Source organism: Agelaius tricolor, unplaced genomic scaffold, assembly GCF_023055355.1.
Source record: "Agelaius tricolor isolate 1412-34295 unplaced genomic scaffold, bAgeTri1.0.p SCAF_68, whole genome shotgun sequence".
Classification (NCBI taxonomy): domain Eukaryota; kingdom Metazoa; phylum Chordata; class Aves; order Passeriformes; family Icteridae; genus Agelaius; species Agelaius tricolor.
In genome coordinates this window covers 870,112-940,371 of record NW_027269328.1, presented here as the reverse complement: position 1 = coordinate 940,371, position 70,260 = coordinate 870,112, and the positions used below count along the sequence as shown (strand labels likewise).

The window sequence follows — 70,260 nt, the reverse complement described above, 5'->3', positions numbered from 1 at the left end:
TCCTTTGTTTTTAAGGGCTGCTTCCCAGCGAACTCTCTGAAAAAGTCTAAATAAACCAAAGGCTGCCCTCCGGATGTCTACTGTGAATGTTTTATAGATGCTTCCATTCCTGTTCCCACCTTTCAGATGTTCTCACACCAAATTCTGTTATCACATAATCCCATAATCCCATAATCCCATAATCCAATAAACACATGAACCCATTATCCCTTTATCCCACCCTGTAATCCCATAATGCCATAATCCAATAATCCCATAATCCCATAATCTTTTAATCCCATAATGCTGTAATCCAATAAACTCATAAACCCATAATTCCATAATCCCATTATCTCATAATCCCATAACCCCATAAACCCATTATCCCATTATCTCATAATTCCATAAACCCATAATCCTAACAAAAAGTTGTCCTCCACACCCTCTAAGAACTTCCTGGACTGCCTCTTTTCTGCTGTATATATCCCAGCAGATGTTTGGAAGGTTGAAGTCACCTACAAGATCAAAGGCTGGTGATCCCAAAACATCCTCCAGCTGCTTGTAGAACAAGTTGTTCACCTCTTCTTCCTGCTTGGGTGGATGATAACAGAATCCCAGTGGGATGACAGCCTTGCTGGCCTTCCCCTTAATTCTTACCCATAGAGACTCACCTCTTCTCCCTCTCCTGTCTCTTCTGAAGAGCTTGTAGCCGTCCAGCGCAGCTCTCCAGCTATGGGAGTCATTCCACCGTGTCGGATTGTGCCCTTTTCTGACCCAGAGATGGGACAACTGAGAGGCGTTTTCAAAACTTTTATTCCATTTTCAGTCTCATGTGAAGGGTGAGGCAATACAGATGTTATAATTCACATCATTACAATCAGAAGCCAGCTATTCCCTAATTACAATACACTGTAAGTGTTTCTTGGCCTATCAGCTTTTGTCACACCATGCTGTAGATGCCTTAAATCCAAAAATCTAAAATTGCCCCTCGTGGGTCCTACTACAATGCATCTCTCATGGCTCTATTTCTCCAAAGTATCCAGTCTTATTTGCAAGGCCATCTTTTGAAACTTGTTTCTAGTTCCATTTCTCTCTCAGCAATGTCTGTTCTATTGCGCAACATTTCCAAGTCATCATTTTTTGTCTCAAGGTTTGCATGCAGATGCACGCTATGTGAACCTTCTGTCAGGTTTGAGAATTCTCTACAGAATAATTTCCCACATCATGTTTCTGTGATGGTGACCACATCACAGCCTTGATGTTGCACAACGGCTTCCACTCTTCCTGTTACCCGTGCTGTGTGCATTTGTGTACGTGCACTTCAGCTGGGCTGTGGATTTCACCCCTAGCTCTGGCCTACCACCCTTGGGGCTGCTTCTATCCTCTTCTCACCTCTGGCATTTGTGGATTTTTCTGACAATGCACTGTCTGGGGTTTTGGGGGACTGCAGTGAGAACCAAAACCCGTGCAGGAGGTGCAGTGAGCCCCAGGGTTTGGTGGCTTTGCAGTGACACCCAGGGGCTTGGGGAGAGAGAGTTTGTGCTGCAGTGAGACCTGGGATGGTGGCAGGGGTCTGCAGGGGAACCTGGAGTTTGGGGATGGGGCATTGCAGGGAAACCTGGGTTTTGGGGTGAGGCTTCAGTGAGATGTTTCAGAGTTTGGAGAGCTCTGCAGTGGAACCCCGGTTTGGGGGTGGCTGCAGAGAAACACAGGGTTTGGGGGGATGGCTGCAGTGAAACCTGAGGTTTGTGGGCTGGGAGGCTGCAGAGAGACCCGGGGCTGTGTGGCAGAGGAATTGCAGTGAGTGAGAGCCGGGATTTGGGGGGGCTGTGGGTGCAGTGAGGACCAGTGTGGTAAAGGTGGGACCGTGTGTGACATGGGACCCCCTCTTTGCTGGAATGATCAGGCTGTGACTGGGAGCTTCTCCTCCTCCTGGGCTGGGGTCCAGGGAGGCAGTGGTGACCTGTCCCTGCACACAGCGAGCTCTGGGGCTGTGCCCCCCAGTGAAGGGACTGCAGAGGGGGCTGTGGGTTTCCCTGGAGCAGGGCCAGCCCAGGAACTGCCCCCATGGAGCTCAGGACCGTGGGTGCTCCCTGCAGCCAGACCCATGGAACCAATGTCATTCTCCTCATGCCAAGCTGTGTCTTGTTTTTGGCTATTTTAGCCTTGGGAAAGTGGCTGATCCAGCACAAATCTCAGTACTGGGTCACCTATTCCAGCTTTGATTTAGGCATTGAGGCTTGGCATGCTCTGCGCCCTTTGCAGCTTCCAAAGCTGGGTTACCTTGTCAGGCTCACAAATGGAGCTGGAAGGGACCTTAAAGCTCCCTCCCTTAAAGCAGGGACACCTTCCACTGTCCCAGGCTGCTCCAAGCCCGGTCCAGCCTGGTCTGGAACACTTCCAGGGATCCAGGGGCAGCCCCAGCACCTCTGGGCACCCTGTGCCAGGGCCTGGCTGTGCCTCAGCCTCTGAGCTGTGCCTGGCAGAAGCTCTCTGGCCACACACCATCGGTTTGGAGAAGAGCCAGTGGATTTGAGGGAATGTGGAGGGGGCAGCATGTCCCCAACAGGGAAGGAGCCTGTCCTTGGAGAGCAGCTGGTGTCCCTGGAGCTGACAGAGCAGGAGCAGAGGAGCTTCCTGCAGGATGATCCCCAGCCCTCTCCAGCCCTGGCTGGGTCTCTCCTGCCGTGGAGTCAGGAGTGCAGATGGTTTCAGTTTGCAGTGTGCACGTTCCTGCTGGCTGGGGGCAAGGCAGGAGTGTGCTCCTGCTGTGCCAGGCTGGCAGGGGCAGGGAGGGAAGGGTTCTCTGGCTGCTGCTGCAGGGACACTGAGGAGCTCCTGAGCCCCAGGAAGCCGTGCAGCACAAGGTGCAGAGCTGGCAGAGAGGGGGTCATGGTTTAATGGTGCCAGAGAGGATTTCCTGGGGGTGCTGGTGCCAGGAGCTGGACACGAGCCCAGGTGTGCCAGAGGCCACTGGCCCCTGGGCTGTGCCAGCTCTGGGGTGGCAGCAGGGCCAGGGCAGTGCCCGTCCCTGTGCTGGCACTGCTGGGGCACCTCCAGTGCTGGGGGCAGCTCTGGGCCCCTCCTGACACGAGAGACCTGCAGGGGCTGGAGCTGGGCAGGGAATGGAGCCCCAGGAGGGGCTGAGGGAGCTGGGCAGGGAATGGAGCCCCAGGAAGGGCTGAGGGAGCTGGGAAGGGAATGGAGCCCCAGCAGGGGCTGAGGGAGCTGGGCAGGGAATGGAGCCCCAGCAGGGGCTGAGGGAGCTGGGCAGGGGCTCAGCCTGGAGCAAAGGAGGCTCAGGGGGCCCTTGTGGCTCTGCACAAGTCCCTGCCAGGAGGGGACAGCCAGGGGGGGTCGGGCTCTGCTCCCAGGGAACAGGGACAGGACAAGGGGAAATGGCCTCAGGCTGGGCCAGGGCAGGCTCAGGGTGGACACCAGGAGGAATTTCTGCATGGAAAGGGGGCTCAGGCCTTGGCAGGGGCTGCCCAGGGGGGTTTGGGGTGCCCATCCCTGCAGGTGTCTAAGGAAGGACTCGATGTGGCACTGAGTGCTCTGGGCTGGTGACAAGGTGGGGATCAGGCACAGGCTGCACTCGAGGGTCTGGGAGGGCTTTTCCAACCTCAGTGATCCTGGGATTCTGTGCCTGTAACACTCCTGCAGCAGGGAGTTCTTTGGCTGGAGGAAATATCCCTAAACTGGGAACAGAGGGACCAAGTCCTGCTCTGTGGGTGATGTGTCCCAGCCCTGCCTGGCAGCTGCTGAGGCTTCCCCTGAGGCCGCACAGATGCCAGCTGTGTCTGCTCCAGCTCTTGGGACTTGTCAGCCTGGCCCAGGTGATGGCTGGTCCTGGCAAGCTGGAGGTCTCAGTATCCAATCTCCAGTGCTTGTTTTGAGGCCATGGAGCAGGATTTGTGTGTCCACATGCCAGGGGAGAAGCAATCCAGGCACCCTGCTCTGGTTGGGTGTTGAATGCCCTCTGCCCAACCCCAGTGCTCTGTTACTGTCAGGTGTGGGGTGTCCCCTGCCAGGACAGCTTCAGCCAGGCCCTGTTCCTGCTTTGCTTCCTCTGCTGGAGAGGTGTCCAAGGAAGGCCAGGTTGGACGGTGCCTGGGGCAAGCTGGGACAGTGGAAGGTGTGCCTGTCTTGGAATGGGGCAGCCACTGCTTCTCTGGGAATAACATCCCAGCCCCTCACAAGTCTCCCAGGGAAGAATTCCCACACAAGCTCAGGGACTGATGGCTTTGGAGGTTGCCTCTGGTGTCCCTCAGTTGCTCAGAGCACAGAGCTGATGTGATGGCATATACAAACATCTCCCCCCATCCCTCCTCTCCTCAGAGCTTGGGGTGTTCACCTGGAGAGGAGAAGGCTTCAGGGAGAGCTTAGAACCCCTTCCAGGGCCTCATGGGCTTCCAGGATGGGATATTGGGAATCAGGAATTCCTCCCTGTAAAGGTGGACAGGCCTTGGCACAGGATGTCCAGTTCTGGGATGCCATGATCCAGGCCATGTGGAGCAGGGTGGGTGGTTTCCAGCCAGGAGCCCCGAGCTCTGCCCAGCTCCTGCTGCCTTCCATGGAATCATAGAATCATCATGGTTGGAAAAGATCTCCAACATCCTCAAGTCCACCTCTCACAAGAAACATTTTCACCCGAACCCAGGCAGCAGCTGTTTCAGTTTCACACTACTGCAGAAAACCACATGATTTCCAGAAAAGCAGTAGCAGCTCTCCCACAGCCCCATAAAAGGGGGTACAGCTCCCCCCAAAAGAACCGGAGCTGTTTGGGCTGTGCTGGACTTCTCCAAGCACGGGAGCTGTGGGGCCCGGAGAGAGAAGGTAGGGAACAGGGATGGGGATGGGGATGGGGATGGGGATGGGGACGGGGACGGGGATGGGGACGGGGACGGGGACGGGGACGGGGACGGGGACGGGGATGGGGACGGGGATGGGGATGAGGATGAGGATGAGGATGGGGATGAGCTGCGGGGCTGGGAGCCGGGAGCAGCCGGGACCGGGATCTTGTTGCTCTCCTGCCTCCTGTTCCCTGTGCTTTGCCAGGGCAGGGGAGGTGCCAGGGCAGGGGAAGAGGGGCCTGAGGGCAGCGGGCGGGCGCTGTGCGCTCCCAGCGTGGGCTGCAGGAAGCCGCCTTTGCTGGCACCGCTTTGGGGAGCTCGGGGGAGCCGTGTGCGCTGCGGGGGCTGAGCCGGGACGGGGCCGGGCGAGGAGCGGCGGGGGAAGGCGGGGAGGGATGCGGGGCATGCGGGGGCACAGGGAAGGCTGCAGAGGCGCAAAGGCTGCCCCGAGAGCCGGCAGCGGGGCTGGCCGGGCACAGGTGCCGAGCGGAGCCCCTGCCCCGCCGCCAGCCCGTGCCCGGCCGGGAAACGCTGCCCGCAGGCGGCGCCGACCCTGCCCGGCCCGGGCACCCCCAGCCCCGCGGTGGGGCCGATGGCTGCGCTCCCCTGAGGGCAGGAGCCGGGGGATCGTTCCTGCTCCTGACCATGCAGGGAGGGTGGCATTCTGCTCCCTTACAGTCTAAGCATCGCCACCCAGAGCGCTCTGGTCCCTGGGACAGCCCCGCAGAGGCAGCCGTGTTCCCAGAGCCCCTTTCCCTGGGGCAGGGCTGCGCAAAACGCTCTCGGGGGGCTGCTCCAGTGAAACGGGGTGTGGGCATTCCCAGGGCAGGTCCTGCTGCCAGCCTTGCTGCTTCCCTCCTTTGCTTCCAAGGAGGAACTGGATCCCAGTTATGCTCTGAATGTGCTCAGTGCCTCTCTGCGGGCACTGACACCCTCACGTGGGGCTTTTCCCCTATTCCTGCAGCACTGGGAAGCCGCGCAGGGAGTGCCAAGGGTGCCTGGGGGCAGGTTCAGGGTGTGGCTGGGCTGGAGTTAATGCTATTCAGGGCAGCCTCTGGCTCCTGAGACTGAACCAGTCCTCACAGTGCTCCAGGGGGACAGAATTTGGGAGAGGACAGGGCTGGGATAAGTGGCTCAGGTGCACGAGCTCCAGCAGTGACCCTGAGCCAGCAGTTCCCATCCCGAGCAGCCGCTCTGCACTGAGGCTCTGCTGCCCAGGGAGCAGCTGGACATGTGCCTGTGAAAAATGTCAATCACTTGCTTTTAGCATTTTAAAAATTTAATAGTGATAAAATGGTTATAAAAATAGTAATACAATTAGAGTAATAAAAATTTGAACAATTGGGATTAGGACAATATGAGAAAATAAAAACAAAGAGTTACAGATGGTCTGGGTTCCTTTTTCTGGGCAAAATAAGCCCAAAAAAGGCCCCACATTAACAGAGGATTAACCCTTAAAAGTAATAGCGTGTTGCATATTCATACACCTCATCCATGATGCATAAATTCCATTCAAACCCAGGATTCTGTCTGGGCAGTGTCAGCTTCTTCCTCTTAATCTTGATGGCATCTTCAGGACTGAACGAGGCAGGAAGAAGTTCGTTTCTTCTGATAAGGGAGCAATAAATTAATTTTCTCTGAAAGATTCAGGTGTCCTGTGGCTGCTATCTGCTGCGAGTACCTCATTCCTTTCTTGAAAAAAATATCCCACATACACAGTTTCTATTTTAACTACAAAAGTTACATTTTAACTGCAAAGCTGCAGCCCACGAGCTGCTGGGGGGGCTCGGTGCCTGCTGGGATCCAAGCCCAGCGCTGCCTCTCCCCGCTCTGCGGGGCCCTGAGCCTCCCCCCAGCAGCAGCTGCGCGATGGGGCAGGGGTGGGACAGGGCCCTGCTGCCCGCCTGGCAGCGCTGCTCCCCTGGCTCTGCCCCCTGCTCGCCTTCTCTGCTGCCCCCAGAGCACAGATGCTCCCTGCACAGCCTCCCACCCATCGGCAGCCCCAAGTCCTTCTCCCCAGGGCTGCTCTCAGTCCATTCCCTTCCCAGCAGTGTCTGTGCCTGGAATTGCCCCAGCCCAGGGGCAGCGCCTGCACTTGGCCCTGGTGACCCTCAGGGGCTTTGCTCTGTCCCACCTCTCCAGCATGTCCAGCTTCCTTCTGGTGGGGGAACGTGGATGTAGGTGCCAGGGGAAACCCTGCTCTGCTCACCTCCCCAGAAGAGCCCTGAGCAGTCTTTGCTGCCTGGGCATTTCTCAGTGGAGGAGAAGGGTTGGCCTCCCGTGCTCCCTGGAATGAATCTGCCGTGCTCATGGGTTGCCTTCTGCTGACTCTCTGCTCTTCTCCTTTAGGTTTTGGGGCCTTTCCTTCCTGCTGCTCTTCCTCCTGAGTTCCCAAGGGGTTTCCATCTTCTTCTCCACACCCACCGTGTACGCCAGGCCTGCCACTGCCCCTGTGCTGTGTCCCCTGAGCTGGGGCCCTCGGCTGCCGGTGTCTGCTGGGAAGCCAAGGCTGGGAGCAACGGGAGCATCTGCTGTGAGGTGGATGAGGAGAATCAGAGCCCACAGCCCTTGCACACATTGCCCAGATCTGCAGGGATTCCAGAGGGAAAGCTGCCCCTGAAGGCTCTGGAAGGGTGCCGGAGCCCTCAGATCTTTACCTGAGTCCAAGTCCCTGGGATTGATTCCTGTGCTGGTAGGAGTCCTGTGGCCTTGGTGGGATGGAAGCTGAATGCTCAGGAAGGGTTGGTGCATTAAATAAATCTCTCCAGCATCCAAGTGAATTGATACTGGCACAATTCTCAGAGTTGGGTTACAGTGTTCTCAAGAAAATTGATCCACAAACACCAGAGGTTTCTGTCCAAAATGAGACAGAGTCCTGTGTTTTGTGGAGATAATCAAAACTCTACAACTTTTGTGAAATTTGTAAAGCCGGGATGTTTATTACATTGCTGGGCGCATGTGGGAATCGTTCCCCTAAAATGACATGCATACTTCTGGGAACTTCAGGTCCTTTTTTATCCCCCTCTCAGATACATATGCATACAATTTCACAATAGGTTCATACATATTCATTTTTACGAATTTTGCGTGACATTTGCCGCTAGTTCTTCTTTATCAGAGAGGATTCCTAGGTCAGGTTGACCTGCTCTCACAGCAGTCTCTCTGTCTCTCTCTATCACTTTCTGTCTCCATCCCCCTTATTTCTGTCTTTCATTGAAGCAGTTTCCCTGAGCCTAGGCTTTTTGCAGTCAGGCTAAATAGCTATGTTTTCTAAACACAGACTCAACTCAAAAATGCACATTTCACCTAAATCAAAATGGATTTCTACCCTGGAAAATTTCCACTTTGCCTCACCTGTAACTTTATTCCAATAAAGGGAGACGCCATGGGGCATTTCCCCTGGAGTCTCTCAAAACTTCTAGGGGACGCAGCCTCCTTATTATCCTAATTTCCCAGCTGCATTTCCCTCTCTCTTTCCCCACTGGCTCAGGAATTAAGACATACAGACTTCCCAAAACACCTGATACAGATCCCTTTCTAATGGATACCCCCTCCTCCTTTCTTTTTTCCTTGCGTCTCTGTTCTTTTTCTCTAAATCCAGATATTTTGCACAGTCTTGAGTGAGTAACAATCTGTTTCAATTAGTGGATTTCCTATGGAATTTATGGTTCCCCCTATTGTGTCACAATCCACTCTATGAGCAGGGAGTCGGGATGGTTCATTTTACTGATCTCAGAGTGCAAAAACCGACATGGAAAGGGGATTGCAGCATCAATCAAAACAAATGCACCTTTATTGAATGGCCACAGCAAATGCATTAAAGGAATTAGGGAAAGCAAAAGAATAGAAAAGAAGGAGGAGACAGAGTGAGAGAGGAATATAGCTACCAAACATAGAGAAAGTCCTTTGTAGTTCAGCCGAAGGAATCTGCCTCTCACAACGGGGAGATTGCGAAAAACCTGGTTAATTCAAGGTGCTATTATACTTATAATAATATAATTATTATAATAATTGCACAAGCATTTATTTGCAATGATCTTAGTAACTCTAGCTCTTGTGGCTCAGTGGAAACTTGAGGCAAGTGTACATAGATACTATCTTAGAAATTTATATTGTGTACAGGATTTATTGGTTTACAATTAAAAGCTTGTAAAGGATATGGCTAGTTATTAAGAGGTACACTAACAAGACACGTAGAGAATGGATTTTTAGGACTGGAAACTGACAGGCACAGCATGTCTTGATGTGTATCCTCAGCCAGTGTTACTCACATGTTCCTTTTCTGGTTGTAGTGGAATCTTACATTCTGTTCCCTCTGGTGCGCCCCAGATAAGGTTTAACACAAGGAGTAGGTATTTAATGTGGTCCATTTTCTGGAGACACATAAGCATATCTCTTCTTCTAGGTTATTAAATTTACAGGACTGCTTCATTGCCCACTAATTAGATCTCTCATTTGCACTTGAACAGGCTTTTACAAATTAGATTTTTTTTAACTTAAAGAGGAAAAATTAGAAAACAAAGGAGGTAAAGAAGTTGTTTCTTTGTAGGATAAAAATTCAGCACATAAACTGCTTTGTTTAATTGTGCTTGGGGGGGGGGTTCTTTGCATTCTCTTTTTTTGTTTTTGAAGCTGATGCTTCAATGTGCCATGGGCACATTCCACAATAGCTTGTCTAGTGGAAGAATGAGGAATACTTGACCTAGGTACAACACCCTAAGCAGCAAAAAAAAATGCTTTGTTTTTTGAGAAAGATAACCAGATCTGTTATTTGTCTTAATTTGTTGAGGCACCCCTAAAAACAAAAAAAGTCTTTTGAAAGTGGCGAATTATATTTATAGCTTTTTCACTTGTATGTGCAAGTTTCTACAATAGCATGAGAAAAGGTATCAATCAACACATGTACATGTTTCAATCTCCCCAGATCAGCAATTTGAGTAATGTTTGTCTGCTAGAGTTGCAAAGCTTGCAACCTTCTGGGATTTGTTCTATAACATACAGGAACATGTGAACTTTGCAGTGATAATTGAATGAGCATTATTGTTACTAAGGCCAAATTGCAACTGCAGAGCTTGAGCTCTTTGATGATAAAATTGATGAGACAAAATTGCTTGTTGTTTACAATTAGGAACTGTTAAAGCAGTGTTGGCAACAAGAGCATCAGCTACAGCACTCCCTTCAGTGAAAAATCTTGGCAAAGAAGTGTGACTACGAATGTGTAGTGCAAAATATGGTTCAGTGTGTTGCTGGATTGTATTCTACAATTCCAGCAACACCTCAAATAAAGGACGATGATTAATTCCAGAGAAAACAAACTTATCTAACTTTTTGGTCAAATTTGTTACATAAGCAGAATCTGTGACAATATTCAGAGTTTGAGAGAACAACTGAAAAGCTGCTGTCACGGCTCGCAATTCAACAGTTTGAGGCGATCTTGTTTGAAACTTGATTACATGTTGCTAATTACTATTGACTTTCTAAGTTACTGCAGGTTTTTTTGTTTTCCTAGAACAATCTGTAAAAACAGTTGGTCTATCCACAGGACTTTTCATGCTTCATTATTTCTGACTAACAGGTACTTTTTGAAAAAAATTTAACAAGGGGTGACTTGGTAAATGATAAGACACTTGTCTTGTGAAAACAGCCATTGCTGCTTGCAACTGATAATTGTTGGCAAGATACCACTTCAAATACTAATTCTGGACAGGCAAAACAATTTTTTTAGGATTTCAGCTTAACACATCGTTTCTGAGCCTTAACAATAATAATTTCAGCAATCAATTCAAAAAGACTAGGAGCAGTTTTCACAGGTTTGAAAGGTATAAACAACCATTTTGAAATATGTAAAGGATCTTTCTACTGATCATTTCATTGCACAAGAATTTCAAAAGGAATTATCTTGTCAATCAGAATGAACACCTGCATTACTTGTGTCAGATCAATGCGAGAAATAAATTTCTTACACACAGCTTTTTCAACCTTTCAAGAACAGAAAGAACTTCTGGGGTTAGCACATGGACATCAGTAGGATTGTCTGATTCCTTCAACATTTCAAAAAGAGGCTGTAATTGCCAACTAGTAAGCCTTAAATAAGGTTTTACTTAATTAATTTATTTTATTAATTTTTGCACATCAGTCAAATTTTTAACTTTGTTTTGTAATTGAACTTTTTGAGGTTTCATTTGTTTTTGAGACACAATGAGACCCAAATATTTCCAAGCTTTAACAATTTGAATTTTCTTTGGAGTTAAACACAGGCTATAACTTTTAAAAAAGTTATAGCAAAAGACTGCAAATCAGTTAACTGCTCTTGTTTTTTGGCTGCTAACAAAATATCATCTATGTAATGATAACAATGGCAATCAGGAAATTTCTCTCTTACTGGAGACAATGTTTGTGTTACAAACTACAGACAAATAGTAGGAGAATTTTTCATTCTTTGGGGAAGAAATTTCTATTGATACCTTTGTGTTGGTTCACAATGGTTTTGTGTTGGTTCACAATGGTTAATTGTGAACACTGTAAATGCAAATTTATTCTTTGTCTTGTTCAGCTAAGGGAATTGTTAAAAAGCAATCTTTTAAATTCATCACAATAATTTTGTAGTTTATGGGAATCATAGTAGGGGATGGTAAACCAGGCTGTTAAGGTTTCATGGTAGCCATTACAGTATTAATTTGTCTCAAATCATGTACAAGTCTCCACTTACCAGATTTCTTTTTTATAACAAACACAGGAATGTTTCATGGACTGCAGGAAGGTTCAATGGAACTTGCAATTAATTGTTCTTGAACCAATGTTTGTAGGGTAATTAATTTTTCACCAGTCAGTAGTCAGAGACTGCTGACTGATTCACACAGGTTTGGTGGACAACTAGGTTAAAGCAAGAGTGGGTTGCTGAACACCTTGTAACACAGTGAATTCTGTTAAAAATCTGTGGTAATTTTCACTTCCCACTGACTAAGGCAATCCCAACTCCATAGATTCAAAGGAGCAGAGGTAATATATGGCTTTACAGTTGCTTTTTGCTTTTCGGGATTTGTGATCAAAATATTGTTAAGTGAAATTCTACCTACTGTGGTGCCTTTTAGCTTAACGACCCCAGTGTCACTTGTTTGCACCGGCCACTCTGGTGGCCACGAGTGTAAAGACACAATTGTAATATCAGCTTTCATGTCTAGCAGACCATTCAATTTTATTTGCTGAGGTCTTGCATTTTCAGAAGTCAAGGTGCACATTAATGTCGCTCACTGAGCTGTCATTCGTTGTGCTTAGCAAACTTGAGGCATCCTAGTAGATTTGAAGCTTCTAGTGGAATGTAGCTGATTTTCTGTTTTGGGAACACAATTTTAAAAAGGAACAATTTGAGCAAGACAAGTTCCTTTAGGTATAGTAACTGGTGGATAATTAGTTGAAATCATAACACAAATTTGTCTTGTGAAATTAGCATCAATTACTCCAATATGTACATTAAGTCCTATTAAAGTAGCACTAGATCTTCTAACTAACAGAGCACTGAGACATTTACCAATAGGTGTCTATGCTTGCAAAGGTACTTTAACAACATCATGAGCATTGATAGTTATTGTGTTGGTGGTGGGTATATCAGTTCTTGCTGAGCTAATTGTTGCCTCTGAGTATTGTTCACAAATGGATAACTTTGCAGCGCTGGGAGGGCTTGTGGTTGCTGAGGAATTTGTGTCCATATGCGCCCCTTCATGGGTTTTTTCTTGATTTTTTGTAACCATTGTTTATTTGCATGGTATTTTGATCTACATTGTTTTGCAAAGTGCTTATTTTTACTACATTGATTCTAAGTAAGATTAATTTTAGACTTCACTTTTTGTTCAACATTTTTAGGACACTGTGATCGTAAATGACATTGTTCTCTGCAGAAAAAACATTTTGGTGGAGGCCTTAGAGCTACTGCTAATGCAGTCATTTTATGTTGAACTGTGCCAACTTTTGAATATGCTGTGACCATCTTAGGGGCAGAGGGATTTCCTGGCAGTGCTGCAATAATTTTTTTGTAATTTTCGTTTGTGTTATCTCTTGCTAACTGCTTGTTTAGAATTTGCCTTAAATTTTCAGCCTCTACTTGTTTTTTAATTGCTGCAGCAATTTTTTCCTACAAATTGCAGAAAAGGCTCTTTAAGACTTTGCCTTATAGTGACATATTTTGGTTTTGGAGCCGCTATTTCCATTGTTTTAGTTATAGCACTCATACTTAATTGTTGAGCTTGTATTAAAACTAGAGGATTTCACCATGCTTGTAAATCTGGATTAGAAAAAGGCCCTTGACTAAGCATAATATCAACTCTTACACCATGAGGAGGGTTTTGATGAGGTAGTTGCAAATTACTTAAAAGTGTTCGCTCAGCAAATTGCTTTCAATTGTTTTGAAATACTCTATACTGTACTGTTTGAAACAAACTGTAGCCAAATGCACAATATCATAAGGAGACAGCAAATCTGCATTAATAATACAAATTATTGCATTATTTTAGCAGAATTAATACCAAATTTAGCTACTCTAGACTGAAGGTCTTGCACAATTTTCTATGCAAAAACCTAACAGCTATCATTTTGTCTTGAATTCGGAATTGTTTTAAACACAGGAAAAGCTATTTTACCATTAGCAACATCTACATCAACAGCATCTGAGCCTTTTGGTGGGGTTATTTTTTTTACTAAATTTCAGTCTCCTGTCTCAACTGCTTTCCTTTTAACATATTCTCAACACCGAAAAGAGATAAGCTTATATTTTACCAAGCTTACCTCTATTTTATTATATAAGCTTTACCAAGCTTATGTGTATTACCAGTTTTACAGTAAACAGAAGTATGCATTAATTCATACTTTTTAATCTCTCTAATTTTTTCATTGTCACTATCAGAAGACAAAGGAGGAGAAGGAGTTAATACTTTCATTTGTTTGTGCAGTTCAGAATCAGGAGCAAGCAAAGGAGGGGATGGCTCAATTTGTTTCTTTGTTAAGGCCATCTTAGTCAGTTGCCGTGCTGAAGACTCAGAGTCAGATTTAACATTAAGCTCAGCTAATTGCTGTGTAGTGGAAGGGTACGTGGACTTAAAGCTTTTTGCAGACGAATATGAAGAAGCATTATAAACTTGTTGCTCATTTCCTGTAGCAACAGACTTAGCAACAGTCTCTGCAGAAAAAACTCCAGCAGAACTCTGGAGATAAAACAATCTGTTCTTCGCTTGTTAAATTATTTCCTATTCCTATTGTTCAATTGTTCCACCATTATTCCAGGTGTGAAAATCAGGTCTGGACTGGCAGTTGCACCCTGCTGCTGTCAGCTTTGCTGGGCTCTAACCTCACTGCCCCTCGCCTGGCAGTTCCATCACGTCGGGATCACCAAACGTCACTGTTAGGTCAGACGTGACATACACACGTGATCAGGGTCCAAGAAGAAAAAAGTTTTTTATTCTGCGTGTTCTCCAGCTAATATACTCTTAACAATGAGTGATCATAAGTTATTAACTACATCACAATAACTTACTATATTCATTGGTGCAAAGCACTTAGCGTCAATATAATTGGCAAAAGTTTTACAGAAATTTAAAAATGCACCTATACACATCTACTTATGCACGTAGTCTAGCTTACAAAAATTTTCATGTATCTTTTCTAATATGTTCCCATGCTGTTGGCCTTGTCTTTTTCTTTGCTATGGATACACTCAAAAATCATCAATTGTTATTTCTTCTATTAACTCAGCTTTGCTTGCAGGCCAGCTGTCAAGCCCCTCCATACCACATGGATAACCTAGCACCCATTTTAGATTCCCGGTCCACATAGCAACTTCTGACTCCACCCTCTCAAAACATGGAAACAACTAACTAAAAATAAGGGTCCAGGAGACTATCCCAAAGGATAGGGTATATTCCACAGCCAACTACACAATGCGGCTCTTAGATTCCCCAAGTCAAAATACCCTTCCCTGCCTAAAGATCTGTCCCCACTGAGGGATACTCACCTTTAGTCTCGACCAGACAGAAGCACTGCAGATGAAATTCTGCCACTGGAGATGGTCCTCAGTGCTTTAAGCATTCTCATCTCCAGCCCCAGGAGCACTGCTGGGCAGAAACCAGACCACTACAGCTGGGGTAGCTGATGGCCAAAGGGTTCAATTGTAATCCACAGAGAAGCACACAATCTCTTTGTGGGGTCTGGGACCAGAGGGGAGGCCTCACGTTAGTGGCCAACTGACACTGCACTGGAGTCCATGGCTGGCTCAGGGGCAATGCAGTGCCATGAGTGGGGAATAGCTTCCCCTCAAAATAGAGAGAGCTGAACCTTAGAACCACCCCCTCTACAGCTAGAACGATTGTCAGTGTCAGGGAGTGGACAAAAGAGGAGAGGGAGGCATTTGGTGTGAAATTCTGAGAAAGACTTATTCCCCAAAGGGAACAGGAATTGAAGAGCCCCAAGCACCAGTGTGTTTGGAATTTTATACAGCACTAGAACTGCGGGTGGGTATAATCTCTAAACCAATAGGGAATCCAAGAGGGAGGAGCAATGGAGGGGAGTACAATTCAGGAACCAATGGGAAAAGGGGGGCGGAGAGGGCAGGTCACATGGACCAATGGGGCATCCTACATTAGGGGAATTCCAGGGGGCAAAACTGGCAGGGGAAGTGTTTGCAGGAGACTGACAGGGAAGGGTCCAGAACAGGGGACAGAGAGATGGATAGGGAAGGCACTGGAATACTGGGTGGGGATTGCAATGATTAAAGGGTAAAAGGAGAAGGATATAATCTGGGAATAGTCCAGTTTAGGAAAATACAAAATACAGGGGGTGATCTGGAACAGACTATTGACATCAACAATCCATGAAATAAAAAGGTACCACAACAGCATCCCATTCTTTATTCTCTGATACTTTAAACTCGCTCACCTTCAAGGGTGAAGCCTCTCTTTCCCAGCAGGCAGCATAGCTCTCTCTTCTTGGTTGAATGGTTTCTTAGCTCTTACATATATGTTTAATGATCAACACAGCCATCCTTCTTTTGAACCATATCTTGGCCAGTATACATGATTGTTCCTAATTTCCCTTCTGGTCCATTCTACAATGCAGTATTGAATTATTTTGAGCTTGCCCTTATCTCTGGTATTGGGGTCATATTGCTGCCAGGCTAGTTTCTTTCCCAGTGGGTTATCCGGAGGTATACCCATTGGTACCACCTCAATTTCTACTTCTCCCCTTGGGGATTCCCTACTTAGCCATAATCCCATCTTGACAGGCCAATCACAGGCCTTCCCCCAACAGAGCCCACCCCCCCAGTCGGCTAATCACAACCTCTCCCAGCAAGGCCCACCTTCTTAAGAAGGGAAAAGGAAAGGGTGGGCAGGGGGAAGAAAACAAGGAAAGGAGGCAAGAAAAGGAAAGAAAAGAGATAAAACAATCTTTATCTCTCTTCCAAAAAGTGAAAAAAACCTCACCAATGATCCAGGGGCCTCCATATCACTGGATTGGTCCCTACCATTTCTCTCCTCCTCAGCTTGATGTTCTGGTTCCATGACCTTATCCCAGCAGGTATTACAGGGGAGCCAGTACAGCCCGGCATCTGCCCCACTCCTCTCTCAGCGAGTGGTGGCCCCACCCCAGTCCAGGATCAGCAAATGGCATCTTTGCCCTACTGCCCGCTCAGCTCGGCGAGTGGCGGCTCCACCCCACTCCTCTCTCAGCAAGATGTGGCTCCACTTCCAGCTCAGCGAGCAGCATTTCTGCCCCACTCCCATTGTGGCGAGTGGCTGCTCCGCCCCTATCCCCGCTCAGCAGCTGGCCCACCGTGACCCCAGCCTTGGCTGGCTCAGAAAATCACACACTAGCTGCGCACCAGAGCCAGGCCCCACCCCGGGTGCTGCCTGAGCCGCTGCGCTACATGGAGCCCTATATGGGCTCTTACAGCTTGCACAAGCGTGGTCAGATGACTCCCAAGTCTGGCAGTTCTCAACCTGGCTCCCCCAGGTGTCCTCAAGCACCCCTGAGCCCAGTAACTCTCACACACACTCCGAGCACACTCTCTGACTTTCACACGCATGCAAATACTCACAATTTTCATCTGCTGTTTGGTCCCCTCCTTCTTTTGCGTTATTTAGTCTTCTGCTCTCCCGGGGGATACCTGCACTCATCAGTGGTCACAGTAGATCTCAACCAAGCTGCCGAAATTGTGGCAAGGTGCGCTTCTCTTTTGAAATCTCCTACAGCCACAGAGATGAAGTTTTTATTCCAGATAAGAGACCATTGTGAGAAACAACTGCTTACTTTTGAAATTTCAAAGGTTTTTTAAGCCTTAATGAAAATTACAACAAAGGATGAATAAGGAAAAGGTTTTCAACTCTGGGAGCCCCGGTGACTACCAGCCACGTGCTCCTCTTCAAAATGAATGCTCTCCCTTTTATATCTCTAGCCCCACCTAGAGCCTTGTCAGTCTACTCCTTCCTTGCTGTCTAGTGGTAGAGATCACTTTCTTGCATCTTCACTGGAGGTCAGGTGTTACTATAGGAACAAGCCAATCGTTCCCAAATGCCCTGACTACCAAGGCCATCCCATGATACCACACGGGAGGTGGGACAGGACACATATTACAGTAACATAACTATACATCTACAAAACTTCTCTTAACATACAGATAATGTTTGCCCCTTAATTGTGAGAGACAACCATCTCATTACTCATCTATAACAAAAAAAATTCAGTGTGACAAGAAGGACTTCCCCCTCCTGAGCCTGTGCTGGTTGTGACCCATGACTGACTTGTCCTTCGGAGATTTTTCAATCAAAATCGACCAACACTGATGAACCCCAGTAACGTTCAGAACAGTTTTCCAGGGGCCCTGAGTAACCCGCCCCTGAGAAGCCTGAAGTCTGTTCCCCTCAAGTCCAGGGCTGATGTTTTGCCGGGCACTTTTCCACCTGTCAGCAGAGATTTTATATTTGGTGGCTCTGTGGTGGCTGAAGCCAAGACTGCCACCAATGAGCACTGTACTGACAAGACCCTCTGTGCTAACGAGCAGCAGATCACAGAGGGCACCTCTCTGAGTTGAGTCCCAGCATTTCCAGTCACTTCTGATGGGTCACCAGGATGTCCCAGGCACAGCTGAGGGCAGGGACAAGGTGGATTTTTCCCCTGCACTGGGGTGGGCCCCTGAGGGTGCCAGGAAGCAGCAGCTCCTGGGAAGGGGCCAGAGAGGGGCGAGGGAGGGGCTGCGCTGGCAGCTGGAGCAGGAGCACAGCTCAGAGCCCCTGGGGGGCGTGGGGGGAGCGTGTCTGGGGAGTGTGGGGTGCCCATGGGGGGAGTGTGTGAGCGCTGCCTCCAGGTGCTGGGAGCAGCAGGCTGGGCCAGGCAGCCAGCAGGGCAGCCCCGGGCTGGGCAGAGGGTGCAGGATGCAGGCAGGGCTGTTGGATGGGCAGAGGGGCTGTGCCAGGGAGCCAGGATTGCCCCTGGCTGTCTGCACTTGTGGATGGAGGGGTTCTGCTGGGAGGATGTGGGCGATGGTGAAGGCAGCACCTTGTCCAGGACAGGTTGTGTGGCTGAGTCACTGTGTGTCTGTGTGTCTGTGTTTGTGTTTCTGTGTTTCTGTGTCTGTTTTTGTGTGTCTGTGTGTCTCTGTGTCTGTGTTTGGGTCTCTTTGTGTCTCTGCAGTCTCTGGGATACACAGTCAGCTTCAGGGTTGATTCTGCAAACAGGAAAGCAACAGGCACATCCAGGGTGCTGGGAAGGAGACCATGGCTCTGGTGCCATCCCTGACTCCAGCAGCAGGGTGGGAGCACTCCCCAGGGCCACAGCTGCTGCAGAGCCTCTGCCAGGAGCCTGGGGCCCCTGACAACACCTTCACCTTAGGGTGAAGTGATACACAGAATAAATAGATTCCACAGCCTGATGTAGTTGTGAAGTGGGTATGTATTGTCAGTGCCTGGCACAAGCGAGATACCTCTCATGAAAACCAGTGCCCCGAGCTCTGAGCTACCTTGTTATTCACAAAGGTGTTCCATATGCAATACACAACACAACCTTTCCATGCATGTTCACCCCTGGCTCTACCTGTCCTCGCCACGCATGGTAATTAGATCCACTCCCTTCTGGGCATGCGTTGTTCATGGTGGTGGTCACACGGGGTTCTGCTGGTGGTCTCTGAGTCTGAAGGCCGTGGTCTTCCTCACGACTGACCTGTTGAACTTTTCCCCTTTGCGTGCCCACTGTGGTCCCTTGCTGCTTATCTGAGTACGTCTGTAGATTTTGATCAGCTTGGAGACAGAGGAGCTCTTTTAGCTAGTTTTCTTCCATTCCTTGGTCTTCTCCCAGTATTGTTCTTTATCACAAGAAGCTTCAAAAATTTGCATTTTCCTCTGCCCATCGTACCATGGTAGAGGTTTCTTAAGTGAAAGGTTAAAATTCTACAAGCTAAAACTTAAAGGCTTAATTCATATTGCTCACATAAGTGAACTCCCAAGACCTGCATTTCAAGGGAAAGTCTCTTCTTCCTCCACAGCCATGGCTTCGCAGGAGGACACACAGGGGGGGGATGCAAAGAGACAGCTCCTGGCAGAGGCATTCCAGAAGGAAGGACTGGATGCTGAATACTGGCTGCCCAAAGTGACACAGATCCTGGGAATCAAGTGCAGAGAAGCCCTGCAACATCTGGAATATAAAGACTACCTCAGGCTGGAGTGTGAGGTACAGCACCCCTGGGAGAAAAAGGCACTCCAGAAACTCCTGAAAATAAAAGATGACAAAATGACCATTAAAGAGGTGCAGAAGGAGCACTTGGAGAAGACAAAGCAAAGACAGGAAGAGGCCAAACAAGCTCTGAAGGATCTGACAGAAATGCTCAACAGCCGCAGCCACAGCCAGGATGCTCTGAGGGAGAAAGCAGAGACTCTGTGGCAAGCCATGGAGATTCCCAAAGAGTTCTGGCCACCGCCAGAGAAACCCTTGGCAGATATGCTGGAGAGCATCCAGAAGCAGCTGGAGCAGCAGGAGCAGTCAGCAGGCAGGAGGGAGAACATCCCTGACACGGAGGTGCTGAGGCGGGCGTCAGGGGGACTGGCCCTGCAGGGCATCTACAGAACCAGCAGACCTGAAGATGTGCTGGCAAAGCGAGAGCAGCTCCTCAGGGTTCCTGAGGGATTCAAGCTCGCCAGTCCCGAGCAAGGATCGCTGCTTGAGAGGAAGGAGTTCTCCTCCTCTGCAGCAGAATCCACTTTCACCAAGTCCATGGAGCAGCTGGGGTTCAGCATGAGCGTTTCTGCCAAATCCTCATTCTGGGGGATTAATCTGGGAGGGAGTGTAGATCACAGCAGCTCCTCACAGTCACAGGACACCCACCAGTCTGAGCAGAGCTACTTTTGCACCACCAAGTACCAGTACATCCCTCTGGCCTCCTGCTACTTCCAAAGGCATCAGCTTCGCCTCTCGGATGCCGCTCTGCGGGAGCTGCAAGACATGGAGCAGCTTTTAAGCTTCAGTCAGGAAAAAGACTGCCCCACCTTGGTGAAGATATGTGAGAGCTTCTTCAGCAGGTTTGGGTCCCACATAAACCAGGGTCCCCTCCACTTTGGGGGGATATTCTGGTGGAAGGCGTCTACAGAAGGATTCCGGGCTGAGCAGCGCGAAGAGGTGAAGCGACAAACGTCTGAAGCACTGAACAGCTTTGTTGGGGCCAGCTGGGGTGGCTTTGGGGCCAGTGTAGAAGGGACCCTGGATGTTTCCAAATCCAGCTCACAGGCTTCTGTCCTGGGGAGAGCCGGAGAGGGTTCTCATACAGCAATTCAGCTCTACGTGGTCAACACAGGGGGCCCAGCAGACACAGCTTCCCTTCCTCAGTGGAAAACGGGGCTCATGTCTGATAACACAACGTGGTGCGTTATCGACCGTGGCTTTGAGCTGATCCCAGTGTGGGACATTATCCTGTGCAATCACTGTGGGGATTTTAAGTCTGTTGGTCAGATGAGCAAAGCCCTCAGGGCTGGGTACAAAGCGCTGACGAATCAGAGCATCGTCACTGTTTTTGGAGAAGAACAGCGCAGTGCAGTGCAAGAGGCCAGAGATTTCATGGGGACTGTGAAGGCCTGGGAGGTGACAGTGGATGAAGAGAAGCTGTTCATGCTGATGGAGCTAAAAGATGATCTGAGTGCAAAAACCAGGAACCCCAGTGTGTGGATCAATGTGTGCCTGTCAGACAAAGCCCTGCAGGACTTCCTGGTGAACACCGTGCGGAGCTGCCAGGAGTCACCTCCAGAAAACACCACCACTATCAAGGTAATATTGAGGAGTCTCCTGAATCCTCATATCTACTCTGTCAAGGACTTCCCTGAGGCTTCCTTCATTATGCAATGGGTCTTCCAGACTGAGCACCCGCCTCCCAGATCTCCCAAAGTCTCTGAGCTTCAAGAGCTCATCAAAACACTGCAGCAAATGAAGGAGCACATCCATGCTGTCACCTACGCACCAGGAAGCTCTGCTTCTGACGTTCATGAAGCAAAGATAGAAGCCACCCTGACCAGCAGCCTGGCCATTTATTCCTTACTCCAGTCTCTCCAGGAACAGGCTCAGAAGGACATGGAACTGTTGGTGCTCTTGATTGTGACCAGCACAGGCTACCAGGTGGAAAGCAGCAATTTTCAGCACCTCCTTGGACACCCAGAAATTCAGTACATGGCCAAGGAAATGGAAGCAGCACATGAGGAGTACATGAACCTGAAGGAGCAAGATGCGGACAGAGCTGAGGCATTCCTCCTGCTGACAGGTCTGACTGTGACACCAGAATGTCAAAAGCTGTCCCCTGAGCAGAAAAGGGAGCGTTTAGTTTTCATGGAAGATCACATGAAAGGCTTGTGCTCCCCACGGATAAAGAATCTCCTCCAAAAGCACAGTGGAGGCGAAGACTGGGAGAGGCTGGAACGTGACTTGGACTCCTTGATCAATGCGTGCTTGGATGACAAATGGGATGAACAGAGGATGCAGAACATACTCAGAGATCTGGAAGACACTTTTTCAACACCAGAGCCCCCCAGTCAGTCCCAATCCAAGTCAGACAGCAGTGAATCCAAAGAAAATGAAGCCATTGCAAACCAGGAGTTCCTCCAGTTGCTCAAGCGCCTTGGACTGGAAAGTCACTATCCAAGGAAAATGGGCATGGGAGATTTCCGCACCATCTGCAAGACATCTCTGCAGGACGGCCCGCCCAGCCAGGACAAGGAACTGCCATTGTACTTCTTGCACAAGCTGTTAACTGTGGATTACCAGGTGAGATACCTGACTTGCTGGGATGACAGCAACCCAAAACTTTCAGCCCTGCCACAAACCACGATCAAAGACCGCAAACGCTCAGACACCTTTGAACAGTTTTTTGATGATTTGGAGGAAGCAGCCCATGAACATGCAAGCAGGGACAGCCATGTGCACCCCATGGACCTGCAGATGGCCATTTTCCATTGTGCTGATGACTTCCTGAGACAGTCCCTGGCAACCAAGCTGGCGTTCTGCCAACTGGCGCTGCCTCTCCTGGTGCCCAACCCGAACACTTCACGCATCGAGTTCCCCCTCTACGCCCTCAGCCAAATCCAAAGGAGCTGGAAAGAGGTGAACAAGTCACGAAAGCAGGCCCAAGCAAAGAGTTTCAGCAACAAACTCATCTTTCAGGCACAGACACCCATCGTGTCCTTCATCCGCATTGGCAGCTCGGCCTCCTCTTCCAAGTCCCAGCTCCTGAACGCTCTGCTCAGCAAACGCAAACACGACACTTTCTTCCACCGCCACTGCAGAGGCAGCACCAGAGAGCGTCTGCTGATGGAAGGGCTGGTGGAGATCGCCTGGTACTGCCCCCGTGGAAGCCCTGATGACACCTTTGAGCGCTGCGTGGCTTTCTGTAACCTGCGTGGAGACGCCAGGGATCACGGAGCACAGCTGCAGTTCCTGCAGGAGATATCTGCTGTCAACGTGGCTCTCGTGTCCGATTGGGAGCACATGGACAACAGGGGGAAAAAGCTTCTGCAGGGCCTGTGGCAGTCACAAAGGCCTTTGGTTTGTCTTCTCACAGAAAAGGAAAACATTGCAGCTGGAAAAGACAGCAAAAACATAAAAATAGGGATCAAGAACAGAAACGAAGCAGAACTGATGGACGAGCTGACCAAGACAATTGGGAATCTCCTGGAAGGTTCTAATCCATGTTTCAGCCTGGAAGCCTGCGTGGACAAAGCTCGCCAGCACGGATTTGTAGTGGATGCAGATCAACCCGCGTGTGTGACAGCCAAAGCAAAGGCAAAGGAGCTGGTGGAGCTTCTGAAGAAAAAGAAGCTGTCTGAGATCAAATCCAAGCTGCTGCCACTTCAAGGAAAACTGTGGTACCAGTGGTGCCAAAAGGACAAAGAACTCACTCGCTTGCAGGAGAAGAGGAACAAGAGCGTTGAGCATCATCGGAGCCAAATTGAAAATGAGAAGAAAGCAATAAGAAGAAAGCAACTTGAGCAAGCTTTCCCTCTCAACCCACTGATGAAATCATTCCTTGAGTTTCTCCAGGCCCAGCCAGCAGATACCAAGAAATACTTCCTGCAGTGGATGAAGGTCTTTATGGACGAGCTGTCTTGTGGTCGCCTTGAAGAACTGAGGAGGGACTATCACGAGTTATGGTCTAAAATCCTGTCAAGAAAGAAAAACAAGAAAAATCCAAGGCTGAATGATATGTTGCTGAGTCGCTTGGATGCCCTCTCTGATGAAATCAACGATTCATCCATTGGCCTGGAGCACCTTCTGAGGGAGGTAGGGCAGATTTATGAAGCTCTGGAATTATTGAACTCCAAGAATGAGGATTTTGTCAAATTTCCGGAAATTGCAGTAGAGCTGATGGTTTCAGGGTACCCTGTGGAGCTGATGGATGGGGACGCTTCTTACCTGCCCTTGCGCTGGGTGGGAGCAATCTTTGACAGCTTAATTGAGAGGCTGGGGGACAAACGAGTGTTTGTGCTCTCCGTGCTCGGCATCCAGAGCACAGGCAAGTCCACCCTGCTGAATGCCATGTTTGGTCTGCAGTTCAACGTCAGCGCAGGGAGATGCACTCGTGGAGCCTTCATGCAGCTCATCCCAGTGGGCCAGGAGCTGCAGCAAGACTTGGGCTTTGATTTTGTGCTGGTGGTTGACACAGAGGGACTCCGTGCCATCGAGATGGCCAATAAACAGTCCCTGAACCATGACAACGAGCTGGCCACCTTTGTCATTGGTGTCGGCAACTTGACTGTGATCAATATCTTTGGCGAAAATCCATCAGAAATGCAAGATGTTCTCCAGATCGCTGTGCAGGCTTTCCTGAGGATGAAGAAAGTCAATCTTTCCCCAAGCTGCCTCTTTGTCCACCAAAACGTGGGAGAAGCAACTGCCAAGGAGCAGAACATGGAAGGACAAAGGCGCCTGCAGGAAAAGCTGGACGAAATGACCATGGTAGCTGCTCAGCAGGAATTCTGTGACATCTCCTCCTTCAGCGATGTCATTGGCTTTGATGTGAACACCCACATTCACTACTTTGCTCACCTGTGGGAAGGAAACCCCCCAATGGCACCACCCAACCCCAACTACAGCCAGAACGTCCAGCAACTCAAGAGCAAAATCCTCCAGGCTGCCAAGAAGCAGTCACAGAGCAGCATTTTGAGGCTCTCGAGCCTGAAAGATCGTGTTGGTGACCTCTGGAATGCTTTGCTGAATGAAAACTTTGTTTTCAGCTTCAAGAATTCCCTGGAGATTGCTGTGTACAGGAAACTGGAAAGTGCCTTTAGTCAGTGGACCTGGATGCTGAGGCGTCACATCTTAGATGTGCAAATGAGACTGGACAACAAAATTCGGAATGGGGACTTGCAGAATGTCACCAGAGAGTACCTTGAAGGGCTGGTGAAAGAGACAAGTGATGCCATTGAGAAAAAAGTGGAAGAGTATTTCAGGGAAGACAAAGACCGTGAGATACTGGTCCAGTGGAAATCAAGCACAGAGCTGAAGCTGAAAGAACTCAAAGAGACTCTTCTTCATGAAACAAAAAAGAAATGTGAGAATCTCATTGAGCTACAGAAGGAGCAGAAGAAACTGGATGCAAGGAAGTTGGAATACGAAGATGAGCTCCTGAAAAGGAGTCGGGAGCTGGCTGTGACTCTGAAGGGGAAGAGCCTCAGTGAGAGAGAACTGAAGGACAACTTTACTCTTGTCTGGAACGAGTGGATTACCGAAGTCTCCCGTGCTGCTCGTCCTCCAGAACGGGTGGATATCGATGAAGAAATCGACGATGTCCTTGTAGAGCACTTTAAGGAGCCAGAGGTCCTTGAAAGGATCAAGTCATTTCCCAGAGGCAGAGGATTTTCTTTTTATCCAGAGAAACACATCATGAAGAAAAAGTATTTAGGCTTTTTCACAGATCCCAGGAGCATTTCCAATGCTGATGTGACCAACTTTCAGCATATCACGGACAGCATCATAGCATGTGTGATGGCAAACATTGCTAAGAAGGAGGAGGAGAAACGCGATTACAGTCAAAATTTTATTCATGAAATACTCAATGAAGTACAGAAAGGTGTCAACTCTGTCCCCAGCTATGCAAAATGTACTTTCAACAGAGAGTACAGCATAGATTTGTCAATTTATCTGTGCAAAATAGCAGCGGAAAGGTTTAAAGCCATGCACGAAGCATTCCAAAAGGCAAATGACCCAGTTGTGTACCTGAGCAGCAAGAGAGAAGATTTCTTCCAATGTTTCCAGATTTCCTGCCAAGGAGCCACTTCGATCACAACATTTGCTGTTCTCCTTTGTGACAAGATTGCACCAGCTCTTTGCCGTGCAGTCTATGAGTGGTCCGCTAAAGCCATCGCTGAGGACATGCAGGGTAAATTCCCAGATTTCCAGGGCAACAGAGCCAATCTGGAAGTTTGCATCCTGAGATACCTGGCAGAACAGGAAAATTTTGAGTATTTCAGGCAGTACCTTTCGTCTCCAAAAAAGTTTTTTCAGAGTTACATTGAGACACAAGTTAGGAGTCACTGTTTAGATGGGAGCAGGATGTTGGGGATGTTTTTAGATTCCTCCCTTGATATTCTCTATCGAAACATCTTGTCAGCTGTTTCTTTATCAACCCAAATTGTCAAAGACAGAGAAGACAGAGAAGACAAAGTCTCTCTCTGGCTGGATGAGTTTTGCAGGGAACTGTCAGAGGTGCTCAGCTTGCCCAGAAGTGACCTGAAGGGCATCGAGCACCAGGAGGTCACAGACATTGAGTTCCTGAGCAGTGCCATGGCAGAAGCTCTGGATGACCTGAGGGAAAGGCTCAAGAAAGAATTGGCTGCTGCTGACCTGAGCTCATTTCCAAGGCAGCCTCACAGCATCCTGGTGGAGCATTTTGCAGGGTGCTGGGAGCAGTGTCCCTTTTGTGGCGCTGTCTGCACAAACACAATGCAGAATCATGATGGAGACCATCAGCTGGTCTTCCATCGCCCACGAGCTTTGATGGGAGCGACGTGGCCTGGGACAGACCAGCTAGTCATTGATATTTGTTCCAGCCTTGTTACAACTAAACTCAAATTCACGTTTGATAGCACCAAATTGATCCCCTACAAGAAATACCGTGAGGCAGGACCTCCTTTTTCCAATTGGAACATTCTCCCTAATCTATCCATGCAGGCGTACTGGAAGTGGTTTGTGTCTCATTTCAGGACACAGCTGGAAGCTTTGTATAATGGGAAATTTCAGGGCAAAGGAGAAATCCCTGAGGCATGGGGGAGTTTTACCAAGCAGGAAGTACTGTCTGATCTTGACAAGTATAGCCCATGTCCACAGAAAAGAAAGAGCAAGAGGTATTTGACAATTCAAACAGCTTTTTATGACATTCTTCACAAAATAAAATCACATTAGGACCCTCTCATGCCTCTCATGCCACGTAGAAACTATAGTTCCCAATCCTTCCCAAATTTCATTAAATAAGGTACATTACTGCAGCCTTTGCTCATTAACTCATTCCTTTGTGGTAAAGCCAGAATCCTCTTGCCTGTTTGCCATAAACATTCCCCTCAGCTTTGTCCTAGAGCCAAACCAAACCCATCCTTGGGGCCATCAGCCTTGTGGCCATCCTGAGCCCGAGGGCAGGGACGGGGCAAAGGCAGCACTCAAAGCACCCCTTGGATCAGCTGCTGTGAGACAAGAAGGGACAGTGCCCCAGGGGCAGTTTTCCTGCAGCAAGGAGCTGCCCTGCTGGGAGAAAGGGCTGCAGGGCCTGAGGCCAGCTCCATGCTGGCTGCAAGCTGGGCTGCTTGGCTTCTGGGTGTCATCTTTCCCTCCCTCATTGCAGCCTCCTGGATCAACTGAGGCCGTTCTCCCAGCAGGAGCCGTTGTGTCTCCATGATGGGAAACGTGAGCTATGTAAAAAAGTCAATGCTACTTCCATTACAATTTGTAACATGATGACAGATGGCAGTGCTGTTAAACATGCGTCTTAGAGAACAGAGCCGCTATCGATTTTCTTTTACTAACCCATGAACACAGTTGTGAGAAGTTTAAAAGACTGTGTTATATGAATTTGTCTGACCATTCAGACTCCATCCGCAAACAACTTCAAAAACTGAGAGATTTGACAAATCAAATTAAAACAGACAATAGATCATAGTTAGACAACTTGTTTAAAATGTAGAGTTTTCCACCTTAGCTAAAAGAACTTTGCAAAACAGGTTTATAGGTATTGATTGTAATCATAGCAATGTTAGTAATAGTGCCTTTTGTACTTCACTGTGCATGAAAAATGGTGAACAAGGCCATCAAAAAACTTTTTTCTATCCAAGAGAGAGGGAAAATGTGAGAAATAGATTTGTGGAGAGTTCTAAAGTCCTGACAAAAGGCCCACACAGTATGGATCTGTATGCAAACTTTGAGATGAGAAATGCTAACTCAGAAATGCCATAGAATAAGACAGATATTGTTGAGAGAGAAATAAAGCTAGAAAAAAGTTTTGAGAGATGGCCTTGCAAATAAGATTAGATACTTTAGATTAGAAACATTAAAAGATTAGGTACATTAAAACTGCCCAAAAGGGGGAAAACTGCCCCCTCAAGGGGCAGTTTTAAATAATTGGCTTTAAGGCATCTACAGCATAGTGTTGCAAAAAAATAACAAGCCAAGAAATGCTTATAATGTTTTGTAATTGAGAAATAGTCAGCTTCTAATTGTGGCCCTGAATTGGAACATCTGTATTGTCTCACCCTTCGTAGGAGGCTGAAAAAATGAGTGAAAATTTTTAAAACGCCTCTCAGTTGCCCCATCTCTGGGTGAGAAAAGGGCTAAAATCCAACACCCCAGGGGCAGTTTTCCTGCAGCAAGGAGCTGCCCTGCTGGGAGAAAGGGCTGCAGGGCCTGAGGCCAGCTCCACGCTGGCTGCAAGCTGGGCTGCTTGGCTTCTGGGTGTCATCCTTCCCTCCCTCATTGCAGCCTCCTGGATCAGCTGAGGCCGTTCTCCCAGCAGGAGCCGTTGTGCCTGCGGGCTCAGGAAAGCAGCGACACCACTGCCCTGGGGCTCAGGCAGTGCTTTCACTCCCTGTCTCAGGGGTGCTGTGTCTCTGTCCAGGGCAGCCGCTCCTGCTCAGCTGCCTGGGGCTGCTGCCCTTTCCTGCAGCCCTCAGCCCCAGCCAGAGCTGCTCCTGCCCTTGGCCTCTCTGCTGAGCAAAAGCCTTTGGAGTGCCCCATGTGGAGAATCCTGTCTGCCAGCACCTTCCACTGCAGCCCTGGGGCAGGGCTGTGCTGCCCAGGCAGGCTGGTGGCACCAGAGCTGTGCTCTGCAGAAGGTGGCACCCGCTGCCTCTGCCCCAGGGAGCCGTGGGGGCTTTTGCTGTGCAGGTGCTGCAACCCCGCTGGGCCAAGCGAGGGCCAGGCCCTTCTGGAGAGCTGCTGAAGGGCTGCTTCAGCCTCATCCCCTGCAGGCTTTGTGTGAAAAATGCATATTACATGCTTGGCTCTTTGCAAATATTAAAATGAACGTTAGATGTGTTATGTTGGAAAGTTATGTTGTATTAATTTCTTATAAGTAGTGTGGTAAATATAGTTTTTAGGCTATAGCATAACATAAAATAGAAACTACGTGATGAAAGATACTTTTCTAAGTAGCTGAAGGAATGGGTAAGAGAATCAAGAAATTCTTCCCATAGAGATAACAGCCACAAGACACCAAAAATCGCAAGAGAAGAATTATTGCCCCCTTATCGGGAAGAACCAGACTTTGAGGGACCAAGACAATTGATTTACAAGATGTAGGGGTGTAGTTGACAATAACCAGAAAAGACTCTTTGCTTGAAAATAATTTTTTCATCATGTATGAGATATATGAATATGCAATAGGCTATTGCTTTTAAGGATTAATCCTTTGTTAGTGAGGTTTGCTTTTGCTTGGCAGAAGGAGGAAAATGTACCCAGACATCTGTAACTCTTTGCTTTTTATTGTCTTCTATTGTCCTACTCTGATTATCCAAATGCTTATTGCTCTAATTTGTTATTACTATTTTCATAGCTGTTTTATTACTATTAAACTTTTAGATTTTTTAAAACAAGTGATTGGTGTTTTTCACACTCTGCTAATAAAGGAGTTGATTGGGACTGCTCTGTGTCTCCTTTGTGCTCAGGGGAGCCACAGCTGGGGGTGACTCCAGCTCCGTGTGCTGCAGACAGGCAGGGGACACGGGTGTGAAAAATACATATTATATGTATTGGCTTTTCAGAGATGTTGAAATGAATACTATATGTGTCATGTTGGAAAGTTATACTATATTAATCTCTTTTAAGTAGTGCTGTGTTAATCTCTTTTAAGTAGTGTAGTAAATATAGTTTTTAAGCTGTAGCATAATATTAAAATTGAAACTATATAAGATACTTTTTGTAACTAACTCAAAACTTTAAAAAGATAACCAAGAAATTCTTCACATTATCCTATCTAGATAAAAATAACAATGACACCAAAATCCCAAGAAAATAATTATTACCTCCCTATCGAGAAAAGTCAGACTTTCAAAATCCAAATAACTGAATTTACAAGATTGGGGGGGGGGGGGGGGGGGGGGGGGGAGGCAAAATAAACAAAAGCACCCTAATTTGAAAAGAATGATTAAATCATATATAAGATACATGACTATACAATAAACTATTACTTTTAAAGAGTAATCCTTTATTAGCGAAGTGTGCCTTTCAGCAAAATACCAAACATCCAGACACCTGTAATTCTTTACTTTTTATTGTCTCTTACTCTCTTTTATGGTTCTGATTTTTATTATCCTAATTTTTATTGTCCCAATTTTAATTACTATTTTAAATACTAATAAACATTCAAAAATTTAACAAAAGTAAATAGCGTTTTTCACTTTAGGAAAGACATGCAGTCAATGCCCACACCACACGTGACCATCTCCCCTCTTTTCCCCTTGCCTGAGATCCCAATCACCATCTCCCACCACCTTCTCTGGAGGTTCCCGACCCCACTCCAAGCACCCCTGGAGCCTGGGGGAGCCATCGTGGCCCCTCTGCCTCGCCGGGAGCCAGCAGCGCCCCCTGGAGCCGCGGGGGCGTCACTGCAGCCGCTCTGCCTCGACCTGAGCCAACAGCGCTCCCTGCTGGTGCTGGGTGTAACTGCACCAAAGGGAAATGACCGGATGGGTGAGAAAAGGCTGGGTTTGGTTGCTGGCTTTTCGTTCCTCTTGTTGCTGTCTATTATCAAAACCTTACAGAAGGGATGGGACTACTGCCAGGCTAAAAACAATTTATTACTCAGATGAACATCGGCCTCAAAGGCTGTCAGATTTTAAAGGAGTAAACGGTCGGCCATAGCTCAAAGTAGTCACAAGTTCAATACAAAGCAATATATTACATTCTAAACCAATGGAAAGTTGCCACAAAGTTTATTTTGTTTTTCTAACCTATCACCTCTCCTTAATTCTGCTGCACTGTGGATACTTTTCATCCAATGGGCTGCGATTCACACACACAGTTATACTTCTATTTATAACAGCTAAACTCTTAGCTTACTCTATACAATGACATTACTACACTATAAAACCCTTCACCATCTTACCCAATGCAGTTTCTCACTTACTTAAGGCATATTCTTACTTACAACTACAGAAACATAAGTTTATAATTTTTCTGCTTAATGTCTGTGTACTTTTATTTTTACATTAATCCAAGCTTCTTCCAAGGCTGCAAATCAAATCCTTCAGTGTCTGTGGTAGTTTCTATCTTTCCATTTCTTACAGCTGTTGTTGCTTGTTATATCTATGTCTATATCTATGGCTTTATCTATGGCTATCTATATCTTTCCTAGTAAAGAGCATGTATTCCTTTCCCCCATATCTTTGCCTAGAAGCCCAGTAATTTCAAAATTATAATAATTTGGAGGGAGGGGTTCATCTTTCCATTCCAGGAATGTTCTCACCTTCCTTGGCACATATATAGGACAAGATAGGACACTCTATCTTTCCACCTTCAAGACAACACTCTCCTGTAGCTCAGGCTGAATAAAATCTTTCAGGCTTTTTTTTCCCTGATAACCCCATGACACCTTTAGGTACTACACCACCATCCTCCTGCTGTACTGGATGATGGTGCTGTGAGAAATAAATCAACATACAATACTCCATCCCATTTTCCTTCCCAGTAACCAAACAACATTAATTATAACAAGGTGTTATATATGAAAGTACCATTCTTTGGGTTTTTTTCTTCATTGTCTAATGCATAAATTGGCTACCAATGCTTACAGTATTCAACCAATTGTTTTCCTGCCAAGGAATCTCCACCCACCCCTTTCCCCAGGGTTTCAATATACAGCCCCAAGGGAAGTTCTTCAGAATTCTCCCTTCAGCAGATTGACCCGATCCCATGATACAAAACTACAACAACATAAAACTTACCACTCTCACACTCCAGAGCTTGAAACAAGGCACCTGTGTAAGCTCCCTACCCAACAGCCAGCACAGCTTTCAGCACCTTGGGAGGGAGATGACTACAACTCATAATGTACCTTCCCTTTACCCTTCCTTTTAATCCAATCCTGTGAGGATTTTCCACCATGATTTTGGACAAGTGCACCCTTAATCCCGTTTAGTAACACTGTAAAATCCCAGGGGCCTTGCCCTGATCTCACCAGATCCAGAGAATGGAGGATCTCCCCAAAAAAACCTTCGGTGAGTGCTGGAGTCCGTTCAATCCTGTGAGACCACAGAGTGTCAGAAGCACTCTCCCATCTGATTCACCAGGAACTGTCACCAAAATAAACCCTCTAAATCCCAGTGTGCATTAAGAAGCAGCATCACTTTATTGCAGCAATGGGTGCAGGGGGATAACCCTACCTAAAGTGCCTGCCTGGCTCAGGGGCTCATTAACCTGAAATATCCATACTCATTACACAGGTGGTTACAGAAGATTCCAGGATCTTCCTTATACGTTTGGGGTTTTTTTTATTTTGCCTTGGTGCCTTCTTGGGGGGTCCTTGGGGTTCCTTGGTGATGTTCCATATATGGTGGTTTTTTTGCCCAGGTTATGTAAAGCTGCCAAAGGTGTTTCTGATCCAAATGGCTTGGGGTGGTTTGACTTGTTCCAGAGCTCTCAGCATTCCACCACTGTTACATAACTTTCCATTGGCCCTGACTTCTGCATAAGTGATACACAATAAGGCTGGACATCAGGAGGAAATTCTTCCTGGAAAGGGTGGTCAGGCCTTGGAAGGGGTTGCCCAGGGAGGTTTGGAGTGAGTGTCCATCCCTGGAGGTGTCCTAGGAAGGACCAGTGCTCTGGGCTGGTGACAAAGTGTGCATTGGTCATGGGTTGGACTTGGTCTCAGAGATCTTTTCCAACCTAAATAATTCTGTAATTCTGTGATCCTGTATATGCAGTGTGATTTCACTCAAGTTAATCTACTCCATGGCCTTCCTGGGCACCAGCATCAGGGTGATGAGTCTGTACTTCCCTGGATCCTCCTTTCAGCCCTTCTTGTAGATGGGTGTTGCACTGCCCCACCTCCGGTTTTCTGGGACCTCACTGGTGAGCCAGGATGGGAAATAAATGATGGAGCGTGGCTTGGGGAGCCTTTCCATCAGCTCCCTCAGCTCCCTGGGATGAATTTGATCCAGCCCTGTAGATTTTTAAGCATCTCAGCAGGTCACCAATTGCCTCCTCCTGGATTACAGGGGATCTGATCTGCTCCCCATCCCTGGCTGCCTGCTCAGGGACCTGTTTGCCCCCACGATTTTCAGTCTTCATAATAAAGACTGAGGCAAAAAAAGGCATTAAGTACTTCACCCTTTTTCTCCTCTTTGGTGACAATGATCCCCTCTACATCCTAAAAAAGGATGGAAATTTTCCTTGGCTCTCCTTTAGTTGTTGATATATTTATTAAAATGCTTTTTGTTACTGTGAAAAACGCTAATCACTTGGTTTAAAATTGTAAAAGTTTAACAGAAATAAAATGGGTACAAAAATAGTAATAAAAATTAGAGCAATAAGAATTTGGACAATCAGAGTTAGGACAATAAAGGACAATAAAAAGCAAATACGGACATCTGGATGCTTCCTGGGCAATTAAGCCCCAAAAGCACACACGTTAACAAAGGATTAACCCTTAAAAGCAATAACCTGTTGCATATTCATACATCTCATACATGATGCATAAATTCTTTTCAAACAAAGGGTGTTCCTTCACCTTTGTTTGTTTCCTTCAACTTCTCCGCCTTAATCCTGTTGGTGCCTCAAAAATGAGAAGGAGGTGGAAGAGAGTTTGTCTTTTCTGATAAAGAGGCAATAATTATTTTCTTGGGGATTTAGGTGTTTTGTTGCCGTTATCTCTGTGCAAAGAATTCCTTTATTATCTCATAGCTAGTTCAAAAAAAATCTCACAATGTCTAATTTCTGTTTTAACATTATGTTATAACCTAAAACAATATTTACCACACTACTTAAAAATGGTTAATACAGTAACACTAAGTAATACAACATAACAACTGCAAAGAGCCAACCATATAATATGCACTTTTCACAGTACCTTTCTCAGCAGTGCCCAGGCTGAGCTTTCACCTTTTCAATTTTCTCTCTGCATGACCTAACGAGATCCTTGCACTCTTCCTAAGCTCCCCGTCGCTTCTTCTGAAAGAGTTCTCCTGAGTTCCAAGCTCCATGTTCAGCCAGGCTGGTCTCCTCCTCCCCCTCTGGCTCCTCTTTTGATGGGCAGCTCCTGTGCCTTGAAGTTTTCCTTCTTAAAGCACATGCAGCCCTCCTGAACCCCTCTGAAGCGTCACACTTCAACAAGTCCCTGAGGGTGACCTGTGTTTTCGGGGTCCGGAACACACTTGTTAAAAGCAGCTAAGAAAGAAACGTGAAGGACGAGTCCTTGTTTGGAGATCCAAGGGCTGTCAACCACTTCAAAGAGGGTCCAGAAAAGACTCAGAAGAGTGGAGGGCGCAGGGTTAAACATGGGGGAAAGGGGGTGGATCAGAGGGAGAAGGGCCAATGGGAACAGGGAAAAGTGGTGCAGGGGAGGGGCAGCAAACCAGAAGAACCAATGGGATGATGGGGCAGGGCACTGCAGCAAGCTGGGGCCAATAGGGACTGAGAAAGGGGAGAACATTCTGGGGGATCTACATATATGGTGAACAGGGGGCTGGGCTGGGCTGGAACAACTGGGAGAACCAATGAAACTTGAAATATTAACACGTCCCTGCAGAGGCCCCTGGGAGGGAGGCTGCTCTCACCCCAACCTTAGAGGGAGGTTTCTCCGAGCTTTTTTCTGCTCCTGAAGAATGAGGGCCTTGTAGCCTCAGTGCTGGAGTTTTGAGCCTCCACACTCCTCAATTAAAGATTATTTCCCAAGGGACTCTCTGAATCAGTGTCCTAAACAAGACAAAGCCCATCCCCTGGAAGTTGAAGGTTTTGTTGAAGTTCAAGGTTTTGTTGAAGCCTCTCCTAATTTTACAGAGAATTGAAAATTTCAGTCAATTCGTGGTCACTGTGCCCAGTGTGAAAAATGCATATTTTATGATTGGCTTTTCACAAATATTAAAGTGAATATTATATGTGTTATGTTAGAAAGTTATGCTGTATCAATTTTCTTAAGTAGTGTGTTAAATATAGTTTTAAGTTATAATGTTAAAATAGAAACTATGCTATGTAAGATAATTTTTTAAAAGAGAGAAATGAGGTACTCTCACTGAGATAGCAGCCACAGGACACCCAAATCTTTCAGAGAATAAGAATTTATTGCTCCCTCATCAGAAGAAACTAACTTCTTCCTGCCTTGCTCAGTCCTGAGATGCCATCAAGATTAAGAGGAAGAAGCTAACACTGCCCAGACAGAATCCTGTGTTTGAATAGAATTTATTCATCATGTATGAGGTGTATGAATATGCAACAGGTTATTATTTTTAAGGGTTAATCCTCTGTTAATGTGTGTCCTTTTTTGGGCTTATTTTGCCCAGAAGAAGGTACCAGTCCATAACTCTTTGTTTTTATTGTCTCATATTGTCCTAATCCTAATTGTCCAAATTTTTTATTACTCTAATTATATTACTATTTTTATAACCATTTTATTACTGTTAAACTTTTAAATTTTAAAAACAAGTGATTGGCGTTTTTCGCAATGGCCTTCCCCTGATTCTTACCCGTAGGCACTCGGCCTTATGGAGTGTCCAAGGCCAGGTTGGACAGGGCTTGGAGCCGCCTGGGATGGTGGAAGTTGTCCCTGCCCGTGCAGGGCTGGGATGAAATGAGCTTTCAGGTCCCTTTTCAGCCCAGCCACTGTATCAACTGATGATTCAGTGACATTCAGGAGGTGCAAACATCCCTGCCCAGGGTAGGGCTGGAATCCGCCCCTCACCTTCGGGTACCTCGATTCCCACAGCAGGAACCCTGCAGTGCTCCTGCAGCCCTGGGGCTGTCACCAGGAGGGCGGGAACAGCCCCGGGAAGGTGGGAGCATCGCTGGGAAAGTGGGAGCTGTCCCGGGAGGGTGGGAGCAGCCCCATGAAGATGGGAGCAGCCTCGGGAACGTGGGAGCATTCCCGAGAAGGTGGGAGCAGACCCGGGAAGGTGGGAGCATTGCCAAGAGGATGGAGCAGACCCGGGAAGGTGGGAGCATTGCCGGGAAGGTGGAAGCATTCCCGGGAAGGAGGGAGCAGCCCCGGGAAGGTGGGAGCAGCACCAGAAGGGTGGGAGCTGGTCTGGGAGGGTGGGAGCAGCCCCATGAAGATGGGAGCAGCCCCCGGAAAGTGGGAGCATTCCCGAGAGAGTGGGAGCAGCCCCGGGAAGAATGGGAGCATTCCCGAGAGGGTGGGAGCAGTCCCAGGAGGATGTGAGTAGCCCCATGAAGGTGGGAGAAGCCCCGGGAAGGTGGGAAGAGCTCCGGAAAGGTGGGAGCAACCCCGAGAAGGTGAAAGCAGCCCCGGGAAGGTGGGAGCATTCCCATGAAGGTGGGAGCAGCCCCGGGAAGATGGGAGAAGCCTCGGGAAGGGTGGGAGCAGCCCTCAAAAGGTAGGAGCATCCCCAAGAGGGTGGGAGCAGCCCCAAGAGGGTGGGAGCAGCCTCAGGAGGCTGGGAGATGTCCTGGGAGGGTGGGAGCAACTCCGGGAAGGTGAAAGCAGCCCTGGGAAGGTGGGAGCAGCCCCAGAAGGGTGGGAGCTGCTCTGGGAGAGGGGGAGCATCCCCAAGAGGGTGGGAGCAGCCCCAGGAAAGTGGGAGCATTCCTGGGAGGGTGAGAACAACCCCGGGAAGGTGGGAGCAGCCCCGGGAAGGGTGCGAGCAATCCTGAGAGGGTGGGAACAGCCCCAGGAAGGTGGGAGCATCCCCAAGAGGGTGGGAGCAGCCCCATGAACATCGGAGCTGGTCTGGGAGGGTGGGAGCAGCCCCATGAAGATGGGAGCAGCCTCAGGAAGGTGGGAGCAGCCCCAGAAGGGTAGGAGCAGCTCCATGAAGGTGGGAGCAGCCTTTGGAACTTGGGAGCAGCGTCGAGAAGGGTGGGAGCATTCCCGCGAAGGTGGGAGCATTCCCGAGAAGGTGGGAGTAGCCCCATGAAGGTGGAAGCAGCCCCGGGAAGGTGGGAGCATTCCTGAGAGGGTGGGAGCAGCCCCGGGAAGGTGGGAGCAGCCCCGGGAAGGTGGGAACATTCCCATGAAGGTGGGAGCATTCCTGAGAGGGTGGGAGCAGCCTCAGGAAGGTGGGAGCAGCGTCGGGAAGGTGGGAGCATTCCCGAGAAGGTGGGAGCATTGCCGGGAAGGTAGGAGCAGCCCCGGGAAGGTGGGAGCATTCCCAAGAGGGTGGGAGCAGCCTCAGGAAGGTGGGAGCAGCCCCGGGAAGGTGGGAGCATTCCTGAGAGGGTGGGAGCAGCCCGCGCCGCCGGCACCCGGTGCGCTGCCGAAACCCATTGTCAATGGCAATCCCTTAATTCCATTACACCTACCGCAGCAATCCGCTTAGGGGAAGCCGTGGAGAGGCTGAGGAAGGAGGAGGCATGGCTTAAATACACCTAGGCTTTATCCCGGGGGGAAGAGCACGGCCCAGGGCACGGGAGAGGCCGCGGGGCTCCTGGGCTCTGCTCAGGGCTGGCTGAGTCAAGGGGTTGAGTTAGAAATAGAATCAGTAAAGATCATATACTGTGATTAGAGCTTAACGAGGAAATCAGTCGATACCAGGTGGGGATAACTGAAACAAGGTTGGGAATGACGGGTGAGGTATTCCAAGAGTGCAGGAGCCATAAATACCACTGGCTTCTAAGAATGAGAGGAGGTTGGGACTGCGAGCAGCAAGTCAAGAAGCCCGGGCAACTTGACACAGGTGAGAGTTTACCATGAGGAAGATGTCTTACTTCCTCCCCAGAAGCCCAATCACCCAATCAAAGAGGACAATTGCACAGCCATAATGGACATTCAGCTGATTGTATTACAAAGCATAAGGATTATGTATTATGCATGCTAAGAAACCTCTTGGATGTGTAAAACCTTTTCTGTATAGAGAGCAGGAGTCTGCAACTCCTTCCACATGGGTTTGGAAACGATTCCACGTGCATCCAGGGCTGTAATAAATACAATGTATTGCTTCTTTTGTTACTAATAATATGATTAATTAATAACTATTTATCATAATTTTTATCTTTATAATTATAAATAATATAATAATAATATAAAATATAAAAATAATCAATATTTATAATAATACTATTTATCACTGTTTATTACTATTTATTTATTACTGGTTTATAACGTTAATTAGTTGAAGAGTCGTCTGTCCGTGCTTCACTGGCCACCACCAGCCTGCAGCCTCCTCCTGCACTGCTCTTGGGACAGCTTCACACCTTGTCACTGCTGTCACCTGTGTCCCTCGTGCTGCTCCCCAGCCCAGCTGTCCCCTCACATCCTGCAGATGTGTTCTGAGTATGGAGCCCCTCTGCCATGGAGCCAGGCTGGGAGAGCTGGGGGTGCTCACCTGGAGAGGAGAAGGAGCCAGGGAGAGCTCAGAGCCCCTGGCAGGGCCTGAAGGGGCTCCAGGAGAGCTGCAGAGGGACTGGGGACAAGGCCTGCAGGGACAGGAGCCAGGGAATGGCTCCCAGTGCCACAGGGCAGGGCTGGATGGGACCTTGGGAATGAGGAATTGTGCCCTGGCAGGGTGGGCAGGCCCTGGCACAGGGTGCCCAGCCTGGATCCCTGGCAGTGCCCAAGGCCAGGCTGGGCAGGGCTGGGAGCAGCCTGGGACAGGGGGAGGTGTCCCTGCCCATGGAATGAGCTGATCTTGAGCATCCCTTCCCACCCAAATCACTGTCACTCGCTGGATCCATCTCTGCCCACTGCCCTCCAGCCCATTCCCTGCTCCACCTTTTCCTCTTCGCCACGTTCAGCAGAAAGAAAAGACAAACACCAGTAAAAGGTGTGGAAAATTTTATTCTTTTTACTGAACTTTATTAGTTTTTTGTTTGGCTTAAACACAATAAATATTTCAGCAGTAGCATTGAACAGACTGGAATTCACACCCACTGCAGTACCTGAACCCCCAGACCCTGGACTCTGGGAAAGCCATCGGGGCCCCTGGGATCACAGCACCTCACTGTGGGCCACTGCCAGCACCAGTGTCCCCTTCAGCACAAGGGACAGGAGCAGGAACGTGTCCCTGCTGGCAGGGAGGGATGGGGGCAGATTTTGAGGTCTCCAACCAGCTCTGACCAAATGGGCTCTGTGGGTGCTGTGGGCTGAGGCAAATTACCCCAAAAACTTCTGCTCCCGGGGCAGGGATGGATGACCCAGCCACTTCCTTGGAGACCAGCCTGGAGACTTCTCCAGCCAGGTCTGACCACACCTGGATGGACCAGAGGGCCTTTTCCACAAGCAAAGAGGTCAGCATAGCTCCCACTGTCACCATGGAATCACTGGGGTTGGAAAAGCCCTCTGAGCCCATCAAGGGCAACCATTCCCAGCACAACCAAGGCCAAAGTGCTGTCCCATGTCCCCAGGTGCCACATCCACAGGGCTTTGAAATCCCTCCAAGGATGGGGGCTCCACCCCTGCCCTGCACAGCTGTGCCAGGGCAGGACAGCCCTTTCCATGAAGGAATTGTTCCCAATATCCAGCCTGAACCTCCCCTGGCACAGCCTGAGGCCATTTCCCCTTGTCCTGGCCCTGTCCCACCAAGAGCAGCCTCTGTGTCACCTCAGCCCCTGCTTTGACACAGCTCAGAGGTAGAGGTGGGTAAAACCAGGAGGAGCCAAGGCTGGTTTCCCAAAAGCACCCATTCCCTAGGGACTTCCCAGCTCTGTCAGAAGCAGGCGTGGATGCTGTCAGGGAAGGGTTTAGGGCCCTTACTGGATCAAACCAGCTCTGACTCCCAGCTGCAGATCCTTGACAGGCCAGGAGGTGACACCAGGCCAGCTCTGTTTAAGGAGCTTAAAGATGCTCCCAGAGCCTCCAACTTGCAGAGCACTGCTCCCAGCTCTGGCAAAGCCTTGGGGCAGGGGAAACGAGGAGAGGCAGCTGTGACCAACCAGGGCCTCCAGGAGAGCTGGAGAGAGCCTGGAGGGACAGGAGCCAGGGAATGGCTCCCAGTGCCAGAGGGCAGGGCTGGGTGGGATATTGGGAATTGGGAATTGTTCCCTGGCAGGGTGGGCAGGCCCTGGATCCCTGGAAGGGTTCCAGGCTTGGACCAACCTATCCCTGGAAGAAGAGACAACACAGCTCAGCTCTGGGGCACCAGGCAGGAGGAGCTGAGGAGCCAGGACCTGCCCTCTCCATGCCCAGGAGCACACCCCATGGGAAGGACAGAGTCCAGCCAGCACAGAACATCCCCCTCAGGGGCTGTTACCCAGGAACACTTTAATACTTAACACATGGTGGGCAATACAAGGGTTGGTTCTCAGCTGCCACACAGGGTTTGGTCTCTTTGTTTCTATTCCCCCTCTCAGAATCCAGGAGCAGAAATCACTGGATTTCTAAGAGCCAAAGGAGAACCTCCCTCCCCAGCAGTTTCCTGGGCACTGGGATGGGCTCTGCTCACCATCCCTGTCCCCATCAGGTGCAAGCCAGCTCAAACCCCAGCGCTGATTTAAGGAGATTTTTTTCTACTTTCAAGGTGCAATAAATTAAGGCACCAAAGAGCCAGAACTCCCCCAGTATAAAGCCTGTGCAGAGGAAGCAGTTCCAGTTTTGGAGAGGGATGTTCTTCCTTTATACCAAGACTTAAGCTCAGACAGCTTCTCCCAGCCTCAGCAACATCCCAGTCCTCAGGGGCCAGTGATGGCCATGGGAAGAGACAGGACAAGGCAAGTGCCAGGTTTGGGAGCCCAGAGTTCAATTGGAAGCCTGAGGGAACAGCTCAGTTCTTCCCTGCTTGGGCAAACACAAAACTAGACAGAAAATCATCCAACACACACATTTTTCAGTGTTGCCAGCCCAGCTCTGCTATCTGAACAAGTCCCACAGGAAGCTGTGTCCCAGCTGAAGATTCCCTCTAATTCCTGTGCGAGCAGGACTTTAATTTATCTCCATAATTCTATTTCATTAAATAGCAGGATTCAAAAACTCAGGTGCAGCCCAAGTCATTTGTCCATGGAGGGTTTGGGTTGTTTTTTGTTTGTTTGGTTTTTTTTTTCTGTACAACATCAGTAAAATGGATTGGAGGAAGCTACTTTATTAAATAAACTCCGAAAACCATCGGCCCCCTCTCCCAGCCCCGCCGCAGCCGTAGGGACACGTGAGATCCAGAGCCCCCCACAAGGGAGGGCAGCCCTGGCAAGGGCACAGTTTGCTCCTCACAGGCTGTACTGTGACCAGGGGCTGACCAGGGGTGACCAAGACTGACCAAGGGCTGCCCAAGCAACCCGTGAACTCACGAGCTCAACCTCAGGGCTTCCAGTCTTGGCATGACAGTGATTCCAATTTCCAAAAGAAAAAGCATTAAATAGCAGTTACACGTTGAAGGCTTCCCAGAGCAGGAAGAGGCTTCCCCTGCAGAAGGAAATGGCTCTGACCAGGCTGTCAGATGCCCCACGTTGCACAACAATCAGTGTCTGAAGGAATTTGTTCCCATGGTAGTTCCACCTGCACGATTGGCTGTGCTTGTTCTCTTCCGGATGCAGCCTTTCCAGAGCCTGGGTTTAAGCTACACTCTTCATTCAAGCACAGGTCTTCATTGAATCAAGCCAACAGGAAAGAAAATCAGCATTCAGTCTTCACCACCCCACTCGAAGAAGTCAATTATAAAAACAAATTAAAAAATAAAATCAACGCAAACACGTCTCTGACAAGTGGACAGTAAACAAAGAGATGCCTGGATGAGAGACACGCGGGTGCTGGGGACAAAGAGAGGGAGATCTGAAAGGTTCCCACCCCTGGGAGCATCCTGAAGGTGCACACACGACCAACATGGGGCTTCAGGTGCTTCTCCCAGCAGTGGAATTGCAGTTGGGAAGGGCCAGGCTGTGGAAAAGGGGCTCAGGCAGTAGGAAAGGACCCACAGAGCCAACCCATGACAGCAAATCCATGATGGTAGGAACGGGGAGAGCTTGGCTCTGTAGTCTCAGCCACCTTCCATAGCCCAGAGCCCATTCCCAGACTGGGAACACACATGGACACACAGGAACATGCCAAGATGTGGTCCCAGGTACCACACAACATGCAGAAGCCACATTCCCACTCCTATGGGAAATTGAGCCCTGATTTTCCAAGCCCCCCATTTAGGATTGAACCACAAGCTTTGAGTGTCTTTTTTTCCTCCCCTTAAAAAAAAAAAAAAAAAAAAAAAAAAAAAAAAAAGACAACAAAGGTGCTAGCAAGTGTTTGCCCAAAAGCAGGAAGGCAGGAGAGAATGTGGCAGAACTGTCACCATCTGCTCCCAAAGTACCAGCCCAGCACAGGGGCTGTCCAGACAGCAGCACAGGGGACAGCCAGGAACTACCCCCACCACCAGGATGTCCCCCTGCCCTTGGAGGAATCAGCTGCGTTGCTTTTGGTGTCAGGCCAAGGTGCTTTGCTCAGGTAAAGCCTTTGCATCCCCAAGCAGCTTTCCCTGAGCAAGGGCTGGAGTCAGAGGCTTCTCTGGGAACATTCAGCTGGTCTAAGGTACAGTAACAGCGACCTGAAAGGCTCCTCCTCCTCCAGCTCCACCCAAAAGCCGAAGCTTGCAGGGATGGAAGAGCAGCAGGAGCCGCCCCGGCCCGGCCCCGCCCCGGCTGCAGCGGGTCCCGCGTGTCCTTGGCCCTGTCCCGAGGATAGTTTGATCTGTGGTGATGGCTGAAGTATTTACAGGTATTTGCAGCAGGTATTTACAGTCCTTCTGCAGCCCGCAGGCCGATTTTCTCCTCCTCTGCTCCCAGTCAGTCCGGAGTGGGCTTGCGTAGGGAGAAGGGCCGGATGTTGAAGTGCCTGCTCAGCTGGCTCACCTGGGGACGAGGCAGACACGGGACTGGGTTATCCTGGAGCCCGGGGGGTTATCCCAGCTCCCAGGCACGAGCAGCAGAGCAGGCAGAGCCCCAGGCCTGCTCCTTGTCCCCGCCAAGCCCCTGCCAGCCACTGTGCCCAGCCCCATCCCTGTGCCCAGCACTGATTCCTCAGGGAACAGCCCTGCTCCCTTCCTAACCTTCCCAAATAACATCTGGGAGCAGGCTCACCCTCTGTTTTTCCCCTCCACAGGAGCAGGAGTTGGGAATGCTGAGCCCAGACCTGGAGGATTTTACCCTCCTCCTTCATTATTCTGTTTAAACTGATTTGATCATCTCAGATATCTCTATAAAATATTCCTGAATCCATTCAAAGTCAGAGCTGGATAATTTCCTTCCTGCAAAAGGAGGCTGAGCTTGACACAGTCAGGGCAGAGGCTTTAATCCTAATCATTCCTCCCAAATTCAGAGCAGTTTGGGATTATGTCCCAATCCCAAAGCCTTTAAAGGCTCTGCAGCTCAAAGTGAAGAGGAGCTGGCCCAGATGGGCCCTTGGAAAGGCAGAGGCAGGGAAAGAGGGAGCAGAGAGGAGCAGAGCACTGGGAATCTCCCAGGAGGGCATGGGCAGGAGGATTACACCACCAGCTCAGCCCCATCTCCAGCTGTGATTCCAAGACCAAATTTATTTAAGCTTCTTAGTAATTCAAATCCTTCTTGCCCAGAAGCCTCATTACACTAATTGGAAAGACAAGGCAACCTGGCTATTACTCCTTGGCTGTAATTACAGCTGGGACACGACTCCAGAGGCTCTGGGGTGGAACTGGGGCTCCCAGGGGAAGGGGCTTCCCAAGGAGGGTGTCCCCACTCCAGCTGGGACACGTGGCCCCTTGTCCTCCTTCCTCAGCAGCTTCCCAGTGGGACTCTGGGCTTCTCCAAGCTTGTTCTCTCTGTTAATCCAAACTCAGAGCACGAGGAGGAAACCAATCCCTGGATCTGTGCACAGATGGACAGGAGGAGGGGAGGCCCTGGAGTTGCTGTGTTCCCACTGCCCCCAGCAGCAAAATCCCCACTCCAGCACCTTGGAGAGCTCAGTGGGAGACTCAGAGCCCCTCTGCAGGGCCTGAAGGGGCTCCAGGAGAGCTGCAGAGGGACTGGGGACAAGGCCTGGAGGGACAGGAGCCAGGGAATGGCTCCCACTGCCAGAGGGCAGGGCTGGATGGGATCTTGGGAATTGGGAATTGTTGTGCACTGGCACAGGTGCCCAGAGCAGCTGGGGCTGCCCCTGGATCCCTGGCAGTGCCCAAGGCCAGGTTGGACACTGGGGCTTGGAGTAGGAGGTGTCCCTGCCATGGCAGGGGTAGCACTGGATGAGCTTTCAGGTCCCTCCCAACCCAAACTATTCCAGGATTTTGTGCTTGGTTTCCAACTCATCTGACACATCCCAGGGAAAGGACAGCCCCTGCCACATCCTGTGCAGTTCCTTTCAACCCCATGCAACCTCCCCAAGCCTCTCACAAGGAATGCACCCCAAATCCCACAGGGCTCACAGAACCATTCCCAGGCATATTCCCAGTTTCACACAGAGCACTCCCAGCCCCAGCCCAGCCCCAGGAGGTGTCACCTACCACGACCACTCCATAGTGGATGTGTGCCAGGGTGAGGAAGGCTGTCAGCAGGTACAGCAGGAGCGTTTCACTGCCTGGAGCCAGCCCAGACACCACCAGGAGCAGCACGGCTGCGATGGGCAGCAGCATCCAGTTGAGGGGCTGGCACCGTGTGCTGCTCATCTGGCACACGATCAGCTGGCACTGAGGGGACAGGGACAGAGCCTGAGCCTGCTGTGGGCTCTGGGAGCAACAGATTTTTGTCCCCAGAGCAGAGGGGATGGTCACTCGTGTGATTTGGCACTGTTGGGGCACCTCCAATGCTGGAGGCAGCTCTGGGCCCCTCCTGACATGAGAGACCTGGAGGGGTTGGAGTCTGTCCAGGGAAGGGAATGGAGCCCCAGGAGGGGCTGAGGGAGCTGGGCAGGGAATGGAGCCCCAGCAGGGGCTGAGGGAGCTGGGCAGGGAATGGAGCCCCAGGAGGGGCTGAGGGAGCTGGGCAGGGAATGGAGCCCCAGGAAGGGCTGAGGGAGCTGGGCAGGGGCTCAGCCTGGAGCAAAGGAGGCTCAGGGGGCCCTTGTGGCTCTGCACAAGTCCCTGCCAGGAGGGGACAGCCAGGGGGGGTCGGGCTCTGCTCCCAGGGAACAGGGACAGGACAAGAGGAAATGGCCTCAGGCTGGGCCAGGGCAGGCTCAGGGTGGACACCAGGAGGAATTTCCCCATGGAAAGGGTTGTTAAACATTGGAAAAGGCCCAGGAGTGGTGGAGTCCCATCCCTAGAGGGATTTAAAAACCCCCTGCGTGTGGGGACATGGAGCAGGGGTGACCTTGGCAATGCTGGGGGACAGTTGGACTCAGTGGTCTCAGAGGGCTTTTCCAGCCTTAACACTCCCATTATTCTACCACTAGGCAGCTAAATTAAATTTTGACCAAAAATTTAGTCCTCCCATTTTAAGTTTATCCCCAAAAGGAGGCAGGAACTCCTTTCCCATGAGCACTTTGCTGCTCACAGCACATGTGAAAACTCAATTGAACCAATTCTCCAGTCCCTCAAGCATAAAGCAGAAGCTCTTACAGAGATGTTGGCAAAGGCTGTTCCAACCATGAAATAGAAGAGCCTGGGCTGGACCTCCAGGATGTCAGTGGGGGACAGGAAGATCCAGGTGGTGCAGAGCAGGAACAGCAACACCGGGGACACCAGGGGCAGCAGGATTTCATACACAGAGTGGTGCTTCAAGGTGTTATTTTTATAGGCCCTGAAAGACAAGCAAAGAAATGAAAATACATGGGATGACTGAGAAATCCCTGGTGCTGCCTGCAGTAGGCACCTGAAGGGGCTCCAGGAGAGCTGCAGAGGGACTGGAGTGATAGGACAAGGGGGAATGATTTCCCACTGCCACAGGGCAGGGATGGATGGGATGTTGGGAATTAGGAATTCTTGGTTGTGAGGGTGGTGAGGCCCTGGCACAGGGTGCCCCGAGCAGCTGTGGCTGCCCCTGGGTCCCTGGCAGTGCCCAAGGCCAGGCTGGACAGAGCTTGAAGCACCCTGGGACAGTGGAAGATGTCCCTGCCATGGCAGGGGGGTGGCACTGGATGAATTTTCCACCTCCTTCCCACCCAAACCCTGCTGGGATTCCACAAAACTCACTTGTAGAAGTTGTAGAGGCTCATGGGCAGGGTCACAGTGAGGGCACAGGCTGGAAGAGAAAAGTGCCACGTTAGTGCCCCAGGCCAGAGGGGACACCCCATGCATCCCAAACAGGAGGCTCTGGCTGGGCTCTGCTTTAAATTCCCTGCATCAAAAATAGCTCCTGGTGCCCCAGGAATAGCTCAGCACATTTGGAAGAAGCTGCTCTCAAGTCTGGCCCAAGAGCTGTAATTAAAAGTTAAAGTCTGCTGTAAGTTGAAGGCATTTCCATTTGAAAGGGCTGCATTAAGGAGCTCGGGTTTGTGCTTTAAACAGTGACAAAGCTTAATTATAATGCAACTCTAATGAGACACGAGTGCACACTCCTCAAATGACAGGGCTGGGCACAAAAGTTTTCACAAGAAAGACAATTTGCTGTTTCTCTGTCTGTGTGCAGACATTTCCAGTGGCCACATTGCCAAAAAGTTGATTTAAGTGGATAAATGATACAAAGCACCCAAATAACTGAAAAATCCTGACCTAAATCAGAGCCATCAATGCTATCCATGATATTCCAGCACAACTCCTTCCCTGTTTGTCCAGCAGAAGGTGTGTGAACAGAGCTGGAAATATTCCTGCTTTAATAACCCAGCTCCTCTCCCCCGTGTGGGAACTGGGCTCAATTTCCCATATAGGAAAAGCACATTCATTATTCATGTTAAGTCACACAGCTGTCAAAGGAAAGCTGGGAACATCTACCTGATAAAAGTGCAAGTACTTATTTAACACACCAATTAACTCAAAATTAAGCAATTCAAAGAACACCTGAAGGAAAATAAACTGAGCAGAACTTGTGAATTAGGCAACATCAGCTCAGCTCTACCCTTTGCAGTGGCTTATTTTGACTGACCACAGGAGAGCAAGGCTGGGCCTTTATTTCAATTTTATTATTATTATTATAATGATGTAATGTTCAGGTGGGTGGATGGAGGGCAGGATCCCCAAACAGCAGAGCTCCCACCCACCTCCATGGCTGCAACCTCCCTCCCACGCAGTGTTTGGGCTCTGGGGTGAGAGGGAGCCCCAGAGCAGCAAAACAAAAGTGTCCTGACCCCTCCAAACCAGCCCAAGGCTGGGGAGGCTCCACTGAGGGCCAGGTCCCACCACCCCTTGCACACTGGGCTTCATCCCCTGGAAACTCTGGGTTTACCACACTGGTTTTACCCCCAGGCTCTCACTGAGGACAAACTAAGCTTGTCTGGAGTGAAGTCAGCCCAGAGAGAGCAGAGTTAAGTTCTCCAAAATAACTCTGCAGGAGACAGCCCTGTTTTGAAATCCTGGGAAAGGTTTTCAGGCTGTGAGAACACCCTCAATTAGTCACTTCAACAACAGCCCGGGGGCAGCAAACAGAGCAGTGTTAGCAGGTCATTAGCGGGGGGTTTGGGAAAAAGGTGAAGTTTAAAAGACAGGCTTCAACATGGAGTTTCTTACCAATAATCATTGCAGTGAATAGGTCTCTATATAAGAAATTAAACAGGAAAGGTGCATACCAGGCCTCAACTCCCACAAAGGCTGTCACTATGTAGACAATTGAAATGGTCTGAAAGAAAGCACAGGACAAGCAGGGGTGAGAAATGAGATGGGGGCAAGTCTGGCAGCACCTGGCTGGCAGCACCTGGGCTGGCAGCACCACACGTGTGCCAGGCAGCTCCAGGGAAAGGCAGCTCTAAACCAGGACATGTTCAGTCCTACCCACCAGCAGGAAGGAGAAAAATAAAACAAATCCACAAATATCCCATGTTACCAGGTGTAGGAAGGGCAAGCTGCTGAGCAGGGATTGAATTGGGAAGTGCCCATGCCCTGGGCTGGCACTGCTGGGGCACCCCCAGGGCTGGGGGCAGCTCTGGGCCCCTCCTGACACGAGAGACCTGCAGGGGCTGGAGCTGGGCAGGGAATGGAGCCCCAGGAGGGGCTGAGGGAGCTGGGCAGGGAATGGAGCCCCAGGAGGGGCTGAGGGAGCTGGGCAGGGAATGGAGCCCCAGCAGGGGCTGAGGGAGCTGGGCAGGGAATGGAGCCCCAGGAGGGGCTGAGGGAGCTGGGCAGGGAATGGAGCCCCAGGAGGGGCTGGAGCTGGGAAGGGAATGGAGCCCCAGCAGGGGCTGAGGGAGCTGGGCAGGGAATGGAGCCCCAGCAGGGGCTGAGGGAGCTGGGCAGGGAATGGAGCCCCAGGAGGGGCTGAGGGAGCTGGGCAGGGGCTCAGCCTGGAGCAAAGGAGGCTCAGGGGGCCCTTGTGGCTCTGCACAAGTCCCTGCCAGGAGGGCACAGCCAGGGGGGGTCGGGCTCTGCTCCCAGGGAACAGGGACAGGACAAGGGGAAATGGCCTCAGGCTGGGCCAGGGCAGGCTCAGGGTGGGCACCAGGAGGAATTTCTGCATGGAAAGGGGGCTCAGGCCTTGGCAGGGGCTGCCCAGGGTGGAGTCTCATCCCTGGAGGAATATAAAAACCACGTGGAAGTGGCACTTGGGGCCATGGGGCAGTGGTGGCCATGGCAGTGCTGAGGACATGGCTGGACTCGATGGTCTCAGAGGGTTTTTCCAACCTCACTGATTCCATGAGGAGGATATGACCAGGAGCTGCAGGAGAGATGCCCTGGCACAGCCTTGAACTCTCAAGGTGACCACAGCACAGGTTTTACACAAGTTGCAGTGACCCTGGAGGGGTCATTCAGGGACTCTTCCTTATCCATCAGCTGCTGGATTACAGGGAGAAGCTCACCAGGGCTATTTCAGCTTTAATAGTCCCCTGAAGCTGGGTGGAACACGCTGCTCTGCCCTCCACCCCTGCCTTTCTCCAGCAGGCAGCTCAAAGACCTGGGTTAAGCAACATTTTGGGAGAAAGGATCAGAGTACAGTCAGGGACCAGCTCTGGTCTCCTTGTAGTAGGAGAAATGATTATTCCAATTAATGCAGCTGCATTAATTGAACTCTCCTTCCAACTCGCTGCATTTCCCACCCAGCACCTGACAAACCAGAGGATAAATAAATGGACATAAGATAATGAGTTAAAAGGAAGAAGCTTTTTTAAAATGAGGGTGATTGCCCAGAGAAGCTGTGGCTCCCTCATCCCTGGAAATGTCCAGGGCCAGGCTGGACAAGCTTGGAGCCCCCTGGGCTGGAGGAAGGCACTGCCAGCAGTCCAGGTGAGCTGCCTCACCCCCAGGTCCCAGTTCTCTTCAGGAAGAGCTTCCTGCAGAGAATTCCTTAAGGAGGGATGGACACACCAACACCCCAAGGGGTCCATCACCATCAGTCTCAACACCCACTGCCCAGGGACCATGGTCTGGAGGGGGCACCGCCCCAGGAATCTTTGCTTCAGGAACAGCAATTAACAAGCCAATTACCTCTGCTGAATTTTTGAAATTTTGGTACTACCCAGATCCTGGTAAGTACCAAAAGGCATCCCAAACCTCCAGGCTTTACCCACACTGATACCACATAGGGAACTACATAAAGCACCAATTCCAGTGGGCAGAAGATGCAGGAAGCAGGGAGAGGAGAGCCAAAGCCACGTCCATCCTTCCAGCCTTGTTTGTCATGGAGACTCCACGTCCATGGACTGACTCCATGCCTGACAAGGCTTTGGATCCACAGCAGAACACATCCCTCAGCGGGCAGCACTGCACCCCGCAGCTTCCAAGGGCGTGAACTCACCACCTGGCTGACGTCATATCCCCAGGGCAGGAAGAGAATCCCTGTGTTATACTTCTCCCAGTGGGAGAGGATGAAGGAAAACAAGACCACCCAGAGCAGGAGGTAGAGCACGAAGACGCTGACGCCGGTGGAGCCGCGGCCGAAGGTGGAGTAGACGGTGACCACAAAGTACACGCAGGCCCAGCTGTCCAGGCCGTGGTCAAAGAGCTCTCCCAGGGGCGTGCTGGAGTTGGTCCGGCGTGCCTGCTTGCCATCAACACCATCTGGCAAGAGGGAGACAGAAATGGATGATGTGGTAAAGTCTTTGAGCCAGGTCTTAGGAGCTCTCGGAGAAATACATCACACCTGAGGTAGCTCAGCTACCCGGAACGGCAGGAAATCAGCAGGATGGCTTCTGAGGTGGTGTTGGAAATAGAAAAAGGTTTAATAAAAGGCAAATTAACAAAGCTCTTTCAGAGAAAAAATGAGCTGGAGGCAAGAGGTTCTTGCTCCTGCTAAAGTACCCCACAAAAGCGATTATTTCCTTTGCTCTCTTCTTTTTCTAGTGAATTAACCAGGTGGGACCTCTTGGCCTCTGTCTAATTGGACAGCCCCAGGTCTGAGGTGAAGTCCCAAAGGTCCTATGAGGTGTCTTTGTACCAAATTGGGAGAAAAACTTCTGGGCTTTGTTGCCTTTTTAAGCAGATAAAGAATAATTCAGTCACTCCATCAACAGGGGGCACATTCCTACACATGGAGCTCTCCTGGACACTCCACACAAAGCAATGGGCCAGGGAACAGCAGCTTTCCCCACCTCCACCCTCAATCAGTGAGTGGACTTCCCATCCCTGCTCCATGGCAGGCTGGAAAATGGAACAGCCTGATGAAATTTTATTTATTTCCTTGTATTTCCTTTCTATTCCTTAAGGCAGCCTCTTCCTGTGCCTAAGGGAGGTCCAAGAGAGCTGGAGAGGGACTTGGGACAAGGGATGGAGGAACAGGACACAGGGAATGGCTTCAAAGTGGAAAAGGGGAAATTGGGGTGGGATATTGGGGAGGAATTCTTGGCTGTGAGGCTTTGGCACAGGTTGGCCAGAGAAACTGTGACTGCCCCTGGGTCCCTGGGAGGGTCCAAGGCCAGCCTGGATGGGGGTTGGAGCAACCTGGTGTCAGATTAGGCATGTTTACATAGCCGTGTTTTGATTGTTTACAAACAAATGCATACTGTGTGAACCTTTATCAGACTTCAAGAATTCTCTACAAATTCATTTCCTACATTTGGGATAGTGGAAAGCGTCCCTGCCCATAGCAGGAGGTAGAACCAGAGGATTTTGCAGGTCCTTTCCAACCCAAACCATTCTGGGATGATCTGATTATTTAGAGCAAATCTAAGACAGAGTTTCACAGTTCACCTCAAAGTCAGTTCCAGTATCCTCCTTTCCCACCAGATGCTCTGGGACAACTTCCTTGTCTCCAAACTGCAAAGCAGCTCCCAGAAACTGCTGGGAGCACAGAATGTAACACTTCCCATGGGGAGAGAGGGGACAACACAAGCACAGCACGAGTGGGTGACCCTGAGAACTCTTACCTAACGTGTAGGCCATGAAGTTGAGGAGCCCCACCACGATCCACACGCCGTTTGGAACGTGCTGGTGATCAGGAGCTGCAGGGATCAGACAGACCAGAGTCAGGACAGTTCAGGATGTGCTCCCTGAGGGTTTCTTTTGGCCCAAAAAGCACAGCCACAAGGACTCAAACAGCAAATCTGGGATGTGAGCTTTGCAGGATGTGATGGCAGAGCTGCCCCATAACAGCTCATGAAACCAGGTCAGTGAGGACTTTGCCTTTCAGGATATGTTTGTCCTTTGCTCCCAGCTCCCCAAAATCATGGGATCTGAGAGCTGGGGCCAGTTCTGCAGTGCCACTGCAGGCACTGTGTGTGCAGAGGACACTCCTCAGTCACTGGCTCACAGAGCATCCAGGGCAGGCTCTTGGATGTGGCAACTCCCTGCCCCCGCAGGAACATGCCAGGATTCCCCACCCAGTCTCCAGTCCCATCCTGCCAATGGAAACCCAGCTCTTCCCTAGCAGCACCTCCACCTCCTCCAGCAGGGCTGGGGCAGCCAGCCAGCAGAGCTGGCTGCACCTCACCCCATACCCACACTCGTGCACCAAGGCTTTGTGAAATTTCCTGGGATCACACACCTTCCATTTCTCCTCTGATGGACAATGTTTGATTTTGTATCATGAGAAAAATGGAATGAATGTGAACATGATCCAGATTGAAGCTACCACTCAAAATAAAATCTAATTTGGGACTTTCAGCATGCTGATTAATACCCACACTGTGTTGGTTGTGGTAGAAGCAGGGTAACAGCCCATTCTTCTTGCCCAGCACCTTTCTCCCCTGTTAATATCTATTTCCTAATGGATCTCATGGTAGGCTGCAACCAGGGAGCCCAAAGAGAAGGGCAGGAGGAGGCATGGATCCTTGGCACAGGGAGGGCACAGGGAGGCCTCCTGGGGGAACAGTGACCCTGTGAAATGTCACCTCCTGTTTCCTTCCAGCAGCAAAGGGAGGGAGGGCATCACATCTGCAAAGCCATCCAAGGAGGAGGGAAGGCACAAAATTCTGGAGCAGCACCAGGAAAAGTTCTCTCTCCAAGCAGGACATGCAAAACATGTATGTGAAAGGGTCCCAAGCCATGAGCTTCTCCATCCTTCCAAAGGCAATTTTTGAGAGGCTGGGAGAGTTGGGGATGCCCTGCCTGGAGAAGAGAAGGCTCCAGGGAACTCTTAGAGTCCTTCCAGGGCCTCAAGAGCCTCCAGGAGAGCTGGAGAGGGTGAGACAAGGGCCTGGAGGGACAGGATAAGGGGGAATGGCTTTCCATTGCCAGAGGGCAAGATTAGATGGGACACTGGGGCTTGGAGCAACCTGGGATAGTGGAAGGTGTCTCTGGCCCTGGCAGGAGGTGGGACTGGATGGGCTTTAAGGTTCCTTCAACCCAAACCATTGTGGGGTTCCATGATTCTGGATGTCTGATGTCCTGGGGGTTTTCACCTTGAGCTACTGACAGCTTTTGTTCTCATGGCTCATGGACCTTAACAGCCCAAACCCTGGCCAACAGCCACAGGTGTCACCTGAACCTTCACCAGCTTTGACCTGTCTACCCATAAAGGCAATCCCAAGAAAGCAGGATTTCTGCCAAGTAACTGTTTTGGTGATGGGTCCAGTTTAGAACTCCACAAACTCCCCTGAGCAACCTAAACCAGACCTGGCAGGGTCTAAGGGAGAGAAAAACATGGAGGAGAAGCTCCTGAGAATTTATCACACTGCATTAATCCTTTCCCTGGGACTCCTCCATGTGCAAAGGAACACAACTGAACTATTGGATTCGCAGGCAGATGAACATGGGGACTGTTAGAAAAGTTTAAAGCTGTGAATGGTGAAGCTCAGAAAGAGGATTTGGCCTTGTTAGTCTGATGTGCTGCTGGTTTTGCCAAGAGGGGAACGAGCTGGGATGGGAAGAACAAGGCTCTACCTGCTGATTTCAGGGAAGCAGCATTTCCTAACATTTTCCTGTTGGATTTTCAAACACGAGCACTGGGTTGATTGCTCTGCAGGCAGAGCCAATTCCAGCCCAAGATTCCAGCTGTCTCCTCCTCCCTGTCCCACCCACTGGCAGCCAGGAGCACCTTTCCCTGGCAGCCGGAGGGAAGGTGCCACACCTGGACAAGTCCTTGTCACAAAACCCAGCGAGTTCAACCCCCTCCTCTGTCCCAGTCACTTTGGGAAGGTCCAGACCCAGAGGCCTCACCAATTCCCAGCAGAGGAGGTGACACAGATTTCCCACCTGACCAGGAACATGCAGCCTTACCAGAAGCATAAAAGTCAGGGTCGAAGTATGCCATGAGGAAGAAGTTGAAGACAAGCAGCAGGAAGCCAGAAAACGTTATCAAATTTGGGGCCAGCCAGGTAGGGAAGATCTATGGGAAAGCAGCAAAAGAACAGATGAACTCATTAAAACATGGACTGAGGAGCAGGCGCTGCTCCAGCCATGGTTGCACTGTCTGGGTGTTAGACAACACTGCCAGGAGCAGCTGCAGCATCCTGGGGCAGCAGGAAGCGTGGGGCTGGGATGCACAGGCATTCAGGGATTGGGGGCAGGCTGCAGGCAGCCCCTCACTCATTAGTGGCACCACAAACGAAGCAGCTGATGGTGTTACAGAGCTGAGCTGGGCTGTGCTGTCCTGCTCAGGGTGGGACAGGGACTCACCTTCACGATGGCGTTCCAGAAGGGATGCATCACATACAGGGACAGGGGGTTGCTGTCCACGGCGCTGTACTGGGAAAGGGAAACAAAAACCAACAGTTAGGGCTCCAGCAACCTGCAGAAACAGCCAGACATCTGGAATCTTCTGAGCCACATCTGTGTGGAACCCCCACAGGGCTCCTGATGCACCCCCCGCCCTTTGGAAATGCCAGATCCAGCTCTCCGAGTGGACACAGGCAAGGAGCAAAATGCTGATCCTTTCAACTGCTTCCAACTGCTCTGTCCCACCTGGGTGAGGAGAAATGCTCTGGGTCCCCTCAACAGTGCCATCTGTCACCTCTGGAAATGCCAGATCCAGCTGAGTGGACACAAGCAAGGAGCAAAATGCTGATCCTTTCAGCTGCTTCCAACTCCCTCTGCCCCACCTGGGTGAGGAGAAATGCTCTGGGTCCCCCCAGCAGTGCCATCTGTCACCTGCTCTGCTGTGACCCCTTTGTTATCTTGCTGGTCCCAGTGTCCATCCTCACTTCCAGCAGTGGGACTGGGAGCCCCTTGAGCAGGATGGGTCTCAGAGGGTCCCTCTTCACTGAGGAGCTGAGATTTCACCAGAGGCAGCTTTGGGAATGGGGAGGGAAAGCTCGTACCCCTCACCCCACCACTTTCATGACATTTGAGGTGCTCAGGGCGTGTTTGTGGTGGGGGAAATAAAAATAGAAATAAAAAATCAAAGATCTAGACAAGGCATGAAACAACTTCCAGAGAGAAAGTTAAAATTTGACATCATTTGGCTCTCAAGAGCAGCACGAGCCATTATCTGCTCTCACAGCCCCCTCCAAACACAGATTACCCTGGCTGAAGTCCTCTTCTCCCAGGAACACTTTTATAAGGATCCCAAGAACAATTCCACAGGCTACCAAACTCCTGGGCTCACATGCTCAGTGCTGGGCTGGGGAGAACCTGCTGCTCACCCACCTGCTTGGGACAGCACCCCAGCTCCAGCACAGCACCTGCCCGAGTCCATTTGCAACCACAGAATCCCAGAGTGGTTTGTGTGGGAAGGAACCTTCCAGAAACTCCAGTGCCAGCCCCTGCCATGAGTAGGGACAGCTCCCACTGTCCCAGGCTGCTCCCAGCCCCAGGGAGATCCAAACTGATGGGGGACCAAGGCCCAACCTGGCCTTGGGCACTGCCAGGGATCCAGGGGCAGCCACAGCTGCTCTGGGCACCCTGTGCCAGGGCCTCACCCCCTCACAGCCAAGAATTCCTTCCCAATATCCCACCCAAATCCCTTTTTCCACTTTGGAGCCATTCCCTGGCTCCTGTCCCTCCAGGCCTTGTCCCCAGTCCCTCTGCAGCTCTCCTGGAGCCCCTTTAGGCTCTGAGCTCTCCCTGGATCCTTCTCCTCTCCAGGTGAGCACCCCCAGCTCTGCCAGCCTGGCTCCAGAGCAGAGGGGCTTCAGCCTTTGGAGCAGCTCTGTGGCCTCCTTTGGACTCATCCCACCAGGTACCACATTTGGTTTGGTTGGTAAAAGGAAACCCCTCAGCAAAGAGCAGCTCCAGGTGTGCCCCCCCAGCCCATGGCCTTGAACCAGCCCCTGTCACTGCAGCCATGGATTCCTCCAACCTGCTCCTCTCCTTGTCTGCATTCTCCACTTTTCCCTGGAAGCAGAGGAGTGGTGGGAAAGGGCAAAGCAGCACCCCCCAAGAAACAAACCAGGACCAAGAAGGGATTAAAGGACCAAGCTGGGTCTTGCTGGGATCCCATCCTACAGCATTTGCTCCCAGCTGGGTGAATCCCACCCTTGGCAAGGATTTCTGTAGCCCCTCCCAGCCCTCCCTGTGCAGGGTCAGTCCATCTCCCTGGGATTCAGCCCCAGAGGTTGTGTCCCCACAGGAGCAGCAGAGCAAGAAGGAATAAACCCCAAAGCCTATGGAGGCAACTCTAAGCTGCAAGGAATTTCCATCTCAGCTTAATGCAATTTCGGGGGGCAGAATTCCAAATGCTTTACAAGATAATAGGATTTGAAGCACCACTTAGGGGAGGAGGAGAGACTGATTTAATCTCATTATCCCCAAAACAGCCTGGAACAAGAAAACAGATGCAAGGCTTGGAAGATACCTCAGGGAAATTTCAGCGGCCTCATGGCTGGGGAAGTTTCCCTCTCTCCCTGCAAGAACTGGGGATAATATTCAATAAAGAGCTTTTCCCCATGGCCACACGTGTTCCCACCTTGCTTGCAGAACTCAAAGAGCTGGCAAGAGCAGTTTCCTGGACAAAGGGCAGCTGCTCTGCAGAGGTTTGCTGATGCAACCATGGAACTATGGAATATCCTGGGTCAGAAGGGACCCACAGACAAGGAGGATGGAGTCAAAGCCCTGTCCCTGCCCAGACCCCCAACAATCCCACCCTGGGCATCCCTGACAGCATTGTCCAAATGATCCTGAAGCTCTGGCAGCCTCAGGGCCGTGCCCATTCCCTGGGGAGCCTGGGCAGTGCCCAGCACTGTCTGGGGGAAGAACCTTTCTCAATATCCAACCTAAACCTCCCTGGGACAGCTCCAGGACCCTCCCTTGGGTCCTGTCCCTGTCACAGAGGGCAGAGATCCTCCTGTCCCTCAGGAGGAAGCTGTTGACATCCATGAGCTCTCCTCTCAGTCTCTTCTCCAGCTGAACAAGCCAAGTGCCCTCAGGCACTCCCTGTGTGGCCCCTCCAGACCCTTCCCCACTGGGTCTGTGCCCCTCTGGATGCTCTCCCACAGCTTTGGATCCTCCCTATGCCCCCCAGCTCCTGCCAGGCTCCAGCCAGGACACCTCTCTGTGTGCTGAGCAAGGCCAGCCATGCTGTGCCCGCTCTGGGGACACCCTGGGGCACAGGGACAGCAGCAGGGCTGGCTCTGGTGCCAGGCTGGCTGCCACCCTTGGGGACAGCACTCTGGACAGCCAGGACACGGCTGCCTGCCCAGGACAGCTGCTCCCAGAATACCAATGAGCTGCCAGGCCCCTTCAGGGACAGATCCCAAGACATCTTGGCCATGCCCAGCCTCCTCCAGCTGCTTTTCCTCGTCAGGGTCTTCCTTACAAACATTACTAAAGTTGTCCCTTCCACCTCTTCACCTGTGAAGCCCCAAACAGAGCAGTGTTTGAGCCTGGCACTGGCTCCATCATTCTCTCACCTCATCCTCACTGGAAATCAGTGTCACCTTCTGTATTTTGGACCTCCACACACTGGTCTAGTGACTCACATCCCTCTATAAATCGTTCTTCTATCACGACCAATGATTGCAAACCGGCCTGGACTCTGGATTACTGCCCCCTTTTCAGGGAAAGAAGGTTAAAGGAAAAGGAGAAGTGCCCAGAAGGAATTTCAAGCACCCCAGAGTCTCCTTCCCCAAGCAGCCAGGCATTTGTAAATGGCCCTGCTCTAAAATAGCTCCGTGCTCACAGACACAGCTTCTCCTCATGGCTGCAGGGAGGAGCCAAGCAGCCCAGACAGCTCCCTTGGGATTGGGGTCAGAACTCCTCAGGGAAAGAGCAAAACCAGCAGCAACAATCCCTGGCAGCACACAGGAGCCTCCTGTCCCTGCCAGGATGGCTCCAGGGAGCCACGGGCACCCCAAGAGTTGGGGACAGGCCCGGTGGCTGTGGTGCCATCGCAGACGAGCTGGCTGGCGTCCTTATGGGATTTACAGACACAAATGGCTTGTATGGCTTCAACCCAACATCAATCCTGCAACCAGGACACCTCTGGGAGATCCAATTATGTGTCCAAAGAGGAAAAAAATACAGATTTATAGCCCAGATTCTACTAATGGTCTTCCTGTCCCGGAAAAAACAATTGTGCTTTGAAGTAATCTGGTTACCCAGAGCCAGCAGCAGAACAAGCACTGCCATAGAACCCTGCAGAATCCTGAGCTGGGAGGGACCCACATGGGTCACCAGGTGCAGCTCCTGGCCCTGCAGAGGACATGCCAAGGATCCCACCATGGGCCTGGTGTGATTGACCCCATCACTGCTGTCTGAGCCCAGAGGGGTTGGGGTGTGACACCCAGGTGGGCTGGGGCAGCACAGCACTGGTGGCACCTGTGCTGAGGACAGCAAACAAAGATGGATTTGTACAGGATTTGTACATCCCATCTTGCTCCAGGCAGGATCAGGGCACTCAGCAGAGCTGCTCCAGCAAGTCCACAAGGGCTGCTACCTGCAAATCTCCTTAAATACAAAGAGGGCACAAGGCTAAGAACCTTCTCCCCTCTTCTCCCCTCAGGCTCAAGATAAGGCAGGAGGCAGAGAAAACTCAACCAATCCCAGCGAGCAGAGCTGTGCCAGGTAAAACAAGGCACATTTGCCCTATGCCCACCCTTGGCCAGCATGTGAGGAGTCACCTCACCCTTTAATGGTACTGATTAACTCGAGCCCTGTTTGCCTTTTCCAAGGTCACTTCTCAGCTGGCACCAGAAGGGAGAGTGTTGGCAGTGCAGAGCTGCCCCCACCACATGAGCCCTTGGGTTTGGAAGCTGCAGGAAGGGTGTGGAGGTTGTGGATGTCCTGGCTGTGTGTCCCAGCTGCAGCTTCAGCATGTCCCTCCTCCTGCCTGGGCTGCACTGTGCAGGGTTCAGACATCCAGCAATGAAAGATGCTCCAAAACACAGCAGAAAGTCACAGAATCACTGAGGCTGGAAAAGTTCTCTCCAAATATTGAGTCAAACCATCCTCTGGCACTGCCAAGGCCACCGCTGCCCCATGTCCCCTGGTGCCACATCCACAGGGCTTTGAAATCCCTGCAGGGATGGAGACTTCAGCACTATCCTGGGCAGCTGTGCCAGGGATGGACAGTCTTTTCCAGGAAGGAATTGTTCCCAAAATCCAACCTGAGCCTGCCCTGGCACAGCCTGAGGCCATTTCCCCTTGTCCTGTCCCTGTCCCCTGGGAGCAGAGCCCGACCCCCCCTGGCTGTCCCCTCCTGGCAGGGACTTGTGCAGAGCCACAAGGGCCCCCTGAGCCTCCTTTGCTCCAGGCTGAGCCCCTGCCCAGCTCCCTCAGCCCCTGCTGGGGCTCCATTCCCTGCCCAGCTCCCTCAGCCCCTCCTGGGGCTCCATTCCCTTCCCAGCTCCATTCCCTTCCCTGGCCACGCTCCAGCCCCTCCAGGACTCTCCTGTCAGGAGGGGTCCAGAGCTGCTCCAGGATCCAACTTTCTTTTCCCAAAGAATTACAAGAATTACAGCAGAAAATCACTCTCTTGTTGGCAGAAGCCCAGCAGTGAACACCTGCAGGGTCCCAGCAAGGCCAGAGCCCCATTCCCCAGTAAGGAACTGCCACACTCAGCAGAAAGCTCCCTCCTGCTCCCCAGCCCCCACAGCAGATGCTAATTCATTGGGAAAACCACATTCCTGCCCTGCCAACACACTCTGATATTCACAGCCTTGCTTCTCAGACATCAGCTGGAGACTCATGGAATCTCAGATTGCTTTGGATTGAATGGCCCTTAAAGCTCATCCAGTGCCACCCCTTGCCACGGCAGGGACACCTCCCACTGTCCCAGGTCACTCCAAGCCCCATCCAACCTGGCCTGGAACGCTTCCAGGGGTGAAACAGCCACAGCTGCTCTGGGCACCCTGTGCCAGGGCCTGCCCACCCTGCCAGGGTGGAGTTCAGTGCAGTCTCTCCCTCCAGCCCAGCAGCTCCAGCAGGCTCTGCCTCTGTCCTGGCACTGGAATCACCCCGGGGTGGGAAGGAGCTGACCAGGTCCTGACCCCATCCCACTCTTGTGTTGTGTTGGGGAAGTCATTTCCCCACGGATACATCAACACTTGATGCTCTGGTAAGAATCCTGCAAATTCCAGCTGCATCCAGGAGCTCTCTGTGCTTGGGAGCAGCAAATATCCATGAATATGGGTCACCAGTGCTTCTGCTGCAGTGGGAGGTGATCAGCTGCACAGGGCTGCACAGAGGGTGAGCTCAGGGCTGGGAATGATGAACCTTCAGGGATGCAGGTAGGAGAGGATCAGTCAGCAATGACCCTCTGGAGGGGCAATGGAGGGATCAGAGCAGTGATTTGGGGGAGGGGAAAAAAAGAGTCAAAAATGCAGGAAAAGGAAACTTGTTACAATAACACTAGGACAGCCAGAAGAATTTCCTAGGTTGCCAGAGCTGGTCTGGGCTTCAAAAAAATAGAGAGGGGGGATCAGACCAGGTCTGTGTGCCCAAAGAGGGACCAGGAGAGCAAGGCAGTGACAGCAGAGAAGGCAGCAGCCTCTCACCACCCCCAAGCTTCCACAGCCCTGTGCTCTCCCCAAGGGCATATATCCAAACCTGCTGCCTGCAGGGGCAGTGAGCTGCCCTGGCACCTCCAGGCTGGGATACCCCTCACAGAGGCCATGAGCCTCCAGGGCCATCAAACACTGGCAAGACCTCAGCCCCTCTGGAGAGCTGGATTTGATCCCAACCCACCAACCACGAGAACAGGACAGGGGAATGGCCTGAAGCAGAGGAGGGTGGGTTTAGATTAGGCCACAGGAAGGAATTATTCCCTTTGAGGGTGGGCAGGCCCTGGCACAGGGTGCCCAGAGAAGCTGTGGCTGCCCCTGGATCCCTGGCAGTGCCCAAGGCCAGGCTGGATGGGGCTGGGAGCAGCCTGGGATAGTGGAAAGTGTCCCTGCCCCTGGCAAGGGTCGGAATTGAATGATCTTTAAGTCACTTCCCATCCAAACCCAACCAAATTATTCTGTGATAATGCACAAGTCAGTGGAATAAAAGAGAATTTCTTACAATCCCTAGAAAAAGAAATCAAGTTGAACTTTTCTATTCAAGGAAGCCACAAGCCCAGACACACCAGGAGATGATTCCAGGTAAAGCAAGGCACTGCAGGCAAGAAGGGGCAATGCTACCCCCAAGTTTCAACATTTTCCAAAGGTTTTAACCTTTTTTTCCAAAGCACATTTCTGCCTCTCTCTCATCCCGCCTCTCCACAAAGAAGAAATTCACAATTAACAGGAAAAAGCCCACACTTGACATCCAGCTTTGTGCAAGATGTGGAGCAGAGTGAGTCAGGTCACTGACACAAACCCTTGTAACCACTTTTGGAGCCAGCCATGGGAAGTGATACTTGAATTTCCACAATGCCCCCCCAGTTTTCTTCCAAACCCTCTGGACAGCCAAAGACTTGCTGTTCATTAGCCATGAGTAACTTTTCTGATGGAATCCCCTGTAGCCAAGACTCAACAGACACCAGTAAACATTGCAGCAAACTTTCAGTGCAATTAAAGAGCCCCAAAGATGGGCTGACAAGCGGCCCACGCTCTGTTTAAGTGAGAGTTATGCACACCTTGCAACACTCAAGGCATAAACTGGGACCCAGACCTGCTCTGCATGCCAAGGAGAGAGGGTGGAAAAGCCACAGAGCCAAAGGCAGCAGCAGGCTTAGCACTTGTCACCACTTCAACTGCTCCTTCAGGCCTGTGGCTGCTCATCACGGCTCCTCTGTGCCCACACTGACAGCTGGGATTGGCAGTGCAGCTTCCTGCTGCTCCACTGGGCTCACATCCATGAGAAATCTGCAACCTCCTGCCTCAGGTGGGCCAAGGATGCAGGATGTGTGCAGCGGGAAATGGGCACAGCAGGAGCTGTGTCCTTCACCTGCACCCCAAGGGAAGAGCCCAGAGGGGACAGGACAAGGAACCCAGGAAGATGGGCAGCACCTGGCTGTGTGTGCTGGCACCTGGAAGCCCCCAGGCCTGGGCTGATCCCCCAGTGTGGGCAGCAGGAAATGGGGGATCCTGCCCCTGTGCCCAGGTGAGAGCCCACCTGCCCTGGGCATTCCAACAGCACAAGGACCTGGGGCTGCTGGACAGAGCCCAGAGGAGCCACCAGAGCTGCTCCAGGGCTGGAGCCAGGCTGGGAGAGCTGGGGGTGCTCACCTGGAGAGGAGAAGGAGCCAGGGAGAGCTCAGAGCCCCTGGCAGGGCCTGAAGGGGCTCCAGGAGAGCTGCAGAGGGACTGGGGACAAGGCCTGGAGGGACAGGAGCCAGGGAATGGCTCCCAGTGCCACAGGGCAGGGCTGGATGGGATCTTGGGAAGGAATATTCCCTGTGAGGGTGGTGAGGTCCTAGCACAGGATGCCCAGAGCAGCTGTGGCTGTTCCGTCCCTGGAAGTGTCCAGGGGAGCTGTGGCAGCCAACACAACCACAAGCTGCCTGTGCCTGGGCAAGTCATTGTCTCATACAAAAACCCACACAGGTTTGAAGTTCCTCCTAGAAACCCTGCACTGAAGATGCAGTAGGTCCTGACCACAAAGAGCTTCATCACCACCACTGTGTGGCTAAAACAGGCGAGTTTGGGAATCCCTCAGCACACATGGTCGGTACCTTTGACACCCTGTAGAGCAAAGGCCACTGCTCAGAAACCAGCAGCACCTCGGCTGCAATTTCAGGGCTGCTGTGGGTGAAGAGATGCAAACACAGCCAGAGCAAGTGCCAGGAGTGGCACCCAGCTCATCACCCATCAAAACCCTCCAGCATGTCAGAAGTGTCCCTAGAAAGCAGCACAAATCCCCTCCCCTCATCTCATTGCTTAGCACGGGGGAGAAGCTCAGCCAAGGCTCGTGAGCTGAGTCGCTCCCAGTTAATCCATGAGTGCTGCTGCTGTCTCCTCCAACCACGGCACTTTTCACACCACCAGAGCTGCAAGGGACATGCTAAGCTGGGCAGGGGCTCAAAGCCCTGAATTAAATCACAGAAAAGGAGAAGAAAGAACAAAACCGCCTCTAACTTGGAAATTCCAGAGCCTAGGAGGTGCTCAGCAGGTGCCAGGCAGCACCTTGGGAAGCTGCATGTGTCTAATGGCAGGCACACACCCAGCAGTCTCAGAGCAATGAAGAGAGCCCTTGGGGAAGGAGTTAAGTGATTCCAGAGCTGGGCTCAAAGGCTTCCCCTCCTTCTCACCCTTCCTGCTAAGGAGAAGCCCAGCTGGCAGGCTGGGGGGTGGCCTTTAATCACTGTGCCCTTGAGCCTCAGGGCCACGGCCCAGCAGCAAAACGCTTCCCTTCCTGCTTCCCTGGCTGCCCAGCGGTGCTGTTCCATCGGTCTGAGCTGCCACCGGTGCTTCTGAACACCCTGCAGAGAGAAATCTCTTCAGGGCTCCTGTTTGCAGAGCAGCCTAGAGAATCCTGCCAAGAACAGCTCCCAGCCATCTGCTTCCCACAGCCCAGCATCTGCACAGCCCAGCTCCCTGGGGCACTCCAGGTCTGGAGGAATGGGGTTTCTGCTTGAGGGGCAGAGCAACCTCTTCTTCAGGGCACAGATGGGACCAGCAGCTGGGCTCCCACCTGGAAGAAGGGTGCAAGGAAGGGAAGAGAGCATCCAGAAGGAAAATGCTTTCCACAATAAATTGCAATCCCTGAAGCCTGACCCTTGGGTGCATTCAGTGCCCCAGGTCTCCGAGCTCACCTCTGAACATCCTTTCCATCTAACACTGGGAATGAGGAATAGAGTTGTTTCCCTGTAAAAAACCCTTTAAGAACTTGAATAATCAAATGTGGGAAGGATTTTCTACAGATGGGGCCTGCCAATCACATGGAGAAGAGGCCCATTTGCTGCTCCCCCACCCAGGTTTCCCACCATCCAAATGGATGTAGTATCCATACTTTTGCCTCCTTAGAGTGTCAGCTCTTATAAACAGCATTTCAAAGGGCATCTTTAGGTCCCTTAAGGCCACCACCAGCTCCTGCTCAGACACACAGAATGGAAGGGTTTGAGGGTTTTTGGAGCAGCAGCTTTGCTATAAAAGGTCCTTCCCAAGCTTCATTTGAGTTTCCTCTTGCTGAACTCATGCTGGTTCCAGAAGCTTCTGGAGTGAGCCACCAGCATGGTTCACCTTTGGACTCAAACATGACACATGTCATCACCTTTCCTCTCCATTCCTCCTGTGTCTCAGGTAAGGAGTGGCATTCCCACCTCCTCCTTCACTGGCATTTGCTCCAGACCAAGATCCCTGAGGATAAGATCCCAGGAATGCCTGAGGCCCACGTGGCATCCTGTCAAAGCCTTGTACTTGTGCTTCCACCCAGCTCACACTGGAAGGAAACCAGGGCAGCAGACACCCATGTGCAGCCAGAGCCTCCTGCACAACACTTGTAACCCCAACACCTTCCCTGCTCCTACAGGACCTGCATCAAAGAGCCACACAGGGATCAGGGCCCCTGGAACTGTCACCTGTGGCTCCATCATCACACCAGGGACACCAGCAGAGGACAGGATCCCTCAGGGTAGAGCTGGACAACGTGGAATCACAAGCAGCTCAGACAAGGCTGGGAGAGAAAAGGCTACAGAGGAGGCAGGGCACGTGACTGGCATAGGGAAAGACAGGGACAAACCATCGGAGCTGGCTGCAAGTGCCAAGGACACGGGAAGCTGCAGAGCTGTGTCCTCACTTAGAATCATCAAATCCCAGACTGGCTTGGATGGGAAGGGACCTTAAAGCCCATCCAGTGCCATGGCAGGGACACCCTCCACTGCCCCAGGCTGCTCCAAGCCCAGTGTACAGCCTGGCCTTGGGCACTGCCAGGGATGCAGGGGATGCCCTCACTGGAAACAGCTGCTGTGGCTGTGGCAGGGGAGCTGTGGGACACAGCAGGAGCTGTGGGACACGGCAGGAGCTGTGGGACATGGCTGGAGCTGTGGGACACGGCTGGAGCTGTGGAACACGGCAGGAGCTGTGGGACACAGCAGGAGCTGTGGGACACGGCTGGAGCTGTGGGACATGGCAGGAGCTGTGGGACATGGCAGGAGCTGTGGGACACGGCTGGAGCTGTGGGACACGGCTGGAGCTGTGGGACACGGCTGGAGCTGTGGGACACGGCAGGAGCTGTGGGACATGGCTGGAGCTGTGGGACATGGCTGGAGCTGTGACAGCCTCCCCTGGCACAGGGGACACTCCTGCAGGGGCACAGTCTGTATGAGCCTGAGCTGCCCTTGCAGCCCATAGAAGCAGCGATCCATGGAATGGGTTGGGTGGGAAGGGATCTCAGAGCCCACCCAGTGCCACCCTTGCCATGGCAGAGACACCTCCCACTGTCCCAGGCTGCTCCCAGCCCCAACCAGCCTGGCCTCGGGCACTGCCAGGGATCCAGGGTGGGCACCCTGTGCCAGGGCCTGCCCACCCTCACAGGGAACAATTTCTCATTCCCAAGATCCCATCCAGCCCTGCCCTGTGGCACTGGGAGCCATTCCCTGGCTCCTGTCCCTCCAGATCCATGTCCAAAGTCCCTGTGCAGCAGAGGAAGCAAAGCAGCACAGACACCTCTGTGAACACTCCCAAGGGCCCAATTTCACACTCTCCCATACATTTACAGAAGGAGGTTGCCCAGAAGCTGGCCACAAGGCAATCTGCAGACAGCTGTTAAGAACCTGACCTCTGGCATCCAACTGCAAGTTTCCACTCAGAAATAGCAGTGCCTGGCTGCAGCTGTCCTGGCAGGGGACACCCCACACCTGACAGTAACAGAGCACTGGGGTTTGGCAGAGGACATTCAACACCCAACCAGAGCAGAGTGCCTGGATTGCTTCTCCCTTGGCATGTGGACACACAAATCCAGCTCCATGGCCTCAAAACAAGCACTGGAGATTGGATACTGAGACCTCCAGCTTGCCAGGACCAGCCATCCCCTGGGCCAGGCTGACAAGTCCCAAGAGCTGGAGCAGACACAGCTGGCATCTGTGCGGCCTCAGGGGAAGCCTCAGCAGCTGCCAGGCAGGGCTGGGACACATCACCCACAGAGCAGGATTTGGTCCCTCTGTTCCCAGTTTAGGGATATTTCCTCCAGCCAAAGAATTCCCTGCTGCAGGAGTGTTACAGGCACAGAATCCCAGGATCACTGAGGTTGGAAAAGAGCTCCCAGACCCTCGAGTCCAGCCTGTGACTGATCCCCACCTTGTCCCCAGCCCAGAGCACTCAGTGCCACATCCAGGCCTTCCTTAGACACCTGCAGGGATGGGCACCCCAAACCCCCCTGGGCAGCCCCTGCCAAGGCCTGAGCCCCCTTTCCATGCAGAAATTCCTCCTGATGTCCACCCTGAGCCTGCCCTGGCCCAGCCTGAGGCCATTTCCCCTTGTCCTGTCCCTGTTCCCTGGGAGCAGAGCCCGACCCCCCCTGGCTGTGCCCTCCTGGCAGGGACTTGTGCAGAGCCACAAGGGCCCCCTGAGCCTCCTTTGCTCCAGGCTGAGCCCCTGCCCAGCTCCCTCAGCCCCTCCTGGGGCTCCATTCCCTGCCCAGCTCCCTCAGCCCCTCCTGGGGCTCCATTCCCTGCCCAGCTCCCTCAGCCCCTCCTGGGGCTCCATTCCCTGCCCAGCTCCCTCAGCCCCTCCTGGGGCTCCATTCCCTGCCCAGCTCCCTCAGCCCCTCCTGGGGCTCCATTCCCTTCCCAGCTCCAGCCCCTGCAGGTCTCTCGTGTCAGGAAGGGCCCAGAGCTGCCCCAGCACTGGAGGTGCCCCAGCAGTGCCAGCACAGGGGACGGGCACTGCCCTGGCCCTGCTGCCACCCCAGAGCTGGCACAGCCCAGGGGCCATTGGCCTCTGGCACACCTGGGCTCGTGTCCAGCTCCTGGCACCAGCACCCCCAGGAAATCCTCTCTGGCACCATTAAACCATGACCCCCTCTCTGCCAGCTCTGCACCTTGTGCTGCACGGCTTCCTGGGGCTCAGGAGCTCCTCAGTGTCCCTGCAGCAGCAGCCAGAGAACCCTTCCCTCCCTGCCCCTGCCAGCCTGGCACAGCAGGAGCACACTCCTGCCTCACCCCCAGCCAGCAGGAACGTGCACACTGCAAACTGAAACCATCTGCACTCCTGACTCCACGGCAGGAGAGACCCAGCCAGGGCTGGAGAGGGCTGGGGATCATCCTGCAGGAAGCTCCTGTGCTCCTGCTCTGTCGGCTCCAGGGACACCAGCTCCTCTCCAAGGACAGGCTCCTTCCCTGTTGGGGACATGCTGCCCCCTCCACATTCCCTCAAATCCACTGGCTCTTCTCCAAACCGATGGTGTGTGGCCAGAGAGCTTCTGCCAGGCACAGCTCAGAGGCTGAGGCACAGCCAGGCCCTGGCACAGGGTGCCCAGAGGTGCTGGGGCTGCCCCTGGATCCCTGGAAGTGTTCCAGACCAGGCTGGACCGGGCTTGGAGCAGCCTGGGACAGTGGAAGGTGTCCCTGCTTTAAGGGTGGGAGCTTTAAGGTCCCTTCCAGCCCCATTTGTGAGTCTGACAAGGTAACCCAGCTTTGGAAGCTGCAAAGGGCACAGAGCATGCCAAGCCTCAATGCCTAAATCAAGGCTGGAATAGGTGACCCAGTACTGAGATTTGTGCTGGATCAGCCACTTTCCCAAGGCTAAAATAGCCAGGAACAAAGCTCCCCAAGGAAACAAGACACGGAGCAAGCAAGGAAGGCAGCAGGGCAGAGACACGAGTGGGGCACAGACGCTGCCCTTGGAGCACTAAGTGAACCCACCCACCTCTGCCCCAGTCTCTGCTGACTCAGTAAAGCCACAGGCTGTGGGGCAAAGCTCCTCCTGTCCTTGGGACACAGCTCCCTCAGAGCCCTGTGCTCCAAAGCAAGGCCAGGGAGCACCCCAGCAGTGCCTAACTGGGGACAGGAGTGGCTGATGCTTTTGTGCTGTGTGGGACCTTCCTCCTCTTCTGCTCCCAGATTCAACTGTGGCAGCATTTCTGTCTGAGGTGCCCTCAGGAAATAACCTGGCAGCAGTTGTGGTCCCTGCCACACGATCCAGAAGGGTGTGGAAGTTGGAGACCCCCTTGTCCCTGCACAGGTGCTGAGAGGGACAGCAGCCACCCCACCAATCCCTCCAGCAGGACTGGAAACAGGCTGAACATCCAAGAGTCTCCCTCTTGGAGCAGAAGAACTGTCTTTGCAGGAGCCAAACCAGTCCCTTTGGGAGGCCTGGCTCACAGCTGAGTGTTTTGATTACCTTTCTCCAGCACCCACACAAACCCACAGTCATTCCCTGCCTTTCTACACACGCAGACATTTTCCTGATGAACCCCCACACAGCCAGCCTTCCACAGGGAATCTCGTGCCCCTGACACATCATCCCAAGTCCCTCTCCCAAATCCATTCCTCTCCACCTCACCAGGGTGCAAGAGGAGTGTGAGCAAGCCCTGGCCACCCCAGCCCCCATGGATGGCTCCAGGAGGAGCTGTGCTCCCTGAAGGCCTCAGACTTGTCCTGATTGTCCCCACTCTTAAGTGACACTCCATGAGCCACCCTGGAATCCTTCTGGATGAATCTGGATGAATCCACCCTGGAACATGATGGGTTCCACAACAAGAGCAAAACAAAGAAGGTGAGGTGAAGCCTTTCTGCTTCATGGCTGGCATCGGAGAAGAAACAAATATGGAAAGCACTCTCCTCTCCACATAAACACTGGATGCAGCATTCCCCCCTGTTAAGGATGTCGCCTACTTTGGCCCAAAATCAGGCCCCAGGGATTTAAATGCCACAGCAGAGCCTGCTGGCACTTCCAGCAATTCCTTCCAAGGTTCCCAGCACATTGAACAAGACACAGCTTGGCACGAGGAGATGGGAATGATGTGGGTTCCATGGGTGTGACTGCAGGGAGCACCCACGGGCAGGAGCTCCATGGGGGCAGTTCCTGGGCTGGCCCTGCTCCAGGGAAACCCACAGCCCCCTCTGCAGTCCCTTCACTGGGGGGCACAGCCCCAGAGCTCGCTGTGTGCAGGGACAGGTCACCACTGCCTCCCTGGACCCCAGCCCAGGAGGAGGAGAAGCTCCCAGTCACAGCCTGATCATTCCAGCAAAGAGGGCGTCCCATGTCACACACGGTCCCACCTTTACCACACTGGTCCTCACTGCACCCACAGCCCCCCCAAATCCCGGCTCTCACTCACTGCAATTCCTCTGCCACACAGCCCCGGGTCTCTCTGCAGCCTCCCAGCCCACAAACCTCAGGTTTCACTGCAGCCATCCCCCCAAACCCCGTGTTTCTCTGCAGCCACCCCCAAACTGGGGTTCCACTGCAGAGCTCTCCGTACCCTGAAACATCTCACTGAAGCCTCACCCCAAAACCCAGGTTTCCCTGCAACGCCCCGTCCCCAAACTCCAGGTTCCCCTGCAGCCCCCTGCCACCATCCCAGGTCTCACTGCAGCACAAACTCTCTGGCCCCAAGCCCCTGGGTGTCACTGCAAAGCCACCAAACCCTGGGGCTCACTGCACCTCCCATCCCTTCCACACCCGCGTTTCAGGTCTCACTGCAGTCCCCCAAAACCCCGCACACCTCTGCAAACCCCCCCACCCCAAAACCCCACATCTCACTGCAGACCCTCCCAACACTCGGACCGCCCTACACTTCCCCTTCGCTCCCTTTAAATCTCAGCTTTCACTGCAGCCCCTCCCTCCGCCCCAAACCCCCGGACTCCCTCCACATCCCCTCCCCACAGCCCGGCTCTCCCTACAGCCCCTCCGGAGATCCCACCGCGGCTCCAGGCCCCGCTGGAGCCTCCCCTCCTCCGTGCACCCCAGCCTCCCCTCCCAGCCCCGGCCGCCCCTCAGCGCCCCCCTCACGGCGCCAGGCCCCGAGCGCGGCCCCCACCAGCGCCGCTACCTTGTACTTGCTGAAGCCGGCCAGCTGCTCGGGGCTCACGTACTCCATGCTGGCGCTCCCGCTGTTGCCGCTGCCGCCGTTCGCAGTGCTACCGGCGCTGCCGCTGTTCCCGCCGCTCCCGGGGCCGTTCCCGCTGCTCCCGGGGCCGCCGCCGCCGCATCGGCCCACCCGGCGTGGCAGTGACGTCACCGCGCCCCGCCCCGCCGCGATGGCGCCGCCTGGCGGCCGGGAGGGCCCCACGCGTGAGGGGAGCCAGAAAAGCGGGGAAAAAAAAATTCCAAAAAACACATCCAGGCCTGGCCTGGGTCAGCGTGGAGCGGTTCTCCGTGTCCTGGCACTCCAGCCCTGCTAAGAAGTCTCTCCTGGATCTCCTTTAGGTGCCAGAAAGGGCTCAAAGGTATCCCTGTACCATTCTCATCTCCCTAAGTCCTCATGGATTCCGTGTGGGAAGAGACCTTAAAGCCCATCCAGTGCCACCCCCTGCCATGGACAGGGACAATTCCACTGTCCCCGGGTGCTCCAAGTCCTGTCCAACCTGGCCTTGGACACTGCCAGGGATGGGGCAGCCACAGCTTCTCTGGGGAGGGAGGGAGAACAAGGGGAGGAAGGGAAACTAAGAGCAAAATTGGTCTTCTCAGGCCTCCCCTGTGAAAAACGCCAAGCACTTCTTTTAAAAGTCTTAAAAGTTTAATCATAATAAA

At 51.5% G+C, this 70,260-nt stretch overlaps 2 protein-coding genes across 3 annotated transcripts; one reads left to right on the top strand and one right to left on the bottom strand.

Moving 5' to 3' along the window:
* The first annotated feature begins 19,352 nt into the window (after positions 1–19,352).
* Positions 19,353–27,206, top strand: LOC139584851 (interferon-induced very large GTPase 1-like). The gene has a single exon (XM_071417154.1). The coding sequence runs from the start codon at positions 19,353–19,355 to the stop codon at positions 26,736–26,738; it is 7,386 nt and encodes a 2,461-aa protein (XP_071273255.1). The 3' UTR covers positions 26,739–27,206.
* A 12,967-nt stretch (positions 27,207–40,173) lies between these two features.
* SELENOI (selenoprotein I) lies at positions 40,174–69,748 on the bottom strand. 2 transcript variants are annotated; one of them, XM_071417155.1, is made up of 10 exons: positions 69,560–69,748; positions 53,945–54,013; positions 53,546–53,654; positions 51,256–51,330; positions 49,689–49,951; positions 47,471–47,579; positions 46,001–46,049; positions 45,428–45,608; positions 44,375–44,557; positions 40,174–42,752 (listed from the first exon to the last, which is right to left on the bottom strand). In XM_071417155.1, exons 1-10 carry the CDS (start codon positions 69,605–69,607, stop codon positions 42,636–42,638), a joined length of 1,203 nt encoding a protein of 400 aa, XP_071273256.1. In that variant the 5' UTR covers positions 69,608–69,748; the 3' UTR covers positions 40,174–42,635. The 2 variants fall into 2 exon arrangements, with proteins under 2 accessions (XP_071273256.1, XP_071273258.1); XM_071417157.1 differs by having other exon boundaries at positions 42,687–42,752.
* Between the last annotated feature and the right edge of the window lie 512 nt (positions 69,749–70,260).

Coding starts and splice junctions, on each gene's coding strand:
- LOC139584851 (XM_071417154.1), top strand. CDS start 19,353: ATGGCTTCGCAGGAGGACACACAGGGGGGGGATGCAAAGAGACAGCTC.
- SELENOI (XM_071417157.1), bottom strand. CDS start 69,607: ATGGAGTACGTGAGCCCCGAGCAGCTGGCCGGCTTCAGCAAGTACAAG. Junction 54,014..69,559: donor CCGGCTTCAGCAAGTACAAG/GTAGCGGCGCTG, acceptor TCCCTTTCCCAG/TACAGCGCCGTGGACAGCAA. Junction 42,753..44,374: donor TCCACTATGGAGTGGTCGTG/GTAGGTGACACC, acceptor CCTCGTCCCCAG/GTGAGCCAGCTGAGCAGGCA.